Source organism: Nipponia nippon, unplaced genomic scaffold (genome assembly GCF_047370975.1).
Source record: "Nipponia nippon isolate SJK-2023a ecotype South Korea unplaced genomic scaffold, ASM4737097v1 scaffold_5, whole genome shotgun sequence".
Taxonomy (NCBI): Eukaryota; Metazoa; Chordata; class Aves; order Pelecaniformes; family Threskiornithidae; genus Nipponia; species Nipponia nippon.
The window spans coordinates 83,613,837-83,685,925 of record NW_028262369.1 but is presented as its reverse complement, the minus strand read 5'-3'; the positions used below and the strand labels follow the sequence as shown (position 1 = coordinate 83,685,925).

The 72,089-nt window shown below is 43.0% G+C and overlaps 1 long non-coding RNA gene across 1 annotated transcript; it reads right to left on the bottom strand.

The window, feature by feature from the left end:
• Positions 1–13,747: 13,747 nt before the first annotated feature.
• LOC148052366 (uncharacterized) lies at positions 13,748–36,298 on the bottom strand. Its single transcript, XR_015699344.1, has 3 exons — positions 36,264–36,298; positions 35,958–36,061; positions 13,748–14,299 (listed from the first exon to the last, which is right to left on the bottom strand). It is a non-coding gene; the product is annotated as an uncharacterized LOC148052366 (long non-coding RNA).
• Between the last annotated feature and the right edge of the window lie 35,791 nt (positions 36,299–72,089).

The window sequence follows — 72,089 nt, the reverse complement described above, 5'->3', positions numbered from 1 at the left end:
ACACCATTGGAGAAGGTTAAGGATTGCATGTAGAAAGGGCTACAGTGCGCTGCAGGGTGGATGCATAAGGCCCAGATATCCTGGATGTCTCTCATTTTCTGCCTGGGTAAAACAATGCAAAAGGCAAAGCAAACAGGAGTTGGAGGACCCCAAAGAAGGCTTCAGTCACACTAGGCATAACCTGATTTAATCAAAAAATCTGGAAAGTGTCAGTAAACCAAGTGTTTTTCTGACAAACAATGAGATGTTGACCTGCCTTAAAAAGCTCACTGGGCACAATATGATGAGGAAAGGAAGTAAGCAATAAAAAGCGCCGTGAATGAGGATGGAAAGGAAACATGCTTGCCAGCTAGTTCCAGATCTACAAGATCTGGAGTGGATTTCAGTGAGGAGAAACGTGAGTCAAAAGATATTCTCTTGAGAGCCATTTTCCTGAGAAAGTTTGTGAGATATATGGGCTTCCTTAGACAAAGTGACTGGCAGCAGAAAGCAGGGAAATGCAATACAGTTTGGTCTAGGATGTGTCTCCTTGGAAGACAGTTCTGAGTTTGGGATGAGAACAGGACAGAAAGGAAAAAAGGCAAAGTAGGTTCAGTTGAGCAAAAAAAGGGAAAAGAAAAAATAAAACAAAGAGGAAGAGTTCCTTGGTCTTGGGGGGGGGGGGGGGGAGGGGGCAGGGAACAAAACAAAACAAAACAAAAAATATGAGTTCCTTATGGAGGGCAAGGAAAATCCCCAAAACTTGAGGACAACTCAACACACTGGGCTGGGAAGTGCCAACAGCTTGGGATGTAGCACATCATAGTGCACTGACAAAATGATCTCAGGGATGAGAGGGGGAGTCTGAAATTACAGAGGGAAAGAGGTAATCCAGGCCTGGACTCTCCCCTCTGTCTCTCCTCTCCAAGTCTTTCCTTGCCAGTGAGAGGTGACTTTGGAAAATATGAAGAATGGGATGGGGAGGCAAAATTCACTTGGCAACATCCAATTTCAGGGGCTAGAAAGGAGAACTGAAGAGGATCCAGAGGCTGAGTTCCTGACCTCAAGGAGAATCCTGAGGGATATTTCAGCCACATTAATTCCAGCAGGCAGCAGGACATCCTGGCAGGAGATGTTGCGGGGAGGGAAAGACTGAAGTGAAGGGAAATGTTCTTGTCTAAACTAGGGCTGATTAATGCCTTAGGAACCAAGGGTCTGCTCTCTGGTTTCTCAGTGCACAGTTATTCACCAGTCTGTCCATGGCAACAGGTGAAAAATAGGCAGTAGACAACAGCCTGTAGGATCCTTCAAGGAAAACTCAGACCTGGCATGAATTACCAATTCCAAAGTTTCAAGGAATAACTGGTGTAAAAACTCTTCTGTATTCCCCTCCCTCTGGTCTTATTTTTTAGGTCCCATCTTGAGAACAGAAACAGAAATGCTAGAGAAGAGCTTGTTCTTGTTGTGCTTTTCACAAAGACATCACATTCCTAGTTTGCTAGCAGAGCTGGGAGGCTCTGCATGCAAACCTTGGGACTGAGCAGAACCATGCCAGGAGATAATAATGATAACATACCGCATCAGACGACACTTTGATCTTGGCACCTGGCTCTATGCTTGAGCCCTTTGGCCGACTGGAGCATCCTGGCAGCAGCAAGTGTACAACTGAGGCCCCATACGGTGGGGATCTCAGTCCACAGTCAAGGTCCTGTAGCACAGGAGTTCAGATTTCACCTGGGATGAAAGATGTGAGGCCCCAGCAAGAACAAACATCACATTCACCTTTCTGTGGCACCGTTCATCAAAAACACCCTAGAATAAATGTTAGACTCACTTTATTTTGTCTAGGGAGAAACAACGTTTATCTGCACTCAACAGAAGCTTAAGAGCTGAAGAAGAGTACAGCATCGTATTGAAGCAGAAGAGAGAGTTTGAATCAGAAGAGTGTAAATCAGCAGAGCTGGAATACAGCCAGGACACTGGCATTTGCACCAGAGCTGCAATCAAATGTACTAGAGAATTTCTAAAGACCAGAGCTGGTCAGGAGCTCAGATTTATATCTATCAACCCACAGCAACCTTGAATACCAGGCAAGGGTGTTGGCTGACAGTTGATTCAAGGAATAAAAATGCCACCTTTGGTTACACTGCCTATAGCAACCAGGCAATGCTCTGTAGGTATCCCACCCAAGCAGCCGTCCAGTTTTCTTTATGGGCTCTGACAGGATTAGAAGACCTGAGGATAAGGGTAAAGGTCTCCTCTGAATCATGTTGGTGAAGTGGCAGAGTTCTTGGTCCTTAACTGTGGGGAGAAGTAGTGCTTTTTAACCAGAACAACCAAGCTACCTGGAAAAGAAAATGAAACAAGTTTCAGGGGTAAGGCTTTCTTCAGACTTGAGAGAGATTCTGCAGCCTCTAGACTACTTACAGGTCCAGAATAGGAAATGGAAATCCCTGTTTTAGTTATTTTCTCTTCAGTATTTTTAATTAGGGGGTGTTTTAGAATAGCAAGTGTTATCTTCCAAGCTTTAAAAATTATTATCATAGCCTAAGTTTCACGGTTATCACATAGGGAGGATTTAGAGGGAGAGACTATTCATTCTGAGACAGCTACAAGATTATCACTAACAATTTTGTGCACACCTAAATGCTCTCTTTGGGTGCATTAGCTAATCATCTCTCCTTCATTAACGGATTTTTAACTGCCCAACATCAGTGTCAGACAGAAAAACTCACTATGCAGATGGGAAACTGGGGTAAGGGGCAAATTAAAGTAGTATTTTCCAGGGCTGCCTGCAAAAAAGAAAATACTTGTATTCATTTTGGAGAACAGCTCCTCTTCATCTTAATAGAGCTAATGCTCTCTTCTAGGAGCTCACCCTGTGAGCTGTTGCAGCTTCTCCTGAGTCTATAAAACGGTGACAACGGCAGAACAAGAATTATCTCTCTGTAACAGGGAGGGACGGTACTGTATTTACTGTATTTGCTGATACACATCAAGAGAAGAGAAGTGCAGGGTGGGAAGAAAGAAAAAGAGGCAGCTTTGTTCTTGCAGCAGTTTGCTCAACAAAGCCCAGACTGTTCCAGTGATAGTGGATGCTGCATGTTTATTCCGAAAATTTATGGTTTAATTAATTTTGGGGTGAGATAGCGAACATGGTTCAGTGCCAGATCAGGTGAAATATGATCCTAGCATTTCAAGAATTCAAGCAGCTGAGGGGGCTGACTGAATGGCACCTGAAATCCAATAAAAGCCAGCACAATGGGAAGCCCTGGTATCTTAAAGGAAGATCTTTGGAGATTTTAAATATGTCGAGCAGGGTGGCAGGGGGGAGGGGAGTGGGCTAGATTAATCCAGGCGTTCAGACTACCACAATGCCTGATGAAAACGTGCTGGTTTTCCTTGCCTGTAGTTCTGCAACTGAGCTCGTGCTTCAGAGAAAAACTTTGGAAAATCACAAACCCCATAGAGCACAAAAGCCACCAAAACACTGAATTGCAGGGCAAGAAGTTTAAGGGAAAAAAAAACAAACTTGAAGCTCCTTTTTATTTGCTTTCCAGTTTGAGGAGCGGTCATATTCAGTCATTGTTCGAAACTGTCTCTCTTCTGCCAAGAAGGCTGGGAACATACCTCTGGCTTTTCTTTTTAAAATATTGATATATATTTTTAAAGGCCAGATCTTCAGTCACAGAATGCCAGAATCCTGAGATTTAAGAAACAATCCAAGTATTGAAAGACTGATTCTTGCATCCCTTCTGCAAGTAACACTGTATGAATATATTTTATGTATGAACATGGCAATATTTCACAGCTGCAGTACTCCATGGTTTCCACAGCTGTATCGGAGTGTCTCATAGTATTTGCTTTACATCTTCTTCAGAATGAGGAAGCGATATTTTTCACTGTTTATGAATGAGGAACCATGTCACAGGACACAGAGGATTTGAACAGTAAAAATAAAAACTGAAGCCCATATCTTCTGAACTGTAAGTAAGTTACTGCTCTAAACACTACACAGCTCTTCCCTTGGGCAGAGGGGGAGGAACCTGCGGTGACAGTGCTGAAAAGGGACTGACACCCCTGAGTCGGACCCCCGCCTTTTGCAGTGTGAATGTAGATGAGGCAAGAGCAGGAATTTAAATCACCCTCCAGAAGTGCCCCGCTCTCCGAAGGAAAGCAGGAGGAAATGAAGAGTGTGGGATTACTTATACCATCTCCCTTTATACTGGAAAGGAATATATGGATCGCTCGGGCCAGCCCCAGTATCTCATCTCCTTTGCACCCTGCTGCCTTCATTTTTATGATAAGTAACCACCCCAGCTTGTCTCTCACAGAAGCAGGCACTGCAGCCAGGCATCCCAGGCCTGTCCTATAGGGAATGCTGATTTCTGTAGATGCTGTGGGCCCCTGAGATGCCTCAGTTTTAACTGGCAGCCTCAGAGCAGGGATGTAAGAACTCAGTCTTCGGAGAGTCTGTTCTGTTATCCAGAGAGCTTGTCCCAGCTAATGACCCGCAGTATTTGGCGGGGGGCAGGGAAGTAAATAAAAAAATATTTCTTTTCCCATCTCCTTGTGGATTTTCCCATAAGCTAGTTAAGTTACAGCTTCTGCTGCATCACACATGTACCTTTTCATTTTAGTGTCTGGTCCTGACCTTTGCTCATGGCATTCAGTCTCCCATGCACACCCTGCTTACTCGCCTTTTGTAATTTATGGCACACACTGTACACCCATTTCCTTCTGCCCTTAACTGTCCTGCGTGTGTTCTTGTTATCTCAGCTGCTCGATAGATTTGCCATATTCTAGCTAGCTTCCAAGCCTGTTCTCATAACAACCTCTCTCTCGGACAATATTCCACTATTTATGAGGGATTCAGCCCAATCTATGAATTCACACAGCTTGCTATGACTTCTCAGCCTGGCCTACAGCCTTCCTTCTTGAGTGAGGGGAAGTGAGATCCATGCAGTACTCAATGTCTTGCTTGGCTTTTGGGGTGTATAGGATTCATCCACTTTTTGACTCTGTCAGTCAAATTTCAGCATCAACCCTTTCCAAATTGAAAAATCAGCATTGAACATGACTCTTTCTCAAAGGTCTGCTCCTCCACTGAAGGCAGGTGACATTTGACTTTCTTTGGTTAATGTTTCTCCTGTTATTTTGGGCTATAAATGGGAACCTTTCAGAAAATGCAGGCTCTAGTCAGCCTGTGAATCTTTAGCGAGAATTTATTCCTCGTCCATGCTGGCATTGTAGAAAATCATCACAATGCTCCAATTATTTCTACTGAACTTCAGTTTCCCACTCTTCCAGCAGACTCTTCCTTTGCCTCCTCAAGCCAACAAACACCTCAGACTGCTTCCTTTCTCATGGGAGAGACAGGAAATGAAGGAGAGATCTGGAAATCCCTCAGCTCCTATTAAAGGGCTGGGGACAAGGGTAAGAGGCAGCCAGGAGAGCTGTGGGGACACAGGGCTGCTGCATGAGGACAGGTAATGCAGGGTGGTCAGCCAACGACTCCAGCAAGTTAAAAGCAGCTCTTAGCTGAGCAGCAGCGGGGTTGAGCTGTAGGAAGAAAGTGGGTCCTGCAGTGATACCTAGACTTGTCTTGTTTAGCCATGGAGAAGCTGGAGAAAGTGGGAGTCTGCAGGTGTGCTTCTGAGAATCCCACTTCCCCTTTACTCTTGGTCTTATGTATCCTGGTCACATAACTGTGTTGGTCTGAGACCTCCACTGACCAACTTCCAGTTACCAGTCTTGTGTGTGATGCGAAGGATCTGATGGAAGCACAGCACTTGCTCTATTTGCTGCTAGCTTCAGAAATGCCGGTCTTTGCTTTATTCCCCCATGGTCTCCTATTTTCCTCTCTCTGCCCACAGAAGCAGCTCTGTGTTACACATCTGCCTTGCTACAACTGGCCAGGAAGGGATGAGGATCTGCAGAATGGTTGTGTAACTCTGCCCTTGTTTATCCAGATGGCTTTTCTGTGGCAGAAGTTATCTGAATGATGAATGCAGTTTCCTCTTAGGACAGGATCCATTTCCTGGGATGCATCACCTGGCTCTTTCTTCTCAGGTCATTTCTCTGAGCATATGAGCAGCTGTCTCACATTTCTCGTGTCTTTTGGTATTTAGCTGAGGTTGACTGCAGGCTTTGAGGTGCGGGGGAGGAGTGAGAGAGGAAGAGGAGGGAACTCCCAGAAGCAAATCAAGATGTAAATATGTCTCCACTTCAACCATAGGTGTAACTGGAACCTACAGAATGGTACCCAAGGTAGCTTTGATCTTACTGCCTTATATCCCTACATGAACAAAGCCTGAGTGATGCTGGTATCAGATGATAGAGGACTGAGCATCCAAGGTGGGCTGAGGCAGAGAATGGTGAAGACCAAGCTGTTGTAGCCTTGCTGCAATGCATATATCCCCCCAGCTTCCTTCAAGCTTCTGGCCACTTTCCTTCTAATGCAGCTCAGCAGGCAATTTGCCTTATTTACAGTGACAGTGCACTGCTGGCACATCTTCACCCTAGCATCCATCATAACCCCCAAGTACTTCTGGAGAAGGCTGCTGCTCAGCCAGTTGCTTCCCAGACAGTACCAATGCATGGGGTTATTCTGCTTTATGTGTACTTCTCCTTCCTGAGCGTTGTAAAGTTTTTGTCGGTCCAGCCCTCAAATTTCTCCATCCTACCCAAAAGTTCTATGATTTGAAACATCAAATATTCCCCCTAATTCAGTATCACCTGCAAATATGATGGGGATTTATTTTCTGTCATCATCCAGGTCATTGATGAAAATATTGACCACAGTAGAGATCCCAGGGGTACTCCCTTCGTTACCAGCCACCATTGGTGGACACCAAGCCATCGAATGTTACTCTTTGAACTCAGCATTCCAGAAAATTTTTTTGCCTAACAGCTTGAACATCTAGCCCATATTTCTTCAGCCTCATAACAAGAATGCTGTGGCAGACAGCCTCCAAAGCCTTAATAAATCAAGGTATATTATTACATTCACTGCTCTCCCCTTGTCCACATAGTCAGTCATTTCATCACAAAGGGCAGTCAGGTTGGTTGAGCCTGATTTATGCATGGTAAATCCAGCTTTAGGCTCTCCATTAACATAGTTCTTAGAGGCAGCAAATTTAATCATTGACACATCTCAAGGAGAACTTCTGGAAACCTCACCTCTCCTCTCCAAAACCAGTTGGAGCATCCAGGTTTTACTTGTGTTTCTCCCTATCCCATGTGGTTATCAATGGAACAACTTAAGATTTTTTTTTACCTTTCCGAGGCCTGTTCTGTTGTCTATGCAGCACTCACTAAGTACCACTGAATGACACCTTTCAAACTCCTTAAGAGGTTATAGACGAAGGTGCTTACTTCAATATTGTTAAAATAAGCTGCTGTAACCCCTTCAGGAATATAATTCCCTGACTTCCTAAAAACATTTAAAAGGTCATAGTGTGTAGGAGAATAGGGATTTAATGAATCTCACTGACAGCAGCCTTTTCCGCTCCATTTCCTGGAGGCATGTGATTGTCATGATTTCATTTCAGAGCCTGACAGTGTCATATGGTGATTCACACAAAAGCAGCAAACTTCCTCCTTCCCCACCTTTCTTAATTCAGGCCCCCATGCACTGATTGCTGGAGCTCTAGTTCTCCATCCAGTTAAATCAAACTGACATCCAACAACTGTTTCAGTGACCTTAAGCACTGTGCAATTGCTGGAGAAGCTTTACATTTCTTGTAAAGTCTTGACACAAATAGAAAGATATTTGAAGTTCACCAGTACAGGAAGGGTTAACTCAGGCCTATTCTTTGGAGACAATTCAAAGTAAAGATTATATGGCAATACCCAAGAAGAGCATCACTTCCCTTCCCAGTTAGAATAAGCTAGAAATGTATCTGTCAGCTGGGACTATTATCACGAGTCTTGCCTTTATTTTAATCATTATGCTTCTAAGAAATAAATAAAATCACACAGAGCTGATAAACATCCCACCACTGTTAGGATTACTGCTTACCTTCCGTTACTGATGGCTCAGGGCACCGGTTTCTGAGGGCTTTCAAGCTATGAAGTAATTTGAAAAAATCTGGTTTGGTTAGCATACTAGTCATGGAATGGAATTTACTGATGCCTTCACATCTGCTGACTTGGAGAAGATTTCTTACCTTTACACAAATGTATATTTGCCTGTATTTTCATTTGTTACAGTTAGTTTTAGTTGGGGCAGGAAAATCCAAGATGACTGACAGCACTTCCAAATTAAAAAGCTTAGAGGAAACCACATTGCAAACAAAGTTGTGTAATCAAAAAATATCTCTCTGCAGAAGTCATAGGCTGGAGCACCAAACCTGCTACTGCAAGGGTGGCCACTGCTCCCACTAAAGCCATATGGTGATAAAAAGGCTATCCCCAAAATAAGATGTTAGTTCCTCACCATAAACTCATCTTTTCTCTGGTTGGTTCTTGCACAGGGAGGGGAAGAAATGAATCCAGTATCTTCTGCTCATATTGCTAGGCAACACATAGTACTGTTGGTGAGCCAGGTGGCTGCATCCAGGGGCTTGCTTCCAGATTAAAACCAGATATATATCAAAAATAACAGAGCCTGTACCTATGCGGCCTTTGGGAGATATGCTCATGTTCTGGATCTGGTTTGCAGAGCCAAGTCCCTGGAACCAGTTTCATCCACACTGTCTGTAGACACAGAGTGCAGATGGGAACCAGCCATTCCTGCCCTGTACCCAAGTTTTCTTGCCCAAACAGACAGCTGACTTGCCCCAGACCAGAGCCAAAGGAGCAGCCATCATGTGGGCAGTGCAGACAGTCAGCGAGTTAAGCTCTCATTTGAATTTCTAGTCTCATCCGCTCAAGATATTACAGGCAAAGCCAAAATCCGCTGTGATATTCTTGCCAAGGGTGAAGGAAATCAATAGGCTGCAGTATAGGCTTACTCATGGAGACATACCAAGTGTGCTTGGATGCATGGTTCCCAAATTAAACAGGGGAAACAAACAGGCCTCTGTTGCAAGCCTGAGAGCTGTTTGCAACATGCTTCTCACTGTGCTTGTCAAATTGCCCTGGCTGACTGGAACAGCAGTCCCTCAGCCTCATCCTTGCCACCTTCTTCCTCTTCTCAAGGAAGGCAGAACTGATAAATGTGTCCTGCTTCAGGCTGCTTGTCCCCATGCTTCAGCAAGGACCATTCTTGCAGCCTGTCCCTAACACCCTCAGCTGGCTGGGAATGAAGCCAGTCCTCTGGGTTCAAGCAAAACTGCAGAGGTCTTTGCGGTGGTGAAGGGAAACTAGAGCATCCTTCTTTCTATGGAGCCATAGCAAATACAGATGTTTTCTGCCACAGGAGAAACCCAGCCCATGGCATGCAGGTTAGGAGTGCAAAACCAATTAATTTTGCTATTTACAGCAGTCCCGGAAGAGAGGCAGTCAGTAAACTCCTCCCAAAACATTAAGAATTTGGGCGTGAGGAGGAAAACTGCAACAAGAATCAATTCCTGCTGGACAGTTATAGCAAAACAAAAAACCAAAACAAACAAAACCCCCAAAATTAATCCCCCCAAACAAATGGAGAGGAAGAAGAGGAAAAAGCTGCTACTTTTTGCAGCTTCCTACTCAGAAGAGGATCTGGCATCTTAAAACTGGCAACATTTCGGTGTCCCCTTAAAAGGCTAAGTTCTCCTTCCAGGCTAGGAAAAATGTAAAAGGCTGTGTGTAATAGCACCCCCTGGTGAATCCTGTCATAAGAGTATCCCTGGCCCTATAGACGGAAAGAGGGATACAGCTGCAAACCATCCCAGAAGAGGGCTATAAGTGTAGGTGACACTTTGGAGGTAGGGGGGAACACAGAAAATAAGGGACACCCCCTTCTAGAAGGAAAGAGCACAGATCCATTTGATCCTGCCAGGAATCCCCAGCTGTGATGGCCTCCTGTGATACAGCTGTTGAGGCATCTCCAATTCAAACCGCTGAGTATTCTGTCTTGGAGAGAGAGGATATGCTAATATTTCCAAAGAACTGGCTTGTTCCCCCTTTCCTTCTTGGCCCTTTGCTCCCCAGCCTACGAACTGAGAGACTACCCAGGTAGAGGGGGAGCGTGCAGCACGACGCATTCAGCTGGAGAATCCGTTCCACAGACCGAGGCATTGCTGGAATTACCCAGGGCTAATTTAGGCTTTGGTGAATGCAAAATGTGTGCCAGCAGGGGAAGAGCACATGGAGTTTGCCACCCAAGGTGGATTAAACCAGCTTGGAAAGTTTCATGAGAGAAAGCATTTCTTTGAGACAGGCTGAGTGACTGGCTGGTAATTCAACCATGAGAAGATCTGGCCTGTATGCAGGTCTGCAAATAATACATACGCTTACTCGTGCATTTCCATCTCAGAGGGGAGAAGAAAGTGGAGAATGAGGGCAGCTCAGTGCAGGAACAACAACATTTCCAGCAGCAGAAAAATGCTCTGACTGCATACCCATATCCTGCACTTTCTAAAGGTATTTTAAGGCCACCAAAAATGTGTAGTATGGGGAAGGGAAACCAGCCCAATCCCTAATTTACAGAGCCTCTCCCAATTGCTTCTGCTGAGGCACTGTCTTCAGAAGCAGCAGGAGATTCAGCCCCCAAATGCAGGTCTATTCTGCCATCTCTGTATTGCTGGGTTATCATCAGGGTGCTTGACCCTGACTCCTCCATGCCCCTTGCAGGCTGTACCAGGGGCTCTGCCCATCTCCTGCCATGCAGAGCTGTAGCACGCTCAGCTTTGCTTGGACTACTCATGATGGGAGCACATGGGCCACATTAGGACAGCAAGCCTGAGTTTGAGCTTTTCCCTCAAGACCACTTTATATCTTGGCCTGTGCCTTCTTGTGTGCAAACAGTGTGCATGGTCAGCAAGTCCACAGGCTCAGACGCACCCTTAATCCCTGTTGCAGACACAGCTTTAGAGCCCAGTATTTGGCACCACAACTCTTGTAACACACTCTTGCCTTTTCTGCCCACTGCTGCTTCTGAAATTTCTCCTCAGCACAAACAAATTCTCTCTGCTTGAAGACAACCCCTTAGGCTAGCAGGACAGAAGGAGGTAGCACTTACCCTAGTAGATGATAATCTGGTGTCTCACAGAGGTCCATAGAAACTTGAATAGCTTAGTGGTTAACAGATCAAGCTTTGGATCTGACAAGCTGGCCCTGCTGATAGATGCAAGGTGTGCAGGGAGAGAGGTGATGGCCCCAGGAGGCTCAAGGAGTGAGTGATCTGCTGCCTCCCTCTTCCTCTGCCATCCTCCAGCTGGAATGCAGCAGGCAGCTCACACCATTCTCCAGGTACGCTCCTGGAGCAGTGTAAGGGGTGATCTTTCAGGGACCCCTCCTCCTCAAATTTCTTCTGCTCCTGAAGAGCAGAAGCAGCACATGGTTTTCCCAGGTCTGTGGCCCTTTTTCTGGAGGAAGGGCTTTTACTAAGGATAGGCTTAGTTTTGCCTGCACTGAGGGAGACAACCGGGACAGTGGCCAGAATAAATGCTTCAGAGGAAGACACTAAAAACTTGTCCAGGAGAGAAATTGATTTCCAGTCCCAAGAAAAAGAGAGAGTAAGAAGATTGTCTTTTATTTTGGGGGGCTTTTAGAGACTACAGTGAAAATCAAAAGGTTAGTTGCTGTGGGTGCTGTACACACAGTGAAGGTCCTTCCGCTGTGAGTTCCAAACAAATGGGAAACAAGTTCAGAAGGGAAAACTCTTATGCAGAGTCCTCCAAGAGGTCAGGGAAAGAAGCAGAAAAAGAAACTAGCTTCCTTGATTCTCAGTGTGATTTATCTCAAGGGTAATCTCTTCCATAATATCTCATTTTTCCCCAATGCATATTCCTAACTGTAAATGTTTCTGTTACTTGCCGAAAGATTCATGCTTTCTCAAAAGCTTGTTGTGCTTGGCAAAAAATATCTAATGGCAGAAAACTCATCACTTACTCCTGATTGCTGTAAAAGCTGCTTGTAAGTCTACATCTGTCTACAGACTCAAGGAACAAGCAGCACATTCAGTTTCCCACTTTTTTTTTCAGTTTCTCCTCAGAAGCAGATCCTCTAGATCAGGTCATATTGCCATCTTTTTCCAGTCTCTGTCTTTCAAGAGGAGGAATATAGTAGAGGCATATAGCAGCATATTCCTCAGCTGCAATGGTTTTCTCTTGATTCGCTGCACAGGACAGCAAGTAATGCCACAGGAGATCACTTACCTATTTCTAGCATTTTCTTCCCTTATACCTGCAGAAAGGGTAGGTGTGTTTGACTGAGATACCTACAACGATGCTAAGGTCGTTTGCAAAATCCTGTGGTTGACTTGATAACTGTTCTCTATTCAACTAAGTACACCAATGAGTCATGCAGAAATGCCGAAGGGTAGATAATATGGAGACTAACTTTGTTCTTTGAAGAGCCTGACTCCATCTGCAAAGAGAGGACTAGCAAAAGCCAAACCCCTCCCATACCCAACAAAGAAATTTCCCCACTGCGCTGTATCTAAAAGTAGGTGGCATACACCACTAACAAAGCCTCTCTCATCTCCTGCTAACTCCAGCCAGCTGCTAGATAAGCCCTACTGAAAAGAAAGCTTGCTGTCTAATTCTGCCTGCTTTTATAGATGCCCCAGTTGCCTAGCCTCACCACCCTCACCTCCCTGTTCCCCTCTGTTTTTAATCAGCCTGCCATTTAACTCACCTGGGATGCAATTAACCAGGAAACTCCACTAAAGAGTTCATTACAGAGAGAAATTCCGTATCTCCGGTTTTGAGCTTACCCCATCACAACACTAAATCTCCCACCAAAATGTCCTTCCAGCTACAGAACTGCTTGTCCCAGAAAACTGTGAGCCTGAGGTTTGGGTTCACAGTACTTTCCCAGGTGGGAGAAACACTCTATCCGACATGAAATGAGACATGATCAATGACTACATGTTTCAGCTCTCAGTGGAATAATTTACAGGCACAGAGTTCCAATTCAATCTGAGAACCAAAACAAAAAGCTCCATTAAAAATCAATAGAAAGTTAACTAGCCCTCTGCATTTTGCAGAGCGCAATTTCTAACTGAACACTTGAGTATTTACTATTCCAAACCAGCTATATCCTTTTAAGCTCAGAATTCCCCACTGAGGTGCAGAGCTTGTAAATGTTTCTACCCAATTTTTATTCATGAAGGAGGAAGCTAGGGCACAAAGAGGTGAGAAATAGATCTAGGAACAGAACCCTGCCCTGCTAATGTGTTACCCAGCATCCAAGTTATCAGACAACAGTGCCTCCTCTATTTGTTTTCCTTCTGGTAAAATAAAATATTTTTTGCAAGTAACCAATGGAAGAAAAAAGCAAACCCCAAACCTCAGAAGGCATAGCCTCAAACTCTATTGTGTTACAATAGCTAGGATGGATCCTTCCAACTAGAGAATGGTTATATTGAAGCTGGCATAACTCTGCTGATGCTGTGCAGGAGGAGTCCTTTTCTGGGCCCTTTGCCTTTATTCAGTAAGAGTGAATTGCATCAGCGTCAGTCACCCATATCCATTTCCATACTCCACACGGCAGAGCTACATGCCATTTTCTTCCTTATGATTATGCTTTATTATTTCTATTACATCAGTGCCTGGAGGCCTTGGGATAGACCACGTCTCTATTGCATTCACTGCTGAATTTACACAATGACGTACAATCATGGCAGCAAAAAAGTTCCTGAAGCACAGTATGCTGTGAGCTGGAAAGGCATTTGGGGTAATAAAAGAGGGAAGTTAATGATAACATATTCTCAACCAAGGCACAGTGAAATCATTGTAAATTCCATTATGGGTAGGTGATTTAGCTTCGGTGGTGCATCACTGCGGGGAACAACCTTGATGTAAGTGTCATAAAGCTTGGCACAGCATCAAACCCACATGCAATAAAGCTACAGGGCCAAAGCGCTTCGGCAGATCCTCTCCGGGCCCTTCCTTCCCCTTCCAAGCTTTTTCCTCATCAACTCCCTATTGTGTAAACTGTGCTTGAACATCATAGCTGTGCTAGAGGTGGGACACCACAGGGTTAGGAAAAAGTTTGTTCTTAATTTTTCTTCTTCTTTTCTCTTTTTTTTTTTTTTTTTTTTTTTTAAAGTCCTCTGTGTTTCCTGGCTCTTGTGGCTTGAAGTCACACCCTTGATGTAACTTCATTGCGGTTCATTTTTCTTGTGGTCTAATTAAATCCGGCTCCAGACAGAGTTGTGTGTTAGCAACAACAGGAGGAGGAGGAGGCAGGAATCCAGAGATCTAGGAATCATCAGGAATGTCATGGCCTGAAAAGTGAAAAATCAAAGTGGAGGTAAAGTAGCCCAGGGAAAATGGAGGAAGAAAATAAGGAGTGGAGAAATTCCCTAACCAGTCTAAAGGCAATTGAGTTGCTTATCACAGTATTGATAATCCAGAGCAGAGTTGGGTGTGGTGGAGGAATGTGAGTTCCTTCAGCCTGGAACACAACAGCTGTACACAAGGTCCCAGATGAGTCCTTGCTGTAACGCCTTTGACGTTACCAGAATTACATCAAAGATGTAAATCACATGGGGCAAAAATCAAATTAAGTGCTGTGTGCTTATGAGATGAAGGCTTTGTTAGCAATGGAGATGGGGGAAGGGTCCAAAAGGGAGAATTTGAGGGCCACCTCAAGGACTGAGTCTTTCTAAAGTGGTACAGTGGTAGTTCAAGCAGCTGTTGGGGAGAAAGGAAAGGAGATCATTCTGAGATAAAGCCTCCACTTGAATTTGGACCCTGGTTCACAATCGTCTTGTTTCTGGCTGTGAAAGTTCCAAACCCCAGCTGGAGAGGAGTGCTGTAAAAACCTCATTTACCAGAATAAGCAGAATTTTAATGCAGAAAATAGGTTTTCTGTGTCATGAATCTTTCTATTTCATTAAACCTCTTTAATACTGCTCAGCTATGTTACATTTATTGAATGTTCAGAGCTGTCCTCCTGTGTCAATAACTGCTTGGCTCTGCAAAAAATTGGACTCTTAAGAGAACATCGTGTTCAGCTGGAGTAAAGCAGGTGAGAAGGAGGAAAGCAATATATTATGTTGCATGTATGGCTGAACCTCTTTGAATCAAGATCTGATTATTCATAAGATGCAAATCTGCATATCAACTGCTGCTGGACATGTCTACACTGTGCAGATTTCTCTGTGCTGTACTGACTAGCATCCCAGTTCTAGCACGGTGAAATACAGGGTGCAATCCTTATTGACCTGAGAGATGTAGTATCTGTGGTGGCTAAGAGTAGAGAAGGCAAAAAGTCTCTGTTTCCCTCCCTGTGGTGAAGATAAGATGATGAAGTGATTTAAATGCTGAAGTGAGGTTTAAGACACTTGCTTCTATGCAATTCTCTGTTCTCAGTGTCTGATAATGGTAAGGATTTTATTGGAACATCTCCCACAGTGGTGAATATTTCTGCTTCTCCATGCCTGTCATTATTAATATTTATTTGTATCTCATTAGCTCCTAGCTGAGTTATCATGAGAAGAAATAAAAAGGTAGCTGTCACAGAGTCAGACCAACAATCCATAATCCTGCATCCTGTCTCAGAGAGTGGAAGGAAAAGAGAGTAAGAAACAGAGTCTGTCTGAGTGATCTGTCCCTTGGGATCTCCTCCCAGCTGCCACAGTTGGTAGTTCAGGGATTTCCTGAGCTGCATCTTGCAGCTGGACTTGAGACACTGTTCGTTACACCTCTTGTTTTCCACAGATATCTGTTCTGTCAGCCAGCAGAGTAACAAAGCATAGTCATAAAAATATGGTGCATTCTTGGTCTGTGTTGTTACCTGTGATCCTGTGATGGCTGGTAAAGCTGTCACAGATACTGAATACTTGTAGGGGAAAGCAGTAGACATCACTTCAGCCTGAATGTCTAAAGTTTAGTTTTTTAAAGCTGAGCTGGTCACCCTAGACTGCTTTTACAGGGTGGAGGGAGGAGGTGAAGGGTGGGGAGAGAAATAGGTGCCTTCAGCCTTTCACCTGTGTCTGAGACATGTAGCCTAAGATGAGATTAATTGCTCCCTGAGGGTGCATATCTATCTCCATAGACGATAAATGGAGTCTAGAATCCTAAACTCAGCCTTCAAAGTCAATACCAGCAAAACCATGTTGTTCAGTACTAATGAAAATAGATATTTCTTCGCCAGCAGCATAGCTAAGCCATCATCACTACCACATGTTGTTTGCCTGGGTTCAAAACATGACTGGATAGATTTTAGGAAGAAAATACTTTTTTCTGAAACACCACCTCTGACTTAGCAAGAGCCACAGAGGACTGGAGGCAGGAAGGGTGCTCTGAGGAACGTTCACAACATGTTTGCAGTGTCCTTGATGTCCCTTGACATCTGCTGGTCATGGATGCCAACACAACCGAACTTGTGGTCTGACCCCGACATTGTTGTTCTTATGTTCATGTCTGGAAGCTTAAGGAGGGACATAAGGATCTTATCCCATAGCCCTGAGCAGGAATGACTTCCTGAGCAATTCCAACATTTTTTAAAAAAAATGGTTTTCATTTCTAATTTTGTAGGAAAAGGGCAGACATAATTTCCCATGCACTAGAGTCTACTGTTTGATTTTCATTATCTATTTTTAGAGGTAAGAGGGATAGGAGAAATGAAAAGAACTTTGACTGTTTTCTGAAGCAAAAAACAAGACCAAAAGAAAGGAAAAAAAAAAAATCAGCCAACTGCCCTGAATTCTGGGAGTTCCAGTGCTACTGCCTTGGATCCCAGGAAAACATGGGGAATCCCTGCCATTCAGGGAAATCCCCCACTTCAGAGCAGTTTCCTGGTGCCACTGAGGATGCCTGAAGCATGCAGAGTTGCCAAGAGCTCAGCTGCTTCCCAGCAAGATGCTGATGAGGCCGGGGAGGCAGGACTGTTTTCACCAGCAAGCCTTCTGGCTGCTCAGAGGACTTCTGTTGAAGTAAGCCACTCCCAGGATGTTCTTAACCAAGGAACATTGTCTCCTTCCCTGCCCCAGAAGTCACAGTTACAGTAGAGAAGACAGGCAAAAAGTAGGATGAAAGAGGAGTCCCAGGAAAAAGGAGGAACTTGCCTGGGGTTACACAGTATGTCAGGGTTAAAGTCAGGAGTAGGACCTTCATCAGTTAAGTCCAAATACAGTACCTTGTCCACTGTCCCTCCCAACTTCAAGACAGCCTAGTGGCTGACTTAAGGCAAAAAGGGACAACAGTTTCCCTTTGAAAACCTTTCTGATGAGTCATGTTGCATTTCAGCTGCTAACACTTTTCACTAGTTCTCTGTTTTTATTTTTAAGGTATGTATTATTACCACTATTCTTCCACCGCTGTTTTCCTTTTTTTTTTTCCCATGCTACCTTGATGACTCCACTCACTGAGGTGGTCTCCAAACCTCTCCTCCAACATTAGCACATAAAATCTTTTCCCTTGTGAGGAAGCTGGGAACGTTCAGTCATTCTAGTTGAAGAAAAAGCAGTGGGAACTGCATAGATTTTTTTTTTCTTCCTTTTGTTGTTTTCTTTCCCCTTGTGCTGGTTAGTTCTGTTGACATAAGATTGTCCAGTGTGTACTTTTTTAATGGAAAATGGGTTGGCTGCTCTTCATCAGCCTGCAACATCAGCTTGGAATCCAGCCCTCTCGATGCCATGGATCCTCAGTCATCACAGCAACAGGTTTGTTGTGATGATGCCTACAGGTTGCGTTTTAGTCTGACACTGGAGCTATGCAATGCTCATTAGGAGATGTGAAGTGTTGTGATGGGCGTTAAGCAAGGTTGTGCCAAGCTGAAGCAACAGGTGTTAGAAGATGTCCAGAAGAGCAAACAGCAAAATCCTTCAGAGTTAGATTTGCCACCTCTTAGGAAAAGAGAAGGGTAAAGTCTAATCCAGACTTCTGATTGTTGCCTTACAAATGAGATATGCAAATCCGTAAAAACAATTTTGCATCTTTGGAAGTCATTTGTGTTCCAGAAGGGAAGGGGGTGTGTGTGTGTGTGTGTAAAATTTGCTGTTAGGCAAAGGATTGACATCTTGGATAAAAGACATGTTCTCTTCACATGCAAGGCACAGGCTCAGCTGTGTTTCACGGAGAATTTCTCTTAGGCTAATGGGAAGGGACTGTTCAGGCTCTGTAGCACATGTTATTTTGGACCTCCACACTGAGATGGCCAACTATCTTGGATAGTCAATGTCTTCAGAGCTGGCATCCTTCGAGTTTTTTACTTGATTTTCTGGATATGTCTTTACTGTCTGCTAACGGTGGCCTCAAGACTGTGCTTACCTCCTGCCCACATCCTAAGCCTTTGACCATGGTCTCTTGCATAGCTGGAGAGCATCCTTCCAGGCAAGTAGGACTAAGCAGGGTCAAATCTGCCAGCTGGATAGAACAGGACTCAGCATGCCCGTGGAGGCAGTCTGCAGGCAGGCTGGAGGTATCTGTGAGGCAGCCCAGGGTTCAGGGCATGGATGGGACGCAGAGCAGAATAGGTACTGTGTCTAGTTTCTCTCTTCAGGGATTGAGAGGCCTGAGAAGGTGATGATTTTGTCCCAGAGTGAGAGTGGCATTAATGCAAAGTAATGAACACTTGTAGATGGTCTCCTGACAGCAAGTTTGCTTGTCAGGCCATTCCTGAGAAATGCAATGGCATTTATGAAATGGTGGTCCAGACCCCAGAGAGTTAGATTGCTGTAGTCAAGGGACCATCTTTAAAATGTCAGCTTCCCTGTGAACTCAGGGGGGATGGAAAGCCAGGTTCCTCTGTTTCTGAAAGTCCCACTCACCTTCAGCTTTTTCCTTGAGTGCAAGTGGGCTCTTGCTCTTTTAGCTAGAAAACTCTCCTCATGTCTTTCTTTAGAAGAGCACCTAAATCCAGAATGACATCAGTCCAAGCCACGGGTATCTGTTGGGGGCAAAGCACAGTACTGTGCAGGTGGAGAAATGTTGGCCTTTTTCCATGCCCAGCTGAGATCAATCATCTATTCCTTCAGGAAACTAGTGTCTGGTTGCAAAAATTTTGTGTGTTACAGGAAGACAAAAATCTTTTGGGGAAAAAAAGTTTTTCCTAATGTGAATGTATAACACTGAACCCAGTTCATCCCATATCTCAGAGGTATTGTGAAATAAATAATAAGGGTGTAATTCTAGCAGCCTTGACATGATTTTTAGCACTCATACCTTGTCTATCATCTTCATTGCACTGTGAAATACACCCTCCACAAATTACTCAAAGAACTGCATGTTCCCTATGCACTCAAAATGATCTCCTCTGGGACTTCTCTGCTCAAGAGTTTAAAAAAAGTCCATCTGGGATGGTGAAAATACCTCAGTCCATCTTTCAGAACTGCCTTGTAATGTCTGTACACATCTGACCATTTTTGACTGTACATATTAGAAATTCCTAGATTAAGTTGTTCAGATCTTGTCAGATCTGTTAAGCCAGTAACACGATACGTTTAGAACAGGAGATGAGAGCTACCACTTCTTGTTCAGCAAAAAGTCAACATCTCTCCAGGGCCCTGGGCCATGAACCTGCTGATCCAAAGAGTTCTGTTAAATACATAGGTAAAGCAACTTTATTTATATGATGGTACAAAGGGACTGTTTAGTTTAGGGAGGTTCAAGTGTGTGCCAGTTCCAGATTGTAGGTGATGACTCTATGCAGTGTCCCACCTTTGCATGGGGTGGGAGGGGCAGTGGCTGTCAGAAAGCATGAAAAGTCCAACAGCCCAATGCTTCAGGTCACCCGTTCTCAGAACCAACAGCCCCTGTGGCCAAAAAGGGTGAGGGTGCTCATGTGTGAGAAAAGTTCCAAAACAGGTATTGATGTTCTGCCGCTAGTTGCTTGGATTATCCAGAGTTAACTGAAAACAATGCCCAGCTCTTCTGTATTTCTTTATCTTTTTAGTTTGGAGTTTGTGTTTGGTCGTATAAAGGGTGGCATTTTAAGAAATCCATGAAGGCGGTAAAACCATAAATCCTATTGTCATAGTGTCCATTCTCCATAAAGCAATATCCACACATAATCCTCTTGCAGCTCATTCCCACCGATGTATTGTTCAATGCTTGCAGAATCAAATCCCTCTAAGGATGTTTGTACAGAGTGAATTGTGACAGTAATCCAGATTTATGCTGCTTAATTACTTACAGCTAATAGGGCATGTGACTGCATTTGCCATACTCTCTGAGATGTCTCCAAAGCTTGCATTGGGCCAAGCTGTCCAAGGTTGATTTGGGTTTTTTTTTCCCCCATCAGACCTCACTCAGGCAACACTCCCAATGACTTCAAGACAAGAGCTTCCAATTGTTCCTGATTTTCATTAATCAAGCTAAAATCAGATACAGACCCAAGGGAGTTTGCCTGCTTATAGAAGGAGTGAAAACTAAGTCAAGAGACAAGAAATTCTATGTTGTATTGTGCTATCACCGTCTTCCAGTTTATTTGCATTGACTACCTGTTCATTTCAATTCTGAAATGGTCTAAAACATCACAGGGACTGGAACACATAAGTTTCTAGGTTCTTTTGAACATGTGATCCTCTCTTACAAAATCCCTCCCACCCTCTGAACATCCACCCATACTTCAAACCAAAATGTAAATGCTGGGGCCAAGGCATTACACCAAAAATTGGGCAAAATTCAGAATTTTCATCCTGCAGAAAATCCTGACATTTCAATGTTTGTTTTTATACCACACTGGAACAAAGAGTAGAAATGTCAAGACTTTTTCTCTGGGTGGAAATTTTGGGGAAAAAAAACCAAACAAACTTTTTTTCTGGCAAAGTCAAAGCATTTTGCCTGACATTTTCAAGCAAAACAAAACATTTCGACATTCCTGAAATCAAAATGTTTTCTTGTGGTGTGTTAAAATGACCCCAAAATGCTCTGTTTCAAGTCACTTCAGTGTTCAAACTGTGCTTTCCCCTTGTGTTATAGCCTTCTGGGATATGTAGTTTGGAAGTTTGCTCTTTGCAGTCTCCATGCCTGGATTGTGTGAGTTGTTTCATGCCTAAAGACTCTGACAACCCATATAGATAATCATCCTTGCACAAGGCAAAAAGAGAAACATCTGCATTGCATTATAGGATAACAAAGAGTGTCCCATCTACTGAGAAAATGTCCTGAACTGTAACCCTGCACTCTTACTGGAAAGTAATTTGTTACTGAACTCATCTGACTCAAAATGTTTTGGGCCAATTCAGAAATAACATATTCTGTCTTGGGTCAGTGATTTTTTTTCTTTTTTTCCAGTATGTATGGATTTTCCTCCAATTTACCATTTTAACAAAATAGCAATGTTTCTGCAGAGACTGGTTTCCCCTTGAGTTTTGAGTTAAAAATGGCACATCTGCTTATGTCCAGGAAAGAAGGGAAAGCTGGGAATCTTGGTATTTTCTTGATGCTCAGAGCAGGAGGCAGGACTTAAGGTCACTCCTGGTTTTGGCATTTCTGATAGGAAACTTAAGGCAGCTTGTTGAGGATCTAGTTTTTTATTCTGCTTGAGCCCACCTGCTTCTAAGGGGAGCCCAGGACGGCACAAGTCCCACTTGATGGCTGATATACCTAAAAATATGTGGATCTACTTCTAAGGAGGCTGCCCACCATCACATGTGAAGGTTGTAATAGCACAAGAACTCCAATCCGGGCTTGCAAACTCTAGGCTTAGCAGGGCTGTGTAGGTTTATCTTCTTTTTGTGACACCAGTCAGACACTCACCACTTTTCTTGCTCAGATCCACCTTCCTTGTTTTCATGGTCTTCAATGAAAAGGCAATGCCTGATTACCTTAACATGAGAGTATCAAAAGCAAAGTAGTCTTGGTAGTCTCTCTCCTGAGATTTCATAAATCACTGCCTTGAGATTTGGAGCACACACAGGGCTTTCGCTCTGACCATTGCCTAATGATAGCTCCCACTCTCTGCAAGGTCTTCACCCTATGGACTGATACAATCCCTCCAGAGAGTCCAGCAGAGCATTGCAAACTAGTAAGGATTAAGAACCCAGGATAAGATGCCCTTACTGCAGGGTAAGGCTCTTAAATAGGCTGCTGCTGGGTTGCAGATCTTAAAATTGAAGTAACCCTCCTGAGCATGAGCTCTCCATTCTGCTTTGAAATCCTGCTTTAATACCCAGACTCATCCCATCTAGTTTTAAGCACTCAAAACCCTGCCTCTGTAGTCTACAAATAGAATCATAGAATGATTTAGGTTGGAAAAGACCTTTAAGATTACTGAGTTCAAACGTAAACCTAACACTGCCAAGTCCACCACTAAACCATGTCGCTAAGCACCACATCTACACATCTTTTAAATACCTCCAGGGATGGGGACTCAACCACTTCCCTGGGAAGCCTGTTCCAATGCTTGACAACCCTTTCAGTGAAGAAATTTTTCCTAATATCCAATCTAAACCTCCCCTGGCGCAACTTGAGGCCATTTTCTCTTGCCCTATCACTTGTTACTTGGGAGAAGAGACCGACACCCACCTCGCTACAACCTCCTTTCAGGTAGTTGTAGAGAGCAATAAGGTCTTCCCTGAGCCTCCTTTTCTCCAACCTAAACAACCCCAGTTCCCTCAGCCACTCTTCATAGGACTTGTGCTTCAGACCCTTCACCAGCTTCATTGCTCTTCTTTGGACACACTCAAGCATCTCAATGTCCTTCTTGTAGTGAGGGGCCCACAACTGAACACAGTATTCGATGTGTGGCCTCACCAGTGCCAAGTACAGGGGAACAATCACTTCCCTGGTCCTGCTGGCTATGCTATAAAGGCAAGATCCCTCAGAGAGTGCTTCAGGTCTTAGCTGTGATGAACCTTCCTCAGCTGACTATGGAGGAAGACCCAAAAGACTCTCCCCCTAATTTTGCACCTCTGTTAGGAGCCTGGAGATAAGTAGGAGGAACAGGAGCATGTGTGCCTCCTCAAGAGTCCACTTCGGGTGTATAGGTGTTAGCTGGCTGAGAAGCAGCGAAGTATAGCTGATGTGTATTTTCTCAGCAGTATAATAAAACCCCCAAACCCATGGTAAAAAGCCAGTAACGTATTACATGTATCTTTAAACACTGAATCTGCATCAAATTCATTCACATTGTATTTGTCAAATTATGGCCACACACATTTGTTGACAACAGGGTACGATTGCATCTTCCCCCATGGAGAGCAAGACAGTAATGTCATAGCTTCCAGACAGACTCTCCTAACAGCTGTACCATAATATGCTGAGGCAAAACCTGGGGAAAAACCCACAGTAGTTATTCAGGCAAATACTGTGTTTGTACTGTATTGCCCTTTCCCATTCTTTGTACATTGCCAGCCATGGAATATGAGCTTTTGGCAAAACGATGAGTGGGTCATATCTTTCCACACATGTCAAGATCACCTAACACACCTTGTTTACTAGCACAGTATAAATAACAAATATTACCAATAACCTCATACTTCCAGTACCTGGTGTTCCCATGGGTGCTGGGCAGCTAACTAGTCCTCGTCTGGCACCATAATACGGCAGGATCTGTGTGAAGTGAACATGGGCTATGGTTTGGAAGATGCTGTTGGCATGTCTGTACTTTCATTTCATTTGTAGCTGACCTTTATGAGTTAAACACTAGTAACCAAGACGTTAAGGTACAGATGGTGGTATGAGTAGTTTCAAGCAGATTCCTTCTTTGATACAGCAATGATTTTGCTGGAGGTAAGTTGTAGGGGACAGAGCAGGTAACACAGCCAGACTGATGACATGTTCATAATATCTAATGACCACAAAATAGAGATTTCCATGAGATCATAGTTATTCTCACACATATTCATTACAAGGAAGAGTTTGGGCAGGAGATCACTTTTTTTTTTCTTTCTCCTCTGGCACCGGTCCTGAACCAAGGCAGGGAGAGTACAAAACATTGTGTGTGTCCACAGTGAACTTGGCACTGATTTCCAGAGAGTCCAAAATATCATATCCTGCCACTGCATAGGGATTCACGCACACCTATCCAGCAGGAAACACCTTTCACCTCTGGACATTCCTGTTTTGGTCAAATATGCAATGATTTTGGTAGGATCTCAGATCAATTCCCAGTGAAATAGATAGATGATGATTACTTGTAAAGTGGAACTGCTCCTGAATGCAGCAGTACAGGTTGCCCAGAGAGGTGGTAGATGCTCCATCCTTGGAAACATTCAAGGCCAGGCTGGATGGGGCTCTGAGCAACCTGATCTAGTTGTAGATGTCCCTGCCAATTGCAGGGGGGATGGACTAGGTGAGCTTTAAAGGTCCCTTCCATCCCAAAGCATTCTATGATTCTATGATTCTATGGTCAAGACCTTAAAATGCCCAGAGCATTTGGAGTGAATAAATCTTCATGAATCTTGTGACTTTGTCAGATCTGTACCCCATGTGGAACAAATATTAACAAATACTTGAAAATGAAAAAAACTAAAAATAACAAATATTTTAAAATACTGAATGTTTCCTGGCAAAAATATGTCCCCATCCTACAGATGCTATTGTTAGAACACATTCATCTGCCTAACTGGCTCTCACTGCTCATTCTATGTAGAACAGGCAGAAACCAAATTCGTCACTGTAAAATAATGTAAAATCCAAGGAGATCATAAAGTTGCTCTTTCAAGTTGATCTATTAATCTGATTAGCAGGGTATCCTGTTCCAAAACTCCAGAAAAGAGGAATGTTTTCTAACAACTGTCAAGATTTCTTCTCACGGTATCATAGCTGAGGTTTCTTTTCCTAGAGGACAAGATCTGCCTTCATGAGCCAGTCAGGTCTAGGCTTTTACCTAACAGGGGAGAGAACTGTTGTTCCTAACTCCTGTAAGTGATACAGTTATAGCCTGACATAGGAGAAAGTAAAGTTCATAACAAGTGTCAAACTGGAGGGTAAGTATTAGGATGTGTTCATAGATCCTCATGGATTATCTCCACCACAGAGAAGAGAAATAACCTGAATACAGGAAATATACAATGAATCCCCCTGTTTCTTTAGCCACAAGTGAGGCAGTAAGCCTTTGATGCAGAGCGTCTGAATAGAATTTTTTTTATGGAGTCAGAGACTACTTTTCTAACTAAACTCAGATCATGTCCATTTGCCATGTCATAAAGAACCTGACCTTCTAAAATGAACTTTGGAGCTACTGCAAAACTAACAGTTCTAATTCTTCAGGTCATAAGAACTTAATTAAAAAATCCAGTTGCATTACTTGCCCCAAAGAACTTTCTTCAACTCAGAGGATGCAAATTCTCCATTCCATTATTTTCCCCTCCCTAGCATCCATTAGCCAAGAGAAACACACTGGGGCTGTCCCTGCAGTGGCACCATGTTACCTGGGGTGGGGTTGGCTGAGGTCTCTTTACTTCTCAATGATCTTGTGGAAAATTGACAGGGAATATGCTCTAAGATTAATTCTTCCAGGGTTCCAAGATGAAGTTTTGTTGTCTTAACCTACCCATCTTCCATAATTAACTCTCTCACACATTTGACCTAGAAGACATTTGTTTAAGAGAAGCTAGAGAAGAAAGAATGGAGGAGTGGGGAGCAAAAGGGTTTTCATGTAAATTTTTGGTATCTATTTATCTGGTTGCTAACTTTGGTTCTTTTTACAGCCAATTAGTCCAAAGTGAGTTCCTCCAAAGGGCAACTAGGAACAGGGTTGTCACTTAGACAACCATTTATCTGCATTAAACTCAGAGGTACTTGATTATATTGGGTAGCCAAAGTTGCATGGGTTGCCTACCGTCACAGTGCCATCCCTTTCTCCAATGTGCACCCACATTAGGACAAGTGTGTCTTTCTACAAGGGCATAAAACTTAATTCATTAGTGAGGAGACACGTCTTAATGAAGGCAGAAACATAAATGATATCCAGCCCAGGGCTTTTCTCACATGGTATTTTGTGAAAACCAGCAAGTTCCCTGCTGACTTTCATTCTGCGGTTAGGAACAAGTGTGTGAGCTGTTCTAAAGATGATTCTGGGGAAGTAGCCATCATTACTGGATTCAGATGATTGGAAGCTGACTGATGTTGCGGTCACTTTGGTATCACTTGAGGAATTGTTTTATGCAGAGATGAGTCATGTTATTGGTGGAGCAGAACCTGACCCTAGGGCCTGCAAGCAGTGGGAAGAACAACCGTTGCACCACCCTCTAATAACACACAGACCCAGGCAAGAGCACTGGCCAGCCAAAATAAATTAATTGCATCATCCAGTGGATATTGTTTTATATCAAAGCCTCCTTCTCCCTTTAATAAGGGTAGTAAAAATGTCTCCATTAATTGCTTTCACTTCAACTAGCCAGCTTGCGCCTTCCAAGCCTGCTGAGGACAAGAGCTGGTGTGGGGAGATATCTCGTTCCAGAAGCAGTAGCAGAATGAATTCCTTGCTCTTAAAAGTCACAGGAACTTTGTGTTTACCAAAGATGGCTAAAGTGTGCCCAAGATTTTCTAAGCTTTTAGTGATTTGCTTTCTTTACCTCTGTCATTCTACCTGCCGCTGCTCAGTAGCAGAAGAACCATGAGGCTATGATGGAGAATTAGACATGACAGAAATCCCTCTCCACTTCCATTACCAGTATATTCCAGGACTGGGAGTCCACAGCATCATTTGATCTCTCAAGGAGAGAAAAGAAATACAAAAAAGGAGCCCTTGGAATTTAGGGCATTTGGCCCTCAACCAGACAGATTTGAGTAAACAAATGATGAATGAGAGGGAGAGAGCCTGGCTAGGGTGAACTGAGAAGCCTGTACTAAGCCATCCTGGCATTGATAGAAGCATGCAGCAAGGCAAGAGGCTAGAAGGCTAGAAGCACAAGTAGGCAAAAGGCTGCAAAACAAAGTGAAGATGGAGGTTCTGGTGGAGGGACAAATGTAGAGCTCTTAAGAAGTACAGAAGTAAAGGAGCAGGGAAGACAAAATTCTGTTGGGAAATCTGTCTCTTCCTCCAACCCAAACCCTCCAGAATAGGGCTGAATCCCATCACTGCTCATGGTATTCACTCTCCAAATTTCTTTTATGCCTCTCATAAATCCTTGTTTGGACTTTGATCCACCCAGCAACTTTTTCCATTTTGACTTCATCACCCCTTTCACAGCTGCCCTCCACCCCACCCAGTCTACTGGCTTGTCTTGCAGCTTCCAGACTCCCCTGTACTTTCCTCTCAAGGCTCTGTGTCTGCCTTGAACTAAGATCCCTGATCCTCCCTTTCTAGTCCTGAGACCCAGCCTATTCTACTGACATCTCTGGTGGCTTCTTTCTTACTTACATGGTCAAAGTCAGAAGTTCCCAAAGTTTTGCTCTTGAAATGAGACATTAGGGTGTGAGATGAACAAAGCTGAATTCATATTTAAGACAATATTTTTATGTTCAGTAGAGATAACATGATATTGATGAATATGTATAATGTTATCATAGGCAGAACTAGACAGCACATGTGAAATTCATACTGGACGGGGACTAGCACAGCTGGAGGAGATCTATATTACCTATGACTTGAAGATCAGCACATTCTGTCAGTGTTGGTTACAATTTTAAAAGTCTCTTCCTTTGGGAAACCTGGGCCAAGGGACTGAGATACATGCTTTCTGTTGAATCACTGTGACATATGTAGCTAAACTGTCTTGACATCTCAGCATATTGGTATCCTCCTCCCAGACTAATTTCTCATTCTCTTTAGGTCTTAGAATAATGTTCTCCCTTCTATTGTGCCAAATAAGATCCTCCTGCAACTTCTTTCTGCAAGACCTTTCAGCAGTTTGTTATTTTATATCCCTGTGCAGTCTCAGCTGGGATGCCTGTTGAGTACAGTAGGATGGACCAGGTGCATACATTCGGTTACCATTAACATAGTGCCAGTAGCAAGTCTCTTCTTGCATGGTTCCAGTGGGAAACAAATGTAAGATGAACTGCAGAAGAATCCTACAGTGATGGAATCAGCTAGGCCAGACACCCAGGACAATACCATCTGCCTCACTCAGAGACTGATGGTTGTGGGCATCAGCATGTGAATCCCTGGGAGCACAAAAGAGCAGATGCTTCAAACCCTTTGAGGTTGACCCATTGCTGAGCAACATTTCTAGTGTTTGGCTCTGCCTCAAGACAAGCCTTGAGTTTCATGCATTTATAAGGGCAGAAGTCAGCTCTGATAGAATCAGAATGGGTCGCCTGAAATGAAAGCTCAGCATTGGGTGTGTAGCAAAAAACATGCCAGATGTCCAACTGGGCAAAACATGAAAGAGGTGTGAGTGGGTAGGAGGCATGAAACAAGCCTTTCCTCGTTGCTTGCTACACAGCTGGTTGAAATGTGTCAATACAGGTATTTCAGGGATTTTGCAACTCTTCTCTTACCCTGGTAGGGGCCCTGAATTTTGGACACTCCTGATTCCCATTCAGACATATACTTGTTAACCCACATTGGAGCTGGAACCATATGGTGTGTGATAGAAATTAGATTGTCTCAAAACCTGGAAGAATACTTCCTGCTGCAGAAGCAAAGGGAAGGGTCCCCTGATCATGGCTCTGCTTAGACACAGTCTTTGTGGCAGACCCAAAGTTTCCCATTCACCTCTGTGACCAGGATAAAAGGGTGAGCAGGCTTTTTGCGAGTAGAACATGAATGATACAGCACACTAGCAGATATAAGCAAGTAAATGAAGGTTTATATAACTGATTCCCATGTCTGATGAAATGATAGTGTCATACCAAAGGGGTGAGAGTCTTCCAAATGGAAGGTACGCTCACAGAAGCTGGTGCAACCAGAGACCAAACCTGATTTACAGACCTGGGCAAGGTATATTCGACAGGAGCTATTTGCCTTGTTTGTCTTCTCAGAGCAGTCAGATGGGGTTCAGCAGGACAGAGATGTTAAAATTGGACTGGAAGAACAGTCCCAACGATCCTTCTTCCTCCACCCCCCCAAAAAGAAGCCTTTCTCCTCGTGATGCACTCATTCACAGTCTTTTCCTCAAATGCACAGAGACTCTGCGACGCCAGAATAAATGAATTGCATCATTTGATGGATTTTATCTTCAATCAAAGTGCACCTCTCCCTTTAGCAGAAAAGCTATAAAAATGTCTTGATTAAACATGGAAGCTCCAAGGTGATTCTTCTGACTGAGTAGTGAAATGGTTGGAAAGTGACCTCCAGGTTAACTCCTTTTAGGTTCCTGGCCCTGAAGCTGATAAAAGAATACCCCATGAGAGCAGAGCATTGTCTTTTGAAAACCAGTAAAAAAGAAGATAAACACACACACTGTCAGTTGTCAGGAGAGACGTGACAGATCAGATGGAGAGTGCATGCATGATTTGGGGGGCGGGGGGGAGGGGTTAGTCCTAGGCTCTTGGACTGGCATTTTCTTATCAGCAAACAAAGGACATGAGAAATACAATCCAAGAGGGTTTTCCCCTAGGTGTTTTAGCAGTGAAACCACTGCCTTGGTTTACTCACCACAGCTGGTGCTGTTGATACAGTAGGCCTTGCAACATGTACTGAGCAGACTTTGCCCGGCAGGCCAGATCAAACCCAAGCACATGAATGAGCACAGGAGAATAAACTCTGCCTATCTAAGGCTCATTTTAAGAACATCCAGGTGCTCCTTGTGCCTTGGAGAGGTCCCAGACCTCTGGCACGCTTTAATGGGTCAGAGAGAGGAATCACAGTCACATCACAACCCCGTGGGCTTGTTCTGACAGTAAGCAGAGAGGCTCGTTCCCTAGGGCTATGAGGTGAACAGTTTCAAAATTCATATGAATATGTTATATTTAGCAGAAGAACGCTACAGAAGCTCTTTGTTGGGCTGGACTGGGCCCTGTTGGCATTGATGCCATAACCAAGCCACGGAAGTCTTGTCCCTGGGATGGTGGCTCTCAGGTACATCAAATGGGCCAACTATGGCTAGCAGAGCACATGATGGCACAAAGTGCCTGCTGTACTGCCCCAGCTTGTCCTTCCTTTCTGCACAGCCTTTGCTGGCACCCGAACTGCCTTGTCATCACCCAGCAGAAGTATGGCCAACTGAGGGAGTTACCCAAGCTGGAAAAGTTACCACTCATCCAGCTGACCATGCGAATACACCTCGCTTGCCCTACTTGTAAAACAGTTGCTCCAGTCACCTTCCTGTAAGAGATGTGGGAAGCCAGCAGCCTCCAGACCAGCCAGCGGCCTGCTGAAATGGCTGGGTAAACCTTTGTGTTTGTCTTTTCTCCTCCTACCCTTTTGTCTGGCTTGTATCTGTAAACCATAACTCCTCAGTGTGGGAAGTCTCTCCTACTAAACAGATTCCAACACAACAGAGTGGAGTGCAGCCCACAGGTATGACTCGAATGGTAATGGTATGGTAAAAGCCTGATGACCCCTTTTGAAAAAGTCCAAAAAAAGTACCAAATCTTTCATCCTAACTGAATTCTAGTCATGCAGTTATTACTTCAAATTACTCTGTAATTTCAGATGATGGCATTCTACCCTTTTGGCCTTAAACTGTGAGAATGATGTTATCAGTTGGTATTTACAGGGTGACCCCCTCCTGCAGATGGACAGACAAATGACCAAGAGCAGCCCCATGTGGATTAAAGGTTAGGTCCACCGACAGCTCTCTGAGGAGTGATGCAAGGAAGGCTGCATCCACACCTGTAGTCTTTACACCACAGGGAGATCATCTTCTCTGGAGACCAGCTAGGCTGGAGGTACAGGTACAGATACTAAAAGCTGCCACCTGCCACATGCAGAGGAGGCTCTAACCTCGACAGCCATCTCTCTTTTGTGTTTTTAACCATAGCTCTCCCTCATCAGGCTATTGTTCATCACAGCTGGTAGAAAGTTTAAATATGAAGCTTAATCTTGATGAAAAAAAGCAACTCCCCCACCTTAAAGAGAAAAAAAAAAAAAGCATGGCAAGGGTCTGCCCACAGTGTTCACAGCTTCCATAGAGCACACAATGTCTTTCCCATTTCCAGCGGTTGATGGGATGTGGCATTCTTTCTCTGGCATCCCTAGCTGTCAGTATCCAGACAGACTTAGCCCCTTGCTTCACTCCCCCTCTTCCTCAATGAATAGGCAGCAACATTATCTGACATAAAATCCTGGAAAGACAAAAGAAAGAAATAGCTGAATTCTGCCTCTCCCAGCCTGTGGTTGAGGGGGTGAGACAGGTAAAATGAATCAGGCCACAACATCTGTGAGATGAAATTCTAGCTCTCATCTGTCTTGGAAGGGCAGACCCTGACAATTTCTGTCTGTGCTAGGCTGTGTGCATATATATTTTATTTGACCATGCTTCATTTTATTTTATTTTACTCTACTCTCCTTCATTTGCAAATGTTCACAATGAATTTAAGACAGCTCTCCAGCTCAGATTTACAGCTGCATGGAAAGCAAGATTGTTACTATTTATAGTCATCTCAAGTTTGTTTCATCTGCCTACACAATCAATTAACTTCAGCTCCAGCTAATTTTGCAATCAGCCCAAGAAAAACGTCTCTGGCATAATAGCTTGTTTTCTCCTTCTTCTCCCTGGAGCTATAAAAAACTCTGTTCCCCTTCCTTATCCAAGTTCTACACCTGAGTACAGCATTAACTGGACTCATCCTCCATGTCTTTTGCCTCTTAGCAGCTTCTTCTTGGCTAACTTGACAGAAGAGCATTTACTTTGCATGATGGAGACCTTTTTTTCCCCTCTCCAATGGAGGTTTAGAAAGGATACGCCACCGTTTATTTTTCCATCAGCTAATTGCAAATATTGAAAGTGTCTAGACAGGGAGAAAATAGCTTTATAAATCATCAGCAAAAGGAATTTCAGTGCTATCTTAAATCCCACACAAATACTTTTTAAAGATGTTCAGTAAATATATATTTGTATATAGAAAAATTATGCTAACCTGGAACTCAGGTTGAGTGCACATCAGGAATTTAAATGCACAGGGGAGGGAATCACAGAACAAGGATGTTTTAACCACCCTACAAACAAGCAATAAAATACAGTAGATTAAAACTGAAGGTGTAGTCAAAACCAATGCTGAAGATAGTCATTTGGGGCAACTCTTCAGTTCCTCATTACTGAATTCTTGGTCTTCAGCAAAGCCTTGTTGATCTCATCTGAGCTAGGCCAGGGACCTAAGACTAAAAGGGCAGTGTAAACTCAGTCGAGTTGCACTGCATCTATGAACTTACCATTAATCATACAGTAAAGAAAGGAAAGGCAAGGGAAAGGAAGGACAGGGAAGACTCCACACCCTTCCAACTGGCCAGTGTTACAACCTGGTAGCTCACAAGTGGTTCAAGTGGTATAACCTGAAGAGAATCATTAGAAGTCTTTGATCAGCAACTGAAATCTGTGTTGATCCTGGCATCAGAGCTCCTGTCAGAGTCACAAAGTGCAGGGATGCCTCCTCAAGCCCCAGTGGTAACAAGACACTGCGAGGGCAAGTTTGCAATTCTACATAGTACTTAATGCCAATATAACCAGTAGGGTTCACGAGGTGTCCTCTAGTCCATCTTCTCCTATATGGTAGGATCAGAAATGCTTAAATCAGTCCTGACAGGTGCTGCATAAATCTGTACTTTAAAACCTCCATCTATGAACGTATTGCTCCCTCTTTTCCTGAGTACTAAAACACATCTAAGGCCTCTGTCTAGTGAACGGAAAAAGAGAGGCTAGATTAGTCTACCACCTCAGCTGGTACAGGTTGAGTCATAAGCCCAGGATTTTACACACTTCTGTAAGTTAGCTTCCAGAGGGTCACGGACTGAAAGCATTGCCCTTTGTGAGTCCAGTCGCAAAGGATCTCTCAGCTCAGACATGAGGTTCCTGTGGTTTTTCAGTAATTCTACATGCCTAAGACAACTTATTTAGAGAAACAAAAATATTGTTTGTCCTTGTGGGATAAACTATTTATTCAGTTCCTTTAAAACTGTCACATCTCTTTCAAAATGCTAGATGTTTGTTTTGGTTTGGTTATGTTTTTTTTAGTTTCTTGCTTAGCAGAAGAGAGAGTGTCTTGAGGAGAAAGAAAGGCATGTGCTACATACTCACTGAGGATGGAGGGAGAGGTCTTTTTCCCTCAGAGGGGCAACAGTCTCAGGATAGCCTCTTGCCCTTTGGGTTACTGTTCAAGTTTGGGCAGAGTTGAGGGCAAAATATGTAGATAACGATGGAGGAGAAGCTGTGAGATTATGGAGTACAGGGAACAGAAAAGGGATGTGTGTTAAAAGCATACAAGAAAAGGTTTAAAACAATGAAACCTTTCACTGATGGTCTAAAGCACTCCCCACTAACCCATCCATGATGCATCCCTGCCCTCTCCTTTCAGCTCCTGTTGTCCTCGTACTGTGGTCCACATGTGGCTGAAGACACACGAGGCCATTGTAAATGATATTTTTGCTTTGAGGTTTGATAAGGTACATCACGGCCTGTGAATGTTTTAGGTATTGTTTAGTTTGTTTGTCTAAAAACCTATTTGCCTTTCCTTTCCCTGGCAGCAATGCTCTGATTCTTTAGGGAACTGGAGATCTGTTTGGCTTCTCTGGAATCAGGATCACATCTTTGCCATACCCTGCAAAGTTCTGTCTTTACTATGTACCAGTGCCAAATAATGCTGTAGGAACTATGACTTCTTCTTCTTCTTGGTAATGGTAATCAGGAGCAAACACGTTTTATTCCCCAGCTCTGCAGGCTCCCAGGAGCGGCCATCACTCATCAGACATCTGCAACAGCTGTCCTTCCTGCTGGGCTCTATTCCAAGAAGTGACAACTAAGCCTCAGCCCTTAAAACCTTTGAATTTCAGAAGTTGATACTAACCTCCATACCTATAATGATCCAGATGGGAGTTGCTGACCCTTGAGAGAAGCCAGATTATGATGCAGATTATATCTAAAGACATGGCTGTAGCCCATCTTTTACTCTTGGAATATTTTCTGTCTGCGTGGAGAGAGAGAGATATGTTCTGAGATCTGAGGATCACTCCTATCACCAACTTGTGCTGCTGCTAGATTTGGAAGTTAAGACAAGACATGAACGGAAGAAACCATGTAAGCTGAAGGAAGCAACAGGAGTCAGTGAGGACTTTGTGGCATTCTTGGAGAAGGACAAGAGGTGTTGGCTGCTGCTTCCTTGACAGTGAGCTGGTAATTTGGCTGCTGACCTCACTTCTGTGACATTGTGTTTACAGAGGTTGCTATAGGAGTACAGCAAGTTCCTTTGAACTACAATTGCTTCAGATCTGCCACTAACACATTAGAAAGGCTGTGGTAGATAGACTCCCTGGCTGACATCTGTGGAGGACGGAAGAAGTCAGAAGCATCATTTTCTGCTTTGCATTCAAAGTTGTTTCCAAGCACCATTCCACTAAAGCTGGGAGTCCCCCACCCCCTCAATCCCAGCTGTTCATTCCCCTCATCCTTCTCCATGATAGGAAAGAAACATGCCCTAAACAGCAACACAAAGGACTCTGAGCATGGACCTCAACCACAGTGGTGATATGACATGGAGGGAGCAATGTGCTGTTCGTTCAGAGGCTGGAATGAGCAGCAGAGTCTGCATGATGCCACAGGAACTCTTACAGCTGGTGTATCCAATACCATCTGTTGTATCAAACTGCAGGTTTAGCTGTTGATAGCCTTTGAACCCCATTTTTTCTCTACCTCACACTTTATCCTGCTCTTTGCAGTTGGATAAAGAGTATTAAAACCAGCTATAAAAGCTGGGGGGAGATGTAGAACTTGTATTTCATTGTCCCAGAATAACTGTCTTGCTCAGAGCCACCAGAGCCTTTCTTATCCATTTATATGGCCATGGGCATTATCAGACACAATGCACTTGACATTGCTCCATTGGCTTTAATCAAAAGACCAATCTGGTTAAACATCTTCATTATCCACAAGGCCAAATTAAGTTGTTCCTGGCCTGGTGGTAGAAGAAGTTGATAAAAAGACTCTCCATGACTGCGTACATAATCCTTGCTGGTTTGCATTAAAAATATTTGATGTTGATTTTTCTTGGTCTTTCCCCAAGTTCAATTCAGCTCAGAGAAATTTGCCATCTCTGGAACCCACCTTCTGAGACAACTCCAAATACTGGGTTTGGTGAATTAGAAAACTTGAACAGCAGATTTGTGAGGCTGTATTATTTCAAAGTCTGTTTTTTGGCTTTCTACTGTCTAAACTAGTCAGTCACTTTCTTTCAACAGGAGGAGGGAAAGAAGGTCAGGTGAAGTGATGTTGACAAGTCACCTGAGACAAAGATTTCTTTGGCTGATGAGCCTTAACCAACTTCAGCTTGCATATGTCTAACAACCTTGTAAATTAAACCAGGATGAGCCTGCTTAACTCCTGAATGAAAGACTTCTGAGAACTATGCTGCGGCTTCTGAACTATCTTGGTGTTTGTGTAGCACACTTTAAAATATATTAGGAAACTAAAGCGCACTTTTCACAATGGCTGAAGATGTACTTCAAAGCCCTGGCTAGTTTGCTAATGTGGTAACTTCTGTCTCCTTCAATTTCCCACATAGCTTGATCTTGATACAACATTCTGCTTCATGTCCTGCTCTAGAGTATGACAAGCATTTATGTCTGCTGTACAAGAGCTGCATCTTCCCATACTGAAGATAGCTGCATGACCCTTACAGGTAATATGTTTCAGGATGAAATGAAGCTACCTCCACAGGACCACATATCTGCCTATCTTCATCCATGTCCAGGACATGCGAGACATGGAACAATGTGGTTTGAAAGAGAATAAGAGAATAGAGAATAAGAATACTTTGGTGGAAAAGTTGCAAAGGCTCATGGCTAATTCCTGTTCCACTCCTGTAGGCTGCTCATTTTGGTTGTGTGGATGCCTTGTAGTAACTCTGCTCTTAGGTGAGATACTGGCCCCTGCTAGCAGGGATTTGTCTCTGGCATTTCTATATTTCCCCCTATTTCAAATGCCACCATAATCTCCTTGAGACACCCACCTCATGGGAGAAATTTCCACTGGAAGGTGATCCAGAAAGGAAGACAGCAGTCAGACCTCTCCCATGGCGCTCACCAAGGCAGGTGGATCAGGTCATTCATGTGCCTAAAGAAGACCATGTGACAGAATTTAAATAATAATAATAAAAATTTAAAAATCCACTGGCTACTACAGCCTGTGACAGGGGGAGAGAAACTTTACACAAAGGCCTCAAGGCCATCGGGGATTTAGTCAGCTCTACTACAACAGGCTGAGCAGAAAGGAGGGATAAAGAGCTCAGTTTTCCCAGGAGGGATTTGTTACATACCTCTATCGTTTCTTTCAAAGCTTTCTTTGCTCTACCTGGTGCAGGCACTGGACATGGGCCAAGTGACCTTTGTGCCCCTGTATGCGAATCAGCCAGGAGCTGGGGGAAGCCAAAACTGCAATACAAGCAGAGCTGCCAATGCACTAAACTGAGCCGCCAGTGTCGGCCCTGAGGACGAAGGTTATTCTTCTAGTGTTTGATGCCAACTGGCACAGCCTCCCTCGTCTTCCTTCACACAAGGGTTGCCTGCTTGCCGCTCCCCCTCCATGGTATTTTGCCTTTGAAGTCACTTCATCAAGAAATTCTTCCCCTGTCAGGATTAATCTTCCACCTGCCACGCCATGAATAGCCACCTTTTTGTGTGTCTGCAGCATGTTGCCAAAAAAAGGGAGCAGAAACGAGCAGGTAAGCCTGGCAGAGGTAAATGGTACAAAGGATCACCAAGAAATCCTACCCATACCTTTAACCCTAAAGCAACACAAGGTACTTGCCCCTCCAAAGCCCAGTCCCACACAGGGTTTTCTCTAACCTGGTTAGATTTCAAAAAGGTCTCCAAGACATAATCCTATGTGGCCAGATGCCTACAGAGGAATTTTCCCTTGATTAAATCCGTGGTGAGAGCAAATACCCAGATTCTTGACACTTAAAGGAACCTGAATACATATTTCTTAGAAATGGAAACATGCCTGAATCAGGACCTCAGCTGTCCCAGGGGATGCCTTTCTCAGTCCTTCACATGGAAGCTGATCTACAGTTCCTAAACATCTATGATATTCATTGGGGTTCAGACTAGTGGCTATTGTCTTGGCAAATCTCTTCCCATGATGCTGAATTCTTTCTTATAGAGCTGAACCATCTGAACATGAATTTTGAGGAATATCTGGATCATCTGGATATCTGATTGACCTACAACCATGTAGGAGATATCTAAGAAACACTTTGGAGTCATAGGGCAGCCCAGACCTTAGCTGGAGACCTTGACGAACTCAAAGGAGAGTTAAAATCTAATGATATGAAGCATCTCCTAGGACATGTGGATCCAAGATGCTTCATAAGAAGTAGGAGTTCAACTAATACTTTTGATTCTTTCAGTGAGTACCCTAAAGAAAAGACTATTAATTTTTTGTGCAAGTAAGCTACCATGGCTCCTAGCACAGAGTCTTTCATGGCTGCATATATCAAGTAGGACAAGACATTTTCTTGGTACCTGGTCAGATGCCAAATTTCCTCCAACAGGTCAGATCAAGTAGCTGTATTAAACATTTCAAAGGCAAACTTGTCTACAGGAAAGCAGGAATAGGATGCTCAGCAGTCCTGAATCAAGCTTTCTAAGGTGGATACATAAGACATTGCAAGATCAAGGTGCTTTTGCCGTGGATGCACTGGTGTCTTGACTCTTGCTCTCAGGTGAGACAGCAAGCAGTGAGGTGTCTTTTAAAAGTCCAAAGGAGACTTCTAATCACAAAGCAACACTCTCTCGTGGTTGGAACACTGCTCTGGGATGCAGGGAAACTAACTCCTATTCCTATTCAAACTGATAGTTTTGACTCTGAAAATCTGATATTGGTTTTATTTCCCATTTTAAGCCTTTGCCCTCCTCATTCCTTGAGACAGCTGGAAGAAGGACCTTGTCTTCATATGCATGTGACCACTGGACCAGGAGAACTGAACAAATTTTGGGTGGGGCTGGTTTTTTTTTTTCCCCCAGAAGCCTCTCAAAGTTCTCAAGGTTCTTTTAGTATCAGCCTTGTCCCTTAGTAACCCTTACCTTTGAGGAGCAAGGGAAGCTCAAAGCTCCCCCAAGCAGGGGAGATTATAACAGAGCATTAGACACCAAAATGTCAGACCGATTCTCTCTAACTCCTACATGAAGCTAGACTGCTTCACAGGAAACACTATCCTGGAAATCTGCCTCCTATTCCATTTTACATTCCTGCAGCTCTAAATACAGCCAAACCAATTTCATTGTATTGTTAAAAAAGATCTAATTCTAACACTGTTCCTCTGTGGTATAAACATAAAGACTCATATCTCCACTTTTTCTAGTTCTTTGAGACACAAATAAGGAGGCTTTCTAATGGTGTTCTGGTGGTGCAAAACTGGGGTGGAGTAAAGGTTTGAATCACATCTGCGTGTACTCCCCAGGCTTCAGATTGGAGGGGGGAAAGAGCTGAGGACTCATATGGCAAGTTGAACCGAGAAACAGGGTTTTATGGCTGAGTAATAAGCCCATGAAAATTGGGGGTTTAGTAACGAAAACGTTGACAGACCTTTAACTTTAGTGGTGCTACTGGGCACCGCTATATGTAAAAAAGAAACCTTTCTGCACTTAAAAAATTTATTAGATGTAATTTTATTTTATTTTTTTGTTTTCCACGTATAGAATATGTGCTAGGGAAAGAAGAGCGCTTTATGCCCTGTGAAACCAGAGAGCTTTTTTTTTTTTCCTGAAGGATTTAAGGGTATTCTTTTTTAATACATGCTTTGTTTCTCAAGCTCTGGCATGTCTGAAAGTCCAACCTACTCCTGCAAAGTTCAGTGGGACTGTTGGCTAATTTCAGTGCAGCCCTACAGCCAGTCTGGAAAACCACTTGCTGACGAAAGGCACACACCGGAACAACTGGCTCAGATGGAAGGGTAGAGCCTTGTTTCCTTCTCTTTGAAACACAGCTTACTCCATCCCTCCCATCAGCTTGTGTATTTTCCCAAATTAGGTCAAATCCTGCCAGCAAAAATGACAGAGGAGATCGACTGACTTTTTTCCAATTACGAACCAAGAAGTTTGCCTTGGGGCTTCAGAAACAAGCTGTTCCCCAAGACTGACTACCTAATCTTTCCTGTTGTTTCTGCAAACTCTCCTCTGCCTCCGTGGCTCTCCCAGTGGCCCGTGATACTTACCAGTGGTTTGGAGAAGAGACCCAACCACTTGCTCCTGCCCAGGAGGTAACACCACCCTCTCCAACAGCTTCCTACTACAAAAACATGTCTACATTGCTAATTACTCTGGAGTAGGAAGTTCCCCGAGTGAATTACCTTCATCTTTTGGAAAGAGGCACCATTGTGTCCTCACTGCCCCCTCAACCCTCAGAAGCTGACAGCCCTTGCCAGCCAGCAGTTTTCCCTGGACAATGATGTTCTCTTTGTGGGGAAGGAAGAAAGCACCGGGAGGTGTTTCTGCATGCTAGCTGCTCACCAGCAGCTTCTGGGCCACTGTTGATTGTAGTCAGCAAATGATAATGCCTGAAAAAAACAGTGCCACCCCTCTAAGACCTCTCCTCCTACATAAACCAGGCTGAACTTTTCTCTCCTTCCCTGGCTGTGACCATGATGAGGCTGAGGGATGGAGGGCAGCCTCCCCAGGACTGGGAAACCCACCTGTGTCTCTGACCAGTGGTAACAAGCACCACAGGAGAGGAAAATAGATCCCCACACTATGAACAGGACCTCATGCACAATATTTTATGCCTGCTCACCAAGTAACGTTTTGATTTGCAGGCAGGAGCCAACAGCACAGCCAGGAAGTCATCACCTGATTGGTCAGAGCAACTTCTTGCTTCAGACTCCAAGAAGAGCCTGAAACACAGCGAGGCACATGCCTCGAGTCTCACAGGCTTGCTCAGGTCACTGTATGGAACAAATCAGCCTGAAGTAACACAGACCACATTGAAGATCTGCAAGTCATTACCCATAATGATTATTCAGAAAGGGAGCTGGCATCAAGACCCTCTCCTCCAGTCTAAATCTATCCCCCTCCCTTTTTCTTTCACTCCCTGGTGCTTTCAAGCAACAAAGAATATCTGAGGATTGTTTCTCTCCTGTTGTGAGTCATCAGAAATCAGCTCAGAAGCAAGGCACAGTGGAGCCACAAGGAAAGGCTAGCAAGAGGCAGGGAGCAGAGAGAACTGGTCCTGTTCAGCTGTGCCCATCCTTCTCCTCATGGAAACATGCATCTGGTTAGGATGGGAAAGCATGGAGGCACACACATGAGGACAGGGACCATGAAGGCATCTCTGTTCTGCCTTGCTGACACAACCAAGAGGGAAGGTGATCACTCCCAAGGGTAAAAATGTTTCCATTCACCCAAAAAAGCAATGGATGGTGTAATGTCCAAGGTCCCGCAATTACCTTCTGGTTTGAAAATATCTTAGACCCCTCCCTCTCCTTTCCCCAGGTGGGAAGTATTCACTTGCTGACACCTGCACACACCACACGCCCCATCATTCCTTGCATTTACAGTAGCAATATATTCCTTTTCTTTACCATTAAAGCAGGAACATGGATGAATGCATTTGGAAACCTTTGCTTCTCCTATTGTAGTGCCATATACACAAAGATATGCAAGAATAAAAGCAGCACACAGCTTGGGGGAGCAGAAACTTTGGCTGGGGGTGATACAGAGTACAGAAAAGCATGCAGAAATGTTTGACTGTACCTTTGACTGAGAGAATGAAGAACTCTTCTCTGGGGCTTGTTAGAACTGTAACTGTCTAATTTAGAAGAGCAGGATAGGATGAATATTTTATGAGGGTTTTTCCACAAGGCTGTTAACATTTAGCAAACAAAAGACATCCGTGATTCATTTTTCTTCTCACAGGGGGCAAATGAGTTAACCAGTGTAACAAGGGAATTAAAAAGGGATGCTCCCAGCACTGAGAGCAGCTGTTGCCTTTAACAGGTACTTGGAAAACTGGGAGCACTGAGGTTCATGTAGCACCTATAGGATGAGGTGAGTCTAGAGTAGAGCTTGCAAATGGATTCAAACTTGTTTTCTGCTCCAGGGTCCCCAGGTAAGTGCTGCTGGTCCGAGTCCTAGGACTTAAGTGTCTAAACACCTTTAACAATCTATGGCTGTGCTCCCTTTCTCTCAAAAGGTGAAGGAAATCTGCTATCCATCTCCTGATCTGGTTAGATGGTAACTCCTGGGCTGTGGTCAGCATGGCCCAGCTAGTCATGACCTGACTCCAGGTACTTCCCCAGGTGCTCATCCTGCAGAGGAGGCATGAGACTGTGTCTCAAGGAGGGCCCTGACCACACCAAGAGAGGGAGCAGACAGCCCTGTCCACAACAGCTGTAATCTCTCTGCAGGATTGTGGGAGAGGGTATTAGCACCAGTGGGGATGCAAAGAGGTGCTGCTTCTCCCACCTCCCGCTGTGGTGAATTGGCCCCTCTGCAGCACGTCCTGTCATCCCTGCGGTAGGTCAGTTAGGCAAAGAAATGCTTCCTTTCCACAGGGAGGTGTGCTGCTCCAGAGCAGGCGGCCTTGGGCACCTTGCCCCATCCTGCTGACTCCACCAGCCTACGTAGGTGTCCTGAAATTAGCCCAAACCTTTGAATAGGTTGGTCCACCCTGGGCCTGTGCCTGCTGCATTCTTAATGAGTGACTGAGCATGGCATGCTCTGTCTCGCTTCTGGCTGCTCAGCTGCCTTGTACAGAGCCTGCAGACAGCCTGCTTAAGCTTTTTTTGTGATGTATGCTCCCAAGGATGCTCTCCATCAGCCTCTGTCACGGATGAGTGTCCAGCTTCAGTTTACAATGTACAGATTGCACAAAATCTAGCTAGACATACCCCTAGAGATTGTTTCTTTTACACACATGCAAGCACCTCCACACACACGCACTTCTTCTGTAGACACATAGATGTGCATATAGCACAACACAGTGCCAAAAAAATAATACTAACACTCGAGGTGAGGCACATTGCCAGCTCTGTCACTGGGGTTGGCACTGGTGATGAGCATTTCAAGCCTTGCCTTTGCTAAGCCATGTCATGCAAGGCCCGTCTCCAGGAGAATGTGCCCATTGTTGTAGTACCCAGACATTTACAAAACTAAATAGGAGCCAGATGCTGAGAGACTGAATGTTGTTTTTTTTCCTAGTCCTTCCTCCACATTTTACCTCCTTGTTCAGAAGTTCACATCTAGCAAGAGCTGCAAAACCTGTTCTTGCAGTCTTCTCTGGAGAACCACATCAAAGCAGAACAGCGAGATGGTGACCAGATATACTGGTGCAACCCTAATCCTTTCCAATCTCTAGGCTTCCCCTCCCTCCCACTAAATCTGACCACAGCTCTCTGCTGTGGGGCCAATACTGCTTAACCCTATTTTAATCCTATTTTGGAAATCTATTACTACTGGTTCTAAAACATGTATTGGGGACTAAGATCACAGGCAGGATGGAGTTTTTTGAATCGGTAGCAGGAGACAGACATGATGCAGAGTCCAGGTCTAAAACAAGTCCTTCTTTTGATTGCATTCTCTGTCCCTGGAGTGCACTACATATTTCAGCAGGGCTCACACACATGACTGTGCTGGCCTCTGCTTTGTTTTTCTCCTGGAGAAAGTGGAATATTCAGGCTCAATCCCTGTTCTGACATGATTCTCCGCAGTGATTTTCTGCAAGCAAATCTCTTCTGATGCTGGAAGTCCAAGGCTGGGCTCCTTCCATCCCTGAGGGCCTATCATGGCAGAAGTGTCATCACATCATGTCATAACACCAGCATCTGCCAACTGCCACCAGCTTTGACCAGTCTCCCTGGTGCCTGCAGCTGAAAGCCATGATAATGCTGGCTTGCCAGTTAGCTGTCCCAAACTTGATTGGAGCTCTGTTACTTCTTCAGAGAACAAAATTATCCCAGACTTCCCCTCACCCACAGCCACCTCCTTGTGGCACTTTCTGTGTCCTGCCTGGACAGAAAACTCAGCCCAGAAACAAATTTTAGTTATGTTCTGGAGTATGATGGTGAGAGAGCCTGAGCTCACGTTATCCCTTACGTTGGTCCCAACCATGCTTCTATCTATGCATGACCTCCTCTACCTCCTCGAAACTTTAGGAAACCAAAAACAGGCAGGAAAGTTTTCTTGGCTCCTTCCTAAGGGAATCTGATATCACCTGAAGCAGGGTAGAAGGGGATATGCAGGCAAAGGACTACCAGAAGTCATGCTGATGGTGATCTACTCACACAAAGCACAGATGAAGAGCATGCCACATCTCAGCCAGCTGCCTGGCACACAGTCCTTCAGAAAATACAGAAGTAGCCTCCAAGTCTTTGTGCTTGGATTATACTGGTGGAAGGCAGGCAGCCTGCTTCTACATCCTGTGAAAGCAAAACATGGGAAAACACCATGAGTCTCAGGTTCAGACTCTCTCTCAAATATTTATTGAGCCAGTGATTGAGGGGCAAAGGGGAAGAGCACCCAATATGCACCGTAGAAACATGCTAAGAATGTCTCTGGGGGGTTGATTCATTTTGTGGCTTTGAACGAAATACAAATCTCTCTGTTTTTCAGCTGTCCCATCTGTGAAGGGGGAATAAAAATGCTGAGTTAAGACTGATGATTTTATTTAGTGAAAAAGCAACTATATGTGGCACAGAAAGGCAGTGTTTGTACTAACATTTGTGCTGATAGTTGTACTGGTAGTAGAACGTATTATTACATACTAATTGTCAGGAAGCTGGATGGCATGTGTTGGAATAAATTAGGAGGCTTAGAAAGGAGTGTTTCAACAAGACCTAACACAGAATGCTAAATGACATACAGTAGCAATGTACTGAAGACAAAGGTGAGTGGCTCTGTTTGGATTGGAATGCATTCAGCCTTTTCCCAGAGATACACCAAGAATGAAATTGCTACCGTATTTCAGCTTCTGTTCCAGTCCTTTCCATAGGGTGATATCCTTTTATTATTTGGCCTTGGGACATCATCATTATTGAGAACATTACTGAGTGACGCTCATGAAAATGAGAGAACATCAAGACTTGTTAAGGAGAGGCCTAACGGACTGCTGAGCACTTCTTCCTAAAGCCAGTTCTGCTGAAGCAACTCACTTCTGACTCACAAAACATGTCGTACACCAGTGATAACTCACTCTCAGCTCCAGGTTTCCCTGTCATGATTTACCACTCTCCCTGGTATTCTGTGGTTGAGTTTTCAGGACCACTGATGCATAAAGAGCACCTTCAGTGCTGAACTTCCATGGAGTAGTCTGCTGTTTACCTAGATATACAGAGAGAAATAGATATATATGTGTTTATATACATGTATATGTGTATGTATAAATATGTATATATGCAGCATGTACTCTTCCAAAGCTCTCACACATTAGTTAATTAACTGTATGGCACAATTAATGAATTCATTGTTTGGAAATTCCAGTAGCAATACATGAATGATTCCAGCAGGAACTTAGCCAGACAGACGATTTCAGAAACTTCTCTCCATGGCTTTGTCATTCTGGGAAACAGGTTTTTTTGCAAAAAACTTTTACAGAACAGATGGCTCATGTAAAATATTTGAAATTCCACCAAATCAGAGCTTATAAAAACAGATAGCTTCACTGAACCTGATGGGTGCTAGGTAACTCGCAAGAGAAATAAATTGCATGTGAGGCTGACATTGCTAGTGGTTATTGCTTTGGATTTTTGCTATTTCCCTTGTTTGTATGATTCGCTTTTTAAGCATTTGCCCTACATTGCACTGTGCTGGATACAAGATAGAGCACATGAGTCCTTCTACTTCATTGCACTAACACAAGCCTCACTAACCATCACAAGTTTCCTTATCCATTCTGTGATCAAACAGCACAAGGTGACACTCACTGCAAGCAATTTTGTAAAAGAGGATGCCCCATCAGTTCCTGTGACTGAAAAAGGGAGCAGAGCATGACACATTTCTCTGAAACCGGGACTGTGCAGGATTTAGGGGAGAAGAATGGAAGAATTTTCTTTAAGGAGCTTCTTTCTGTGGAAAAAAAAGGCAGGTCTGGGTCAAAACTGACATTTTATTGACTTACTTTCTCTTAACTAGCATTTTTCTGTGAAATTTTAACTGTCTAGTCTCTACAATTTCAGTCTGAAATGAACTTTTAGAACTTTGGAAGGCCAAAATGCTGGGACAATGCTTCCATTTCTTTCAAAACAACAATTTCAAACTGTCTAAAAATCTACAATTTATGAAGAGAAAAAAAAGAGAGAGAGAAAAAAAGAAAATCAGAACTTTTGTTTCTGTGTTAAACTGGTAAGAAATTGTGGGATTTTCTTTTTGTTTTGAACTCCAAATTTGAAATGAACTTAAAAGTCATGTTCCTGTCACACTCCCTTTTTTGTATCCAGTTCATTCACCCATGCTGGACTGGTATCAACAACAAGAACAGATACATTACAGGTGGAGAGTCAAATGTGATTAGCTTTTACTTTGGTAGAGTTCAAGAAGTAGTTCTGCTTTTAGAGAACATTTGTCATTTAGAAACATCCCACAAAGACACCAAGCAGCCAACAAGCAGCAAACTGTCCTGGACTGGCAAGTCAGTGTAAATGTAAATCTCATCAGTAGGGATACCTTAAATACCTGCAGGTATGACCACTTGTAGGCACCTACATATAGACTTTAAATGTCAATGTCCAAACACTCAAACTGGTGTCTCTGAAGGAGAAAATTCAGAATGACAACCAAGGGTTTTTTGTAGGCAATCTTTAATGCTACCAATTGGAACATATATTACATGTGTGCATTTTCTCTCCCTTAGTACCTGCATCAGTCTCCAGAGACCTCCTTTCAGAGTTCCTCCACAAAGCCCTGTTTACTCCTATACTGTAGATGGAGTCCTGAAGGACAGAGAAAACATCCTCACAAAGGAGGAAGCTGAGCCTGTCACCCAGCTATCACCAAGTAACTTCTGAGTAACTTGGAGATGAGTTCTCTGGGGAAAAGGATGCCCACTTAGATAGATCCCTTCTAGAGGGATTCAGTATGGAATTGTTCTGATCTGCCCGGTTGTTAAGGGAATTAATGAGGAAATGGGCAGAGGCAAGTTCTGTAATTGTGCCATGCTGCAGGAACATAACATTTCCTTCTGCTCTGAAAAATAATATAAATGGGATGGCCAGGGAGCTTTCCTAGCCAGGATTTTACTCAACAAAATGTTTCCAAATGGAAAACAAGCACATCCACTGGGTAGCAGTAGGTATCATGGAGGTTTCCACTGCCAGTCCTTTGCCAAAAACCACATGAAATGTCCTTTGCCTCAGTAGATAGTGGCATGCGGACAACTCTTCAGAGACTCTGAATTGCACAAAATATGCTGGAATTCCCTTTCCCCTGGCACAGCAGGAAAGAAGGCACTAGATGGGTAAAGGGTTTCACAAATGCTTCTCAACAGTCTGCAGAAATTGTCAGGACAGCAGGTCTATGTTTTTGCCAGTTTACCAGGGATGAGGATTAGGAATAACTAGATTGGGGGATTTTGCTGTTGCCAAAGAGCCTGGCCAGAGGAGCTGGGAAATGCACAAATTTAATGATGGATCTAGGGGCTGCCAGAGGGTAAGTACAGAAGACACTAATACTGTTCAAGGCCTCCTCTTTACAGGAGACTTGAGCTAGCAAAAACAGCTGCCAGGGTCCTGACTGAGCGGATGAGTCTGCTGCTGGGCACATATGTTGAGTGAAGGCTGCTGGGATACACAAAATTCCATTATTTGTGTTTTCTTTCTGGGTCATCTGGCCAAACCACTAAAGGTGAGAATTGTCCTTGTATTATTAAGATGTCTGCCAATACCAGAAGGATCTGTAAAAAACTGTATTCTCCTTGACTACTCATGGACTATGCCTACAGAGCAGTTCTTCAATGGTTCTGCAGGAGGACACCTTCCTTCTTCCACATCATATGTATATGATTGGGTCCACTTTCCCTCTACTCCTTTCTTAGGGAGTGACCCTCAATGAATTCCAGATGAATACATTATTTTGTTTTGTTTTGGCTTGTTTTGTTTTGTTTTATTTTACCCAAGTGGTCTCCACTGGGGGTTGAAAGCCAAGCTGGTAGATTTTTCTTGTATCATCAGCCTTTGGAATGTGTATCTCTCATTGTTTCAGCTCTCCTCCTCCATATTCAGCAATGAAATGTGTAAATTGCACATTCTTTTAGAACTGTTTTAACCCTTTCACATCATGCAAGACCTCAGAGAAAAAGGAAGGAATGTCTTACTCTCTCCTGCTTTAATTACTTATAATTTTTAGTATTAATTACTATTGCGTTAGGCTCCTTACAGAGGCATAGCAGGATGCAGCCTTTGCCTTTTATAGCAATTTCCAGTTGAAGAGTAGGAAATGGGAATTTAGAGCAGGTACAGGTTGAAGAATCAAGACCTCAAGACCTTGGACATCACTCTCCTGACCGCAGTGCTAAGAAGCAGCAGGTTCCATCAACATCTAAATTGAAGAGCAATTTAGAAAATTAAAGCTCTGAACTCTTCTGTGCCAATATCTGTTTCACAGAGGAATCCTTCAGCTATTACATACCTGATTCAAACATTTCAGTTTGATGTCTAATGTTTAATGGGCTGAACTCTGACCTATGGGTCTGAGACTTGTGTGCTTTAAGTATCTGCAGTTTTTGTCGAGTTCATTTGGATACGTAGGTGCCTCTCACTTCTCAAAACCAAATTCTTAATGGTTTCTTCCAGTGAGTTTCTGTAAGCAAAACGAATTTAATTCAGAGCTCATTAGTCCAGCCTGTAGACTTCTGGTCATCTGGGTCATAGGCTTGGGACTTTCTCCTCTGAACACATGCATCTGTCTCTGCTCAGACTAGGAGGAATAGCTGTGCTTCCCAGAACAGGACTTGTCTCTGCTCGTTCCAACCAAAGAGGGGAATGACAGAGCTGGCTTTTTAAAATGTAATTAATACTAATGGAAAATAAATAGATGCATATGTTCCCTGTGGCCCGTGATGGCCTTTTCTGAGAATGCTTTTTCATACTTAAATGCAACAAGCGGTGAGTGGTTTTCTAATGAGCAATCACCTCAGGCTGGATGTTGGGAAGGAAAGGAGAGGAGCCAGATGTCCTGAGCAGAGGGCTGAGCACCAACAAGATCAGAGTCCATTCTTGATAAACCCTATAATACAAGGGACCTCTCAGCACAGTCCCATACATCCCAGGCCCTGTCCAACCACGTACATCTTAATTCAAAAGTTTGCATGGAGCCGGCTCTACCCCTGCCACCCATCTGAGCTGAACTGGAACTGAGCCGCCAGCAGGGTCTGGTTTTGATTAACCTTCTCATTCGTGCAGCGTCAACCAGCTTAATTTTTTTATTATTGCTGTGAGAGAGAAAAATTAAAGAAGGAGTTGCCTGGCATGGTATGGCCTGCAGCTGTTTCATCTGAATTTCAGAGAGCGAGAGCGGAAGTATGGAGAGACTTGGCTAAAATGGAAAATGTTAAGGGGGGATTGGGTACATAAAACACAGCTGCTACTGGGCAAGGGTCTGACTCCTGAGCCAGAAATCTGGATTGCAATACCCTCTCGGAAGCTTGGAAATAACATCTGTATTGATTGATGCTTGTCCTTTTTCTTTTAGCCAAACCCTGTTTCCAGCTGCTTGGATGTTTTGACAGAGCCTGAAATTCAGCTTTTCTTTCTATCCTCTCTTTCCCCCCATTTTCAGTCTACTTCCTTCTTGACACAAGCAAACCCAACAACAACCAACAAGATCACAGCCTCTTGCCCTTGATCCTCTTGTACTGAGGCCTTGCACATGAGACCAGAAAAACTCTCCTCTGCACAGTATTTCTCCCTGCACTGAAAAGGACCGACTCTCGATCACCTTGGGCTTGAGGTTGCCTCACCATAAGGAGTTGAATGTCTAAAGTCACTGTAAAATGAGGGTCATTTTTGTGTCTTCTGGTTTATGCTGATATTCATCTAGCTTGTAGCAGCCAGTTGTGCCAACTACACAAAGGACTTTTGCAAGAAAGGCTGATACAGCCCCTCAGAAGACTCTTCATAATGTTGATTGAGCTGGCCCCAGAGCCCAGGCTTGGTGAGTGATGTAATCTTTCACCTCCAAGTTCAACCTGGAAAATTGCTTTCAGGGCTATTACTTTGGCATCTCTTATGTGCTTGAAATTCCAGAATGATGAAAATAAGGAAAAGAAATAAACAGATATATATGTTAAAAGAAAAAAAAAAAAAAGAATTTAAAAAAAAAGAGACAGAAAGAGAGAGAGAAAAAAATGGACAAAAAAGCAACATTATGATTCTTGCATTGACTCTTGTTTCCTAAGTAATTGCAAGAAATGAAAAAGGGCCAGTTTCCCAGGTGAATGCTGCAGAAGTGTACATGGACTTTATTAGTTTCCCAGAGGCTTAAACAGAGCTTGACATTTCACATTTCACTGAACATTACACTCGTACAATGGGTTGGGTAGTATATTTTTGAGCCAAAAGTTCTCAAACAAGGGCGTCTAACTCTCTGAAGCCAAATCCCTGTTTGGGCACCTAAAATTTCTGAACACCCACAGCTTTTTCTGATTTTGATTAGATTTGTTTGTACTCAGCACTTCTGAAAAATCCCTCCGATTTTATTTAGGTGCCTGTTGGCAGGGATGTCTACACTTCAAAGAAAAAAAAAATGGAGAGAGGAAGAAAATGGAAAATAAGCAGTATTCTTAATTTGAGATGACTTATAACAGAGGTTCAAATTCAACTTTAGGATCCTTTATTGGCCTAACCCAAACCATTCAGAATTGTTTTGGCCCCACTAGTGCTTTAAAAGATGTTGACTAACTAAGGCTATCTATGCCAAATTAAGAACATTTCTAAAATGTATTTTTAGCATAGATTTACTCTGTTGGTTTCTGTATGTTACCTTAAGGACCACAGATGGAACGTTTTGCCCCAGGATCTTATTCATTGCACTCCAAGCAGAAATATGAGCAAGAATGGGGAACATTGTTCTCTCAAGTCATTTCTCCTGCCAGTACCCATAAACAATTCCCAGCACAATCGGCACAGAGGACAGCAGGTAGAAGGCAGAACCAGAAACCCCTTAGAGAAAGATTCATGCCCTGCCTTTTGGTACCTGCATGAAGAGCAACAGGCAACAAAATTGATTTAGTGTGGGTCCAAGGATTATATCCAAAAGCAGCTCTATGGAAGAGAGGCCGGATCAAGATAATAAAAACACCAGGAAGTTACCCAGTGCCCAGAAAGGGGTGTCCCAAGGAGCAAAGCTTCTGGGACAGGTCACCATGGGTCATGAACGAGGTAAGAGATCCTTTCTCCTTCCAATTACTGTCTCAGTTCTTCATATCTCCTGCCATTTTCACTCAATTCCTAGTCTTTCTTCAGGCAAATTTCCATTGGTTTTGCCAGAGGAAGTACTGAGTAACAGCTGAGTCAGGTTCTGAAGACTTGAATGTGTGATTCTATATACAACGCACTGCAGAAATATGCTTCACTGAGTGATGGGTTTGGGAGCAAGGGAAAGGAAAACCCCAGCTGCAGGTGCACCGCCCCCCCCCCCCCCCCCACCAAAGGACTGACGAACTTTTTAATCTCTCATAATATTTAGTTTAATTCTTTTCAAGGGGGAGGGGGAAATCTGAGCATCAGATTATGTAACTTTAAAAAATGTGTTTCTACTTAAAAGCTAATCAACATCTCCCACATCAGACAGTAAACGTGGTGCTGTTGAGCAGGATTATTCCTGATCTCTGCTTTGTCTCAGCTGTGGATTAAAAAGTGTAATGTTATCCTGTTTAATATTTTAACCGTATGGGCTGCAATTTCATGGGCAATTATATGACAAGGGAAGTGTTCAACAAGCCAGTCACAACCCAAAGTATCGTTATTTCCCTAAAAGCTACACTGAAATCTTTGCCAATGGTAACAGGGGTCTGTCTCATCACCTCTCTCTTCCACAAACTTTTCTAAAATTTCTTGACATTCTTACTAAGCCACTTTTTTGCCCAGCAGTGCAGGGAAGACTAGAACTGGGACCTGTACCTGCAGAGTGGGTGATCAGCACATACAAAGCCATTCTCAGCACATCAAGATAACAACTATATGCCACCCCACAGCCTTAGCCAATATGTTCTCTATTTGAATTGGCTAGTGGATTGTGCTTTTTCCTGTTTGGTACGTCTTGCACTCACACAGCAATGAGGATGAACACTGAGGAAAAATTATGGTGAATGTTTAGTTGGCTGTCAAGAAACAGTGCTGTACAGAGTGTACGGATGGGTTCTCTCAGCCCCTTCCATGTACTAGACTAGACTAAACTAGGACAATTTCAGTTGGAAGGGACCTACAACAATCATCTAGTCCAACTGACTGACCAATTCAGGGCAGTGACCAATACTGAGTCAGTGTAGTTCCCAGTCCAATTCTAGAGGACACTGCAAAGCCGAAGTCTGTCCTGTGATGAACTTATTTCCAGCCTCAAATTGAACCTTCTATTTCTCTATCAGTGGCCTGCTCTGAGCAACTTTGGTATATTTTGCAAAGCTGGGCTCATTTACTGTTGATGTCAAGATGAAGCGTTACTAAACCTTGTATCGAGATTTTTTTTTTCCCAGCATGGTAACTTGATTCTTTTTATCCAAACTTTCACTGAAGGGGTAATGTTGTTTGTTCCCTGTCATACCTCACAGCAAAATGTTGCTGTGCAGTTTTTCAAAAGACTTGTAGCTCATCCTACTCATCATGGCATTTCACCTGTGATGGTACACCTAGTAGCTAGATATAACTAGTTTTTAAAATATTTTGCAATGAATTCCATGCAAGTTTTGGAGTTACACAAGGGCTAAAATCTGACGTCTTCACTCAGACAAAACTCACATGAAAGCTAATAGGAATTTGGCTTAAGAAAGGAATTCAGAATCTGACTCAACAGTAAATGATTTTAATAACACTAATACTACATTAATGCAGTTCATGCAGGATACAGACTGAATTACCATTTTTTTAGAAAGAGTCAGAAGATTTGTATAATTAAATAGATTAAAAATTTCCATCCTAAATGGGAAATATATTGGGCTATAGAGTACTTCTAGTTTTTATATATATATTTGTGACATTAAAGTGTTTGAAGTTTGTTCTGGCATCTGCAAACTCATAAAGCAATACAGATAAAGTAGCGTGTATGCTGGCTGAGTGTTTGAGTTCCTGGTGATTCACTGTGATCAAGGCCAGGAAAACTAAATTGTACTGAAAAAAGGGGAAAGATGCAATGGTAGCAAGTGAAAAAAATCAATTTCACATGTACCAAAGCAGACAGCTAATCAAGTTCTGGACTTGGTTGTCCAAACTGGCTGTGTCCTAATGTCCTGCTCTTTTAGAGATTCAATTGGATGCCTCTGTATTTTTTAACATTACCAAATAAATGTAAATACAATCGCATAAAGTATAATCCATGGTGTGGTATATTTGAGCTCATGAATTCCACATGGCTATAGGAATCTATTTTGTTCACTATAAAACACTGACAGTCTATAGATCATCTTTGTTTCCTTATTGTTTTTCTGGGTGCAATGTATATAATTTCACATGTGGATGGATTTTAAAACAAAAGTGAATACAAACACAGCATCAATGTAGTTTATGTGACTTCCCCTCCTAATAAATGTGTTCTTAAGCAAATGTACATAATCCTCATCTGTAATTCGGAAACAGGTTAAGTACCTGTGAAATGAAAAATATCATCATGCACCTTTATCAGTTTAGTAAGAGAAACTGGTTTTCTCTACGCAGACCAGTCACAGGAAATGTGAGAGTTTCTAAAGACACAAGGAAGTTGATGGCATTTTAATTAGGTTATAACTAAAAATAAAACTGTGCAGAGATTTTAGTGACTAGACTGTAAGACTGATCTGCCCTTAAGTTCCACAAAGGGGAAGCTGTGCTTCTCTGGGTGCAGAGACAGAATTTGACGAGAGTCCATGAGAAACAGCTCTGCTTCTAGGGAGGATGCACAATAGGATATTGCTCAAGTTTCTGCACAGCATGGGTTCCCACTGAATGAGGTGTGGGGACTTTCACACCACATTCACTACATCTCACTGGCACAATTTTGGAGATGCGTGACCTGTTCTCTGGTACCTGGCGTGTAAGTAGTCCAATGGTTAGTGCCCAGAGCTGGTCCCAAATCTTTGTCTTCTCACCAAAAGTACTTAAGGGCTAGGAAAGAAAGACTGGCCAGAAAAAAACAGAAGCCATCTGCACAAAGGGGACTTATCACATACAGCTGGGCGGGTTTTTTTCTGATGGTCACAGACAACTGAAGTCAAGGAAGGGGAAAACACGCTTCCTCTCACTAGGTTAGAATTAGGACTTTCTATCCACGTCTCAGGCTACTAGAGAATATTTCATGCACTCTTAGGGACTTTTTAACTACACAGATGCTTTTGCAAAGGAGGATTTCCAAGAAAAGGAAGGTTAAATCAAACCAACCAACTCTATCCAGTGTTACTAGGAAAGGGAGATGACATAACAAGTCAGAAACCCCGTTAATGTCATTTATACCAGAACACAGGCTTGTGGGCATGTGGCTGTAGGGAAGTGCTGAAGTCTTTTCTGGAATAGCTAAGTACTCTGTGAGTACTTAGTACTCTGTGAGCTAAGTACTCTGTGAGCTGGAAATTGTACCAGCATCCAATCTTCACATCTTCAAATTCTTGGCAACATGGGATCCACAACAATTAACTGATAATTATGAGGAACTCACCACAAAAGGCTGTCTTGCAAGAGCAGGCAGAATATGCTGATTTTTCAGTTTGCATAGATTTGCCTACTGAGTCCCACATAGATAGGTCTCACTCTGAACTGGCAGCAGTGCAGTTTGTATGCCTTTCTAGAACAGGCAGAAGTTATAGGTATAATTCAGGAATCACTGCATACTACAAGCCAGTTTAAAGAAGAAAGAAATAAAACGAAGGTGGAGAAACATGATAAATAATTGTCTTTCAATATGTGGCAAGTTGTTATAAAGAGTTTGATGGTGACTCTTTTACTATAGCAACTGATGAAAAGATGAGGGGAAAAAATCCCAACTTACAGCAAAGAAAATTTGGGTTGGAAATGAAGAAGAACATAACTGTAATGGGAACAATAAATTTAGTAAGACATATACTCTCTTTTGCTGAAGCTTTTTGAGTCCTGACTGCTGTCTACACAATGTTTAGCACATACATCTGCCTCATTGGAGGGCAGTAAAATAGCATTTCTCTTGAGACCCCTTCCTGTTACACAATACTCCAATCTCTGGTATTTTACAGAAAATAAATAATTATCTGTGACTATGCGGGTATCTAAACTGAGGTCTTGATTTGGCCCAAAAAATGCCAGACAGAAAGCAGTAACTGTGAAGATTAAGTCCAGAACAAAAACCTCCCAGGAGTTTAGATTAATTCAGATACAGGACTTTGATTCTGCAGGTATTTTGGCTGGCTAGGAAATTAGGCCATTAACTATCATTATAATTTTAAAAGTTGTTCATGGAAGCTCCCTAGGTGCTTTCCAGGGATTCAGCAACTCCTGCACACTGCTTAAAAGAGCTGACATGCTGGGATGCAGTCTTCCCAAAGTCTGGGGAGGTTTAGTTCTGTGGATTTGACTATAACTACGTTCTGAGTAACAACAGTTCAAAAAATGGGAAATTAGGAATTATTACAAGTTCTCCATCCTTGTAACAGACTGGGGGAAGGAGCCAGGACTTGACTCCCTATTCTCCACAAGCCCATGACATTCCAGCTTTTTGGAGGGTTGACTGGGAAGGAGGCAAAGCCATGCTAAGGCTCACCCCACCAGTAGATGCATTTCAGCAAATGTTAAAATCCAAAGCGAAGGGAAAGAACTCACATTGGGTATGAAAATCCCAGATGTGAGAGCAAGCCTTGGTGTCAGGTAGAATTTGCCTTACCTTTTACACACTTCCCATAATTGCTCTTACCACATCAGATAATTACATGGTCCTTCTGTGTTTCAGCTAGTTGTGGGTAGGGCTGCCAAAAGCTTGGAGGTTATCTTTGCTTAAGCATCCAAGTATTAAAAGGCTTAGCCAAAGCTTATCTCAGATTCTGGAGGCTTCTATGCTGGCCTCTCCATCACCTTCCTTTGCAGGATTCAAAACCTTTTCTCTCCTCAGTCAAAGGTGGCCACTGACTTCGAGGAAATCCAGATATATCCTATCCTTATATTATCTAATTATTTTCAAAACACTGTTGATTACAGTAGCAGTACTATTGCTAGAGATGAGCTTTACCTCTTCATCTGAGGCGGGGGTTGAGCCTTCCCCAAGATGTAAATCCTGATTTTGGTTTGATTTAAATGAATTACATAGTAATGCCTCAGCAGCATTCACACCTATATGTGAACTCTACAAGAGTTCAAAGCTGTTCATTTCTGGCTTGCTCCTGAACACTTCTGTTCCTGCACCAGCCACCGAATCATACGGTCTTTATTTTTTACCCTCTCTATCTTCTTGGTTAACTGATAAAATAGTCAAAATGGAACTTCACCAAACTTCCTGGCTTAAAATCACCTTTCAGGCGAGAATGCACCAGGCACTTATCTTCAGCAACAAACAGTTTTGGAATTGTTTAAGAAGAAAAATGCAGCTGCCCGAGGATAGTGGGAAGTGAGCCAAAGTGAGCTGAGTTTAGATGGGAAAGAGAAATTATCAGCAGGGTACCAGAAGGGAGAGGCACGTCAAAATTTGTTTCTGGGCCTTCAGTCCTGCCGTCCTTCCTGTTTTAAATTTGATATTATAAAGTCCAAAAAAGAGTTACAGAGCTGAAATTCCTCCTATGGCTGCAAATATCTCCTGTTTTCAAACTGTTGAAGGTTCCACTTCTTAGTAATACATTCCTCCTGTAGCAGCATGAATCCATAGAAATACACAGAAACCATGCTGGATTCCTTAAAGCATTCAAATAATATTAGTCTGAAAGTACTAGAGAAGCAGTTAAAATACTTGTGAGGGTGGGTTTGTTTGTTGGGTTTCTTTTTTCTTCTTTTGTTTTTTTCACTCCCTGGACTTCTTCTGTTTCCTTTTCAATGTTATCTTAAGCTTTCAGGTTCCCTTTCCCTCTTCTTGGAAAACGGGCTGTTGTTTCTAAGCCATCTCCCCAACGATCAGTGGTTTAGAAATGTTTGTTTTTCAAATACCTTAATTGTATGGTCTACCCAGAAGTGATCAGCACTGAAAATTATATTTCAGAGCTAAACACAACCAGATGGAGAGAGACCAGCCAGCCATTTGAAAAAGCCTAAAAAACTTTTCTGGGCTCCCCATGTGGTTTGGTTGATCACTGGTTAATTTTTTAATGATTTCTCTTGCAGATGGGTGAAAATAATCTGGGTTTATGTTTATCTATCAGAAGAAAGAGCCAGGCTTTCAAAGACAACTCAGACATATCAATATCAGACAGGCTGTGGAGCTGGTACAAATGCAGCTATTCCTGGCTTCAGGGAAACATAAAACCCTTTTCAGAGGCAAAGTTTTTCTTTGTAACACACTCACACGGGACTCTTAGTTTTCATTAGCACTCGTTCATCCTGTTTGAAGACAGAGATTCCTTGCACCTTGCTTTTGCTCTCAGGTAGGTTGAATTACTTGCTTTTTTAACTCAGAGAGAAATGGAACAGCATACAGTGTCATAGGAGATATAAATTATATTGGAGAGAGGCATTCTGTGCCATCTACTGTATTCACACAGACTTTATAATGAAACATATACACCCTGTCCAGTGCCAGATTCATCCTCAGGAATCCTTTTGCTGGCCTGGGTGAGTTTGTTCTTTCCTTTTGAAGCCATTCTGAAGGACAATTTATGCCCCACTTTACTCAAGTAGAGTTTTACTTCATTGTCACATCTTGCCTGTAAGGTCCTTGGACAATTCAACAAGGGGATGGAGGACAGGTGGACAAAGCGGTCCTGCCATCATCCAAAATCATCCAATTCTTTTGTGGTTGAGAGTGACACGTCTTCCAGATGACAGTGCTGATGGCAGGAAATAACCTTGATGATCTGATAACAGTTCCTTCTGCTCTGGACAGTCAAAGGTATTTGTTCATTCTTGTGTCTTAATGTGGTTGCAGTCTGAGAGAGATATAAGCTTCAGAGCCCAACATCTTAATCAGGATTTCAAACAAAACTCACACTGTGGAAACACTCAGATGCAGCAAGAGGCAGTAAAGTCAGGAGAGGGGATGAAGGGCAACACAAGTGTCCTTGGGATTATAGGTCCTTGCAGATGCTTGGAGAGGAGCTTCATCTGCCATTGAGACCCTGTTGGCCACCAGAACAGGTTATTTCCATGCCCTTAACTTGGAGGAATCACTCAGAAAATACAGCTCTTGAAAGGTCCCTGGGCTGGACCTCAAAGTGGGCTTGTTGTCAGAAGCCTTCAAAACTTTATCCTCTCCACAGCTTGCTGGGAGAAGCTAAAATGAATTGGGGTCATTGAATCAACAGGCCACAGAACTAAATGACAGTTACAGAGTGGTTCAAAGACAAATAATTGTATTAATTTCCCTTGCTTGTAGAAAAGAAGCCATGTCCAATAAGCCCTGGAGGAGGAACATGGGCTTTATGGATTTGCTTGGGAAGGGGATACAGAAAATTTTTTTAAATACTCCTTTTTCTATTGAGTCTGGTAGGATATCTACAAATGCACAGGGCATGGTTCTGAGCATGTTTACATTGGTTTGATACCCCTAGAGCTTCACAGCTGGTGTCAATGAGCCTTGGTGCAAGCAAGACCTAACTCAGACACTTGATTTTACATGTGTTGCCTTAGAGAAGACAGGCAACTTGTACTTCAAAAAACCAAAAATAAATAAATCAACTACAAAGAAGTTGCCTCAAGCAGGAGCCCTCTTCAAGGCTCAGATTTAAAGGCACAAGTGAGGAACTGCAGAAATAAAATAGGCCCCCAAATACAGAGGCAACACCCCACAGGTTTTCTTACCAGAAACTGTCCTTCAGGAGTCTCTGCAGCTGTTGGACAAATTCTGATACCCTTACTTCAAAAGGAGGTTCTTGGTTGAACAACAGCAGCCTGGTTACTGAGGGAGGAAAAGTCTGATATCTCTTCATGGAGATGCTTGACTGAGAAGTGGGTCTGGGGGGAGATGAAAACAGGTGAGCAGAGGGATAGGGGAAGAGAGGGCTCAAAAAACCCACAAACCCTGTGAGACTCACTGATTTAAGTGTAAAGAGAAGGCTGTGGAGTGAATGGATAGGACTGGTCAGAGAAGGAAGTGGAAGGAAGCTTGGTGAGGCTGCTTGCTACAATCCTGTTCGCAGGCAGAGGGGACAATTTTGCTCCTCACTGAAGGGTTAGAGGAACACAAGACAAATTAAGTACACTTGACAGGAGATATCATTCACAAGTTGTGCATGATGGGAAAGAAGGGAAAGAATATGTTGACAAATCATAGATCCATTCACCTTGAGATCTAAAGAAAGTACTACCATGCTTTCCTAGGTATCAGAGACTGCTACATTTCATCTCCTATCTCTTTTATTGGGCCGCCAAGGCTCGTCTTCACCCTTGCCAATTTTGCATTGCTTTTTATGCCTCTGTGTGATATTAAGGTGTAGAGGAATATACTAACTACTTCCCTGGCTGCTGCAAATTAATAGACAAGAGAGAAAGAGTCTGCAGTCCAAAGGAGAGATAATAATCTTAATCAAGACTGCCCTGAGAGAAGCAGTTGAAATGGACTGGTGCACAGCTGCTATGAATCAGGGCTCTCCCAGGTCTCAAAAGGCTTGAAAAATAGAACCAGGGAATAACGAGCTTTTTCTGTTCCATCACCAAACAAAATATTGCTGGAAAAACCATTTTATTTTGGACTGAGATTTTTTTTTTTTTGGAGAACAAAATCCCAAAATTAATTCTGGACCAAAGAAAAATATTAGGCTTTGTTTTGAAGTGATTCAGCACTTTTTAAATCCTCTATTAAACTTTTGTCTTTAAAAAGATTAACTTTAAAATAAAATATAATTTCAAAGAAAGAAATAAAATATTTTTATTTGATGATATCAAACCAACATTTTTCATTAATTTTAAAAATATTCCCACTTCCTTTGACTGAAACTATTACATAAATGAGAATCAAGTTCACAGATAACTTCCATTTCCCCTGCAAACCTTAAGCTTCAGTGAAATGTTTTCTCCATCATAATTTAGATCATTCTGCTGAAAAAAACAAGAGCAGTGGCACCATTTGCATAAAGAGCTCATCCCTGTGTTAAAAGAAGTCATGACTCCACTTCTAATTAGCACTTCTTTCTGTACTATTACAACATTTATTACATTGTTTCTTTCATTAAAACGTTCATAAATTACAGGGATTTTAAGATCCCTTTCCAGCCCACCTCACTGCCCTAATTCAGGATCAATTCCAGCTGGTTTATGCCTACAGATGTTTCTCTAATTTGTTCTTAAAGACCTCTGGTAATCCTCCCAAGGGAACACCACCCCAGGCAATGCACTCAAGTGATTCACTACCTTCTGATTAGAAAACTTTTTTTCTCCATTCCTATCTGGGATCCTCTCCTGTTGTTTAAGCCATGACTTTGGTCTGTCATGAGCATGGAGAAACAGAGCATCCATTTCCTTTCTGCAGCATCCTTTTACGTACCTACAGTCTAGGATAAACAACATCTCTTTCTCCAGGCCATGTTTTCTAGACCTCCAACCTTATCACTCACCTCTCAACTTCCTCCAGTCGATCTGCATCACAGGTCTAAAATTACCCATAGGACTTTGAAAAAGCCTCCAGCTAAAGCTTTATCAATGTTGAGCTTCGGGAAAGGATTACTGCACATATTTTGCAGGCAACATTTGTGTTTATACATCCCCAATGCTGTTTATATTTTTTGCAATATTATGACATTGTTGACTCATGTTCAGATTATGCTCCACTGCAACCCCAGATCCCTGCTACCCAGAGAGCGTTACCCACCCTGTATTCGGGAAAATGATAATTGCTGCCTAGAGAATGAACCCTTGTACTCATTTCTACTGAAGACCACCTTATTTTTTTTCAGATCATTTCTCCAATTTGTCATAATCATACTAAACTGTCCTCCTACCTTCCAGCATTTACAGTTACGCCCAGCTTGGTGTCATCTGCAAACTTAATAACAAATCTCTGTATTCCATCATTCAGTCATTAATGAAAATATTGAATAGCACAGGAAGCAGGGACAAATCCCTGTAGAACTTTACTTCCATTTTGTCAGTGAACCATTGATAACTACTCTCTGAGTACAATTTTCCCACATGTTCAATTACTTGCCCACTATGACCCTTTCAGAGCCACCACTTTTCAGAAAACAGTACTCTTTTTTGAGGGTATCTCCAAAATTATTTGTTTGTTCCCATGTATGCACTTCACTTAACAGGCTCAGTTTATCAAGCATCTTGATTGCTACATCTCTACCTTTTTAATTAAACTCTCACTTCATTTTCAAGAGCAAAAAATATCCGCAGAACATCTCGTGAGGGGCTGAAATACTGGTTTTGTTCTCAACCAAGTTAAAATTAGGGTAAGATTCAGATTTTCACCTATTTTTCATCTTTTTCATTGCTTCCTTGCATGGCAGAAATGTTTGTGTGTGGGAGGATTGTTCTGTGCTTTTTAGAAAATAAAAATAAAAATAAAAAATCGGTGAACACTTCTGCTAGCTCTTTGCAGCTTTATCTGATCAAGCCATTGGATAACACCAGGAAAAGATTTGATTCCAACATCTCCTCTTCCAGCTTCTCCAGAAAACCTTCATTTGTAAAAGTGCCCTATTTGATAAGGTTTTGTTGTACAGCTGTTTAATCAGCTCCCCTTTAGTGTGGAATTTGTTGGAATTACACAGAGTGACTTGTTTTTGAAATGATCATGTCGGGCCAGATGAAATCCTTACAATGGTCCGTTATCTTTCCGCAGTGACATTTGCTAACGAAACTCATGATCTCATCAGAGAATCAAATTGTGTTGGTTCTACATGGCCCATTTCTGTTAAACTGTATTGACTGACCTTAAGTACATTTGTTCTCTAATTTTCAATTATTTGACTCCTGGTTTTGTGTTTTTTTGTTTTGCCCAAGGCTGGTGTCAAGCTAACTGATCTACCATTAGTTGGGTCATCTTAGTTGGCCTTTTTGAATATTGGCACAAACTCAGCTGCTCTGATCTACTGGAATTTACTGGGCAGGCCAAGATTTATTCAAAACTAAAATGAGTTGGCTAGAGATCTTTTCAGACAACCTTTTTAGGACTCTTGGGTGCAAGTTATCCAGGCCTACTGATTTTAAAATGTTTATCCCTCACTGAAGTTGTTTAAAAACATGCTTAGTTACTAATGCATTGGGATCTGAGTTCACTATTCTCATGTGGCAGGAGTGCAACATCCCACTTCTTTCTAAATGTAGAAACATTTATAAAAAATGTTTGATTTTTCTACATTGTTGCTAGCAAAAATTTACTATTCTGATCTTGCCATGGGCTTTTATCACTGTGATGAATCAGACATGACATTGTGAAAACCCTGCAGTTCTCAATGCATAGGAAAAGAAAAGAAGTCTGTTGTTTTTTTCAATAACTGTAATTTATGCCTACTGGATCCCATTTTCTTATCTTTCCTCCATTGTTGCTTGTCCTTTCATTGCCCATCTAAATGGAGAGAGGTGCTGGATCCACACAGTGTAAACACACCACCCACCCGCCTAAGAGTCACTTTTCCAACTCAGAGCCAGGATGAAATAACAGCGAGCAGTAATGTGTTACTGTTGCCTGCAAGTGCATTTCATAAAAAGATACACATGGTCAGTAATATCCAAGATTCAGATCATTTGTGGATATAGCGGTCACTGTAAGGACCAAATTTCTCCTCTCTTCCACCAACCTGACATCATAAAGACACTCAACTCCCTTGTGCCTTTCAACAACTGAGCTGTTGGGACAAATGTTTTTGTGGACAGATGTCTCTTTCCATGTTGCAAGGTACAGATCAAAGCAGAACTTCCCAAGGAGGCTGTTCTGTGTTGATTTGTGTTTTCCTACTCTGACCATTATAATCCAAACTTAAAGCCTTAGGCAAAAAGGACAACATGCTGAGGAGAACCAGAAAGCAGAGACACCTAAATTGGCCTCCATATATTAAGGACCTTGCAAGAATCTGATGGGTGTCACCATTCAGTGCTGGAGACTAATTAAAAAATGTCATGAAACCAGGCTAAAAAAGATCTGCTGATGAATTTGCACAATCAGACTAGCTCATGTAAAATTAGTAGCATCTATCCATGGCTTCTGCATGGCCATGGCAAACATGAAAGAGGTATGTGCAGCCTTTTGGTTAGTCCAGAACTGGAAAAATGCATGTCTGGATGGCATTCACTAGTTTTACACATTTCTTACTCTTGGGAGATGCTTTACCCCCAGTTACTGTCACCCAGAATGCAAGCCATTCCTTAACCTTTTCAAAGTTACACTAGCTCATGAGACTTTCTAGGAGCATGGTGTTACTGAAAGCAGATAAGAATAGTTTCTCATATTCCTTCTGTGACCTTGCATATCCCTATTACTCTACGCTCTGTGGATAGTCCTCTATCTCAGGAGCAACTCCAGGTGTTATCTTAGGCCAAACTGCCAGGTGTTTTGTGATGTCTGGGCACTATAGGCAGGGCTGGAGATTTAGTCCAAGAGCTGTTACTCTCCATGGGGAAAAGAGGAGGTCTTTCTGGGTTTGGACTTCACATTAAAGCTGATGCTGAAGGCTCACCTGGCTTTGTTCAACCAGCCGCGCTGTTTTTGCAGGTGCAGAGTACTGAGCCCTGAAGGGTGGAAGGATAAACAGTCATGGCTTTGAGCAGGGAATCCACTGCCTCATAGGGATGGAAGGGTTAAACCAAGCAAATTCCCACGGGGAGGAGGGAAAGTAAAAGGAAGCTGTATGCAGCGCTATTTCTCTTGGTGTTTTATACATGAATAATGGGTCCCCCTGGGGTTTGCTCCTGGGTTCAGAGAAGGATGTTATCTCGTCTAGACATATGATCTGAACATCCCCAAAGAGCTGGCGCCTGAATCTCACAGGAGACAACGTTTTCCCCACTGACTCCCATGGGATGCATCCAAAAGATTTCTGTTTCAGAAGCACCTGCAGGTAGATGAGAGGAAAAAGGGGAGGCAGGAACAAGGATGCAGATTATCTTCTATGGGTGTCGTTGATTTTTAACATAAGTAATATCCAAACTCTTGGATCTCTGCATGCACAGACTGTGAAGTTTTACTGGCCTCACAGATGCCTAATATGAAGAAACATGACCAGGATGCCCTGTAGGGAGCCTGGTGCCAGCTTCACATGAGATCACTTCATGTTTTAGGTGAGCTTGGGACAAACTTTAAGTGACTTTCAGCCAGTTTATGATGTCAGGAAGACAGAATGCAACCCTCCATGGATCAAGTATGTCCTAGTGTTTCTCAGGATCACCTTTACTCAGCAGATAGCAAAGCCAGGGGCTAGGAACCCCTGGGTATGATTCCATACCTACACTGTTACCAAGGGAAGATCACTCCATGCCGCCCTCTGTGCTGCTAATGACTAATTTTTAAATATAAAAAGAACGTATAAATCAATTTATTTGAGCACTATTCACAACTGGAATTATTTTGCTCTCTTTCTGCTCAGTCTACTTCAAAAAAATGCACAAGAACAATTTTTCTTTCAACTTCACAGATGCATTTGAGAGGATGACATTTAAGCAACATACCAGCATGAATGGAAAAGACAATACAATATTCCCCTAGCTTTCTTACGGCAGTTTCCGTCCACCAGCTTGGCTCAATGGAAAGACTCCTTAGTGCTGTGAGGCTCACTGGGTTCAAGCACTTTCCTTGTTCAGCCAGCCTTTAACACTGGCCTTGATCTTGTTTTACCACTAGCATCCTGTATCTGTCCAGCTATACTGAGAAGAGAATTACTCTGAGTTGAGTGGATATTGTGTCCTCCTTTGTCACACCACCATCAAAGCTTGTTCACAGATACTTGGTTGCCCCATATGCAAAAGACTGATTTGATATTTGAAACAGAATTCTGATGAAACCAGCTAGAAGCACGCAAGGCATCTATGCATATACATCCCTCTGCACCATGGTTTGCCTCAAACATTGCACATAGGTGAAATTATTTAATGCTATGTGAAAAAATCAGCAGAAGACAAAAGGGTAAAACAAGGTATGGAGTCTTCAATCACCACATCGAAGGTTGTCTTAGCATAGGTGCGTACCAGAAACATGTCATTCATGATTTGCTGAATAGAAGGAAACCTTGGTGGTTAGGTTTAGGGTGTCCTGTGACTTTACAGACTGGGGCTTGATGTCCTATTGTCTTTGGGTGACTTGTGTAGACAGTTGCTCTCTGATTCTTTCCCTCTCTCTGCCTCGGTTTCCTAAAATGGGTATAATAAAACTTACTTGCCTGTTTCCTGCTTTGTTGCCAGAGACACAGACCCTCAAAAAAGGCCAGCAGAAAGACTGATAGCCTTTAAAATAAAAGTAAGTCAGGCAGGTTCTTTGGAACCACATCAGAAAGGTCAGGAAAAGGATTTTTTTAATCCTAGGCTGAGAAAAAAGTTCCAGTGGACGTGACAGGATGATGCCACAGGGATATAAAAAAGCAATAAACTCAAGTGAAAGACATGGTGCAACAGAGAGTTAGAATACAATGAGTAAGTCTTAGCAGGAAGGATCCAGGAAGGATACTATAGAGATGTTAGCTGAGTAAGTGCATGAAGAATGAGAATGTTCTCAGATATGATGGAAAAATGGCAAAGTGCTTAGAGATTTCAGGGTGTCTCACTCCCTCTGAAATTAATACAGCTTGGCTAGCTGAATACCTCCAAAAATCTGGGTCATTGTATCTATGATTCTGCAGCCCCGTGCTGACTGAACCAGGCAGTTTATCAACTATGTACTCATGCTGTGACAGCTGATTTTAGCAAAAAGAAAAAAAGAAAGAAAAAAAGAAAGAAAAAAAGAAAGAAAGTCAGCTCTGTGTGATTGTATCTGAACACCATCCCCAACGTCTTTTCTCAGCAAAGAAGCCAGCATCTGCATGCACATGGCCTGGGCTTTGTTACACATAGATACCCACCAGTGATGTTGTGACATGAATTAGTAAGCTCAGCACAGTTCCCACTGAGCGGGTGTCCACATCAGAAGATGCACTGTTAGGACAGAATGACCTTAAGGGCAGCTAGAAAGTGACCTGACAAAGGAGTTTTCTCTTTTTACTTTTTTTTTTCTTTTTTTTTGTCTTTTTGCTTCCATTTTGATAGTGAAAACAGGCTTAAATTTTTCACTTCATAAGCTCACAGCAAGATCAACTTGACCTTCCATAGTTTTTCCCACATTTTAGGCAACATTAAGTTGTTCAGTCCCATCAGAAATGCAGAGACATTTGTTCTTTAACAGTGTTCTCTCCATTCAGTTGAAAACAACAGTATTTAATCATTCCTGTCAAGTCCGCTCTCAGTCTTCTTCTCAGTGACCAAAGCAACTCTTTGGGGAGAAGGGTATTCACAGATATGATTGCTGGGAAGGGTTCTGCATAGCCTCCTGAAACAGTGTAAGGGTTAGTTTTTACTTTACAGTAAAGCTTTTTTCTTCTGTCTATATGTATAATTCTCTATATAACCCTGCATATATATTTGTGGCTCTTTACCGTTCATTCACAGTTCTGTTGACTTTTTTTTTTTCTTTTTTTTTTCTTACAGTTGTAGGCTTTCCTTACAGACATTGTTTTCAATAAGAGGGGTGCAACAATTTTCCCCAGTCATACATCTTTCACCTTCATAAGCCATATTCATGAAGATCAGATCTTTATGTGTTTGAAAGACATGGACACAAAAACAAGGAGCATGTCTGCAACTTGTGCATGAAAGATTATTCTGGCTCTATATGCCATTCATCTGACTATCATGACCAATCCCAGGGGATATACATAGCTACAAGTTCTTTCTTCTTTCCTCTGCCTCCTCTAGGTTTCTAACCAATCACTGGACTGCCTTTGTCTGTATCCAGGATATTTGTATTTTCTAACAATGTGGCTGGGGAGCAATATCTGATAGCAAAGAAGAATATGCAAACAATCTATGAGTCCCAGAGCCATAGCAACACTTAGGAGAGCTCTTGGGGAAAACAAACAAACAAACAAACAAAACACAAACCCAAACCAAACATTGCCATTTTTTTGTTTTGCAGGACATCTCTCTCTGTTTCGCTCTGTTCTTTTTCTCCTCCCTTCTTTTCTTGATCAAGCAAAACACTGCATTGCAAGAAGATTCTTTCCTACCATGACTCTTGGAGATTTTACAACACTAATGCAGATAAGATTTAAGTAAGGGAAAAATTCACTGTGATGAGGCTATTTTGCAGGAGTGGATTTTCTTAATCTGTTTATGGTTTACAAATACAATCCCTGGAGAAGCCGTTCACTAAACCCATGGCCCCAGTCTATCTTTGGACTCTGCAAAGATATTGAATTTCCTGTCTTTGTTCCAAGAGGGATTATTACTGAATGGCTATTTTACTTCTGCATTGCAGGATTAGTTTCTAAATTTGCCAATTAGTGCTTGCCAATTAGTGCTGTCATATAGTCCACAAAACCTGAAAGCTTAGTTGCTCAGTTGGAAAATGAACGTCTTCGTATTTTGTAAAGACGTCTTCCCACATCTTCCATCCCTTCTAGGTTCTCTGGGTGGTTGTTTACATTTTAACTCTGTAAAAGGTCAAAATCTGGGCTGGATTGATTTATTTATTGAAAAAATAAAAACAGCAACGACAAATGATTCTTCCTGGTGAGAGTAGAAACTAATGCCCTGGAGGTCAAGTTCAAAATAGATTTACTAGGAGACAGTGTAAGTAACCATCTTGTTGTGCCAGCCCAGCCCAGCCCATGCGTTATTGCACACACATCAACCCCTGTGCAGTGCTGTCTCCAGTCTGAGCCCATGCGACTCTGTGAACTGATCTCGTCACAGCTTAGAAGCACTGTGGGGAAAATTTTCCATTGGAGTTTATGAAGGGAGGTCAACTCCCCAGTTGACCCCATTCCCAGGGAGGATTGTTTTTTTTTCCTGTGTGCAGCTCATGCTGGGAAGGAGAGGCTGGGCAGGTATCAAGTTAAACTAGTAGGAGGCAGGTTCAGAACAAAAAAGGTGGCTCCTCTCATAACAGGTAACTCAGCTGTGGAACACCTTGCCTCAGGACACCAAATTCAACAAGTGATTGGATCAGTTCATGAGGGAGAAATCCATAGAAAGCCATTACATACAAAGTCATCCGTGTGACTGGAAACTGTGAGAACAGTTGGAGGAAAGACTGCTACAGGATTGCCTTCTGCCCATGCTCTTCTCCAGGCACCCACTGGTGTCTAGTGTCAAGGGAGAGCTTCTCTGGATGGGGACAGTTGTTTGGCCTGAGCAGCAATAGCTGTTCTTGTGTTCACAGCTTATTCCCTTGAGTGATAGATCAAAACATCAACAGCAGCAATCCCAGTCCTCCAAGTCACAAATCCTCCAATCAGTTTATACCCAGTAGGTAAAGACCAAGGTGGAAATGGTTGTAGCAATAACATCCTTGTAGCAGTCTAGCTGCATTTTAATGGCCCAGGATGAAAGCTTGTCTGGCATAGACCTTTGTCCTCAGGAGGGTGGACTTCTGTTCGGAAGGTTAATTAAATGCATCAAAGTGCGCATGTCTCACAGATGGTTTCTAGTGCACCCTATCTACCACCAACTTTCTTTTCTTCAGATGGCTCGTCCTGAAACAATCTCTGCAAAGGCATAAAACAAGGAGCATCCTAGATTGGAAGCATAAAAAAAATAAAATACAGTTAATCTTCAACAAATGAGGCGAGGCAGAGCCATTCTTTTTTTTCATGTTTTGCCAGAGCCACACTTGTATTCAAGCCTTCCTCCCGACTACCCAATCTTCTAAATCCTCATCCCTAAACACTGCAAGGGACACTGTCATAAAGCACAGAAACAGCCACAACATTAACCAGCCACCACCTTCACTACTGGTTTATTCAAGCAGGATTTGGAATTATTACTAGAAAAGGATTCAAACCCATGGACCTTGAAAAAAGATTTTACTCCAAAGCTGAAATATCCCCAGTGGGCCAGGAAGTTTCAGTTTAGCAATCTGGTTCAGCCCCCTTGTTAAAACAAGCCTGAACCTGGGAAACTCTAATCTTGATTGAAATCTAAAGGTGACCTTTATTTTTACTTTTTTTTCCAATGGAGGCTGAATTTGGGTGCCCTCGCTCTGAATGACCCTGCAGCTTCCTTTGCCTTGACAGGCAGTTTGTCCTTTCCAAGGCGGGCTGGACATATGCTCTCCAAGGGAGGGATCCGGAGAGCTGGGTCACCGTGTTTATCACATGGCAGAGCCGTGTTGCTCATTGTGCTGGGGATAGATGGAATGTCTCAGCGAGAAGGAAATCAAGGTGCCAGATCCGATATAAAAGTGGGGAGGGGCTTTCCCACTGCAGGGGGGGAGAAAAAAATTAAAAGAAAAAGGCGACATTATTAATATTTTTAAATCTACTTGGCAGGTATTTCTCTGCATCCCCTCCACTGTTATTTCTGATCTGCATGTGTGAATAAGTTGCTTTTTCTCCCTTGGGCCTGGTGTGTCTTTTTGCTGAATTCTGCACTGAAGTTTGAATTTGAAATGGGCCCAAGCCCAACCCCACCACCCCCGGGCTCTGGATACAGATTCTGCTCTTGTGGCTCAAGCCCCATCTCTCACTATAATCCTGGGCTAATGATTTCACCATCTACTGTCATCACGCCTGTGCCCGGAGCTCCCTCTCTCACTCAGCGTGCCAGACACACATGCTCCTTCTTCTTTTCACAGCCCTCCAGCCTTAAAGCCCACACAGGCAAAGGAGTGACAGTAAAATCATTGTCACCTACACCCTGACCCTGTGCTCAGGCTGGAAAGGGTGGGGGACTGCATTGCGCTGGACCAACAAATTGAACCAGCATCTCTGGAGGTGGGAAGATCATGCCGCCTCTCCGTGGTACAGGATTGCCCCTTGCCGACCTCCTTGCCTGCCTGCAGCTACAATAAGGAGCAGGATTAGGACACGGAGGGTGTGATCAGGGCTTCAATGTGCCCCAAGATCTCAGATTACTTTAGCGTCGCCTGGTGGATATTGCTAGCCAGTATAATTTAAAGTTAAATTCAGGCAGCAGAAAAAAGACCAGGGATAGAACTAAAAGTTACGGTGCTGTCTCTTGGAACATATAACACATTTCCCAAGTATGGCTGAAGACCAGATTTAAATGCAAAATCTGTGCTGTCCTTCTGTTCCAGAATCAAGCTTTTTATGTTATATCCTTATATATCACCATCTCAACAAGGTAAGAAAATATATGCCACATCACGATCACTCTTTGGAGCTTAGTAAATAGTCCCCAGGTGAAAATAAGAACTTTTGTAATAATAGAGGCAATCACATCACAGAAAATGATCACAACAGTATCGTTTTATTACACTAGGTCTCTAGCCCACTACTGGTGGGAGAACTAAAAGGTCTTGATTGCTGTTTTATAGATGAGGAAACTGAGGCGGAGTAGCAGACTGACTCTCCAGATCCCCACAGCTCATACAGGCATGTGCAGAAGTCGAACAGCAGGTGATGAGAGCCATTCAAGGTATTTCTCCTCACTCCAAAGCAGCCAGCGGATGATGGGCTCATTTTCATATTGGCAAGGCATCACAGGGCTGGGGAAGACCATGGAGACAACAGCTGGCTGACCGCCCTATGAAGAACATCTCAGCCTGCCATCAGGGGCAGGGGTGGAACAGCCTTACACAGGTGAGTCCCACATATGTCTCTTCCCAGAGGATGGACTTGAGCTGTGAAGGACAAGGGCCTTTCATCCCACTAATCCTTGCCATTTTATCCCTTGCTGATCTAACTCTGCCCAATACTGTCACCCCTAAGGAAAGGTCTGCTTCCTACTCAGCCTCGAATTTAGTATCCTGCGGTGTCTTTTTGGCAAGGAGCTCCACAAGATGTCCAAAGAGAATGAAAAGGGCTCTGCTGTTTTATGTCACTGCCTGGTCTGACTTTTCTCTGCAACCTGTCTCCTCAGGAGTCCTTGGCCCTATCAGCACCAAACCTCCAACACTCAGTAGGCTAAACCTGGCAGAGAGGTGTTTCCTACCAGCAAAGGACGACCTGGGTAACATCCTGGGGAACTGGGCCATGCTGAGTTGTATTTGCAGAAGCGAGCATGGAGTTTGACTGCAACATCCCAGTGCCTTATTGTACCACAGTAAACTAGTGATGTGCTGACAATAGTCAAGGAAGAGATGCCCACAGAAACGTCCCCTCTTTGCTTGGGGTTAACGCCATCCAACAGGGCTGCGTATAACACATCAGACACTGCAGAGTTTATGAGACCCATCATCTCAACCACTTACCCTTCAAGTCAGAAGGTTCTCCAGATGGGCCCCTCTACATTACATTTATAATCCTTCATGTTGAGACAGCTCTGCTACTTGGATCCTCTGAAAAGCATTGTGCACTGCTAGGCCACCAGTTCAGCTCCTCTCCAGGCCAGACTGAGTCAAATTTCGCATAACTGAAACACATATGAACTGGAATCACAGCCTGGTTCCGAGAGGACAAATATTCATCACCTCAGCTGGCCCCCAGGCTGTCGGGCCACGGAAGATGATTTCTCTAGCTTTCAGTCTGACACATTGAGAAAGTTCCCATTGTTTTGCTCTGCAGATAAAATTGGCCAAATCTGCAGGATTTGGAGGTAAGATCCACCAGAGACCAGATGCGCTATGCCTAGCAACAAAATGCTGAACGCTCTGGACTGCCATTTTGTGCATGTGTGAAGGAGATGTCCTGCCTCCACAGGTAATCCCTCCACAGACATCCCCCAGGTAAAAAGTGAGCCACTTCCAGATGCTAGAACAACTATGGGGTTAGGCAGGGATGTTGTGAATTTCTTGCTAACGTTTGGAAACCTGAGAACATGAAAACCCTCCAGGGATCTCGCCCATCTCCTGAGCACTGTACCAGATTTAACTGATGTCCTACAATATCCCTCATCTAAGTCTGGACTGAGATCCTATGAAAATGCAGGGAGAGGAGGTGTTGAGAACCAGAGAACTGTCCTAAAAAAAATCTATAAATAGCATTAAGCATATTAATCAGGAAATAAAATTTTAAAAGGTGCATACAAAGACTGCTTACCCTAATTCCAGTTTTGCAATTCTGCTCCAAGGAACATATATGCACACTTTTATACCTATATATTTACTTGTGTGTGACACTTATTTGTTTATTTATATAGCTAGATGGACAGTTATCCTGCTGTGCCTGTTGGTAGCAATTCAAGAGGCTGCCAGCATCAAATGTCTTTCTAAATCTGCTCTTCCAATTGAAGAGGTTTCAGAGAATGCTTTGCCCGATGCATGCATGTTTGCATCTGTTTTTCATGCCTTTCCAAAATGGAATTCCATTCATTTCTGTCTTTGTTAAGAAGGGGGTACACAGAGAGAAAAAGGAATAAAATAAAAATAAGTGTAGAAACCCATTCAAAAATAACACTTCAGCCTTTGACTTGTCCTTAGAGCTGCATGTGTATTTTAGAAAGGGAAAGAAACAATTGCTGAGGCTTTGGAAAAGGTCAATAATAAAAAATAAATCCTGCAGATCCCATCAGCTGCCAATTTCTGCCTCCTCCATGAAAAGAAAAAGCAGAAGGAGGAGGGATTGCAAATCAGCTCTCAAACTTTGGGAGGAGCAACAACAATTATCATAATATTGTCCAGCTCTTATACAGTGCATTGTGTCAGCAGATCCCACAACAGACTTGCGAAGGAGCTTCCAAAATAATTACATTTATTTTCCAGAGGCGGAAACATCTTGCCACAATATCACCAGCCTGGTGGCAGAGATAGGAGTAAAATGACGATCTTTGAAGGCTGAAATCATGTTCAAG